Source organism: Ceratotherium simum, chromosome 28 (assembly GCF_057802395.1).
Source record: "Ceratotherium simum simum isolate JZ-2026a chromosome 28, ASM5780239v1, whole genome shotgun sequence".
Lineage (NCBI taxonomy): Eukaryota > Metazoa > Chordata > Mammalia > Perissodactyla > Rhinocerotidae > Ceratotherium > Ceratotherium simum.
In genome coordinates this window covers 33,429,318-33,501,406 of record NC_141927.1, presented here as the reverse complement: position 1 = coordinate 33,501,406, position 72,089 = coordinate 33,429,318, and positions in this window count along the sequence as shown.

The following is a 72,089-nucleotide window of genomic DNA, read 5'->3' as shown; positions in this document are numbered from 1 at the left end:
GTATTGTAGGTGTCTACAATATTGATGATCATTTATTGATCATTTATCATTAAGCTACAATAGCATTAACATATGCTGCATTCATGCTAATGGTGTGTGTTTGACAAGCAACATTGATTTACCCTTCGCTGCTCTAAAAAGATGAGTGTTAGGTGAAGTGAAACTAATTTCAGATGACCACGTTATTTATTCTAAGTAAACACATGAAGCTTACTCTAGAATAGAAAATTCCCAGTTGGGGATAATATTATCTAGCATTTATTGGGCATCTTCTATGTGTCTTGCATTGTACTTTATTTGTTATCTCATATTACTCATTATGTTGGCAAGGTAGATTTATTTTAAATTTATTTTTAAATTTTATTACTTTTATTGTATTTTTAATTTATTTTAAAATTTTATAATGAAAAAGTTTAAACATCTAGAAAAGTAGACAGCATAATGTAATGAATATACGTATATCTATTACCTAGATTTAATAATTTAACTAATATTTTGCCATATTTACTTTATTCTGTTCTAGATTTTTAACAGTAAATTATAGATGTCATGACATTTTACCCTTAATTCCTTAGTATGCATCTCAAAAAAAATGCGTAGTTTCTGAAATAACCATTAACAACACCATTATAGTACCAAAATATAGTAATATTTCTTTAATATCATCTAATATCAAGTTCATATTAAAAGGTTCCCATTTGTACCCAAAATGTGTGGTATTTAAAAATACATATCATGCAAACTAGGATCCAATAATCCACAAATTTCATTTGATTATGTTTATGTTAATGCTCTTTTCCTCTAGAAAAGAATTCCCTCTGTCTTCTTTTTTTCATGACACTAACTTTTAAAAGAGACTAGGAGACTTCCACTTTCAGATCTGACATATAAAGAGCTAGAAGTCATCACTCCCAACCTTACAACAAGAAAAAAGTTAAACAAACTGATAAATAATGACTTTTCTTGGATCTATCAGAGAGGTGAGGTGTCAGGAAAAGCCTTCACACCAAAATTTGGAAACACAGGAAAATCCAGAGTCACAGCCAAGATCTTCTTACCTGGGGTAGTTGTCACTTGAACAATAGAGTGATAGAAACATTTAATGGTAATTTTGACTAAGTGGCGGGAGGCTGACTATAGACTATCATGATGGTTAGAAACTCCTGGAGGCTACAGTCTTAGAAGAAACACCATACTTTAGTAGACTTTACCTTCAAGAACCCCATCAGTTTTGCACGTTGAAGAACCAATAGATTCTCTTATGACTCTGGCAGAGAAAGCAGAAACGTATTCATTTTGAAACATACTCAGGCCATTCTCCCAAAGGCCTACTTTCCAGGGTAAAAGACTACCTGAGCCTTATCTCATCTGGAGGAAGAGCTTTACCCCATTATAGTCCCCTCTAGGCTTTGTGTCTCAAGTAAGGTGAGCATGGTAGAGTGGCAGGCAAAAAGAAATTCTTGTGAACATCACAGCTCACTGACACAGGCCCATCAAAAGACTAAAATTTAACTATAAGATTATAGAACACTTTTCCGCATTCACACTCTACCACCACATCACAGAGCTCCAGTATGATATTGGCTGACAGATGAAAGAGCTTCAAGATGAAAACTATATATAAGAATTCTTAGACAACAGGAGAGAGAAAAATAAGGCCACTGGAGGAATATGAAGCCTCTGAACCTACAACTAAAGCAAGCATTAAACACAGCCCAGCTCTAAGCCAGATTAACATAAAACACCACACAAAAGGCCTATTTACCTCAGTTCCTATTACCTGATATATCAGGTCAGGCTTTCAACAAAAAATTATAGGGCATGCAAAAACAAAAGCAAAAATACAATGTGAAAAGGCAAAACAAGCATCAGAACTAGACTCATATGTGACACATATTTTGAAACTATCAAACAGGGAATTTAAATACCTATCATTAATACATTAAGGGCTCTGATGGAAAAAGTAGACAACATGTAAGGATGGATGGGTAATATAAGTGGAGAAATGGAAACACTAAGAAAAATCAAAAGGAAATGCTGGAAATCAAAACCTCTGTAACAGAAATGAAGAATGTCTTTGATGGACTCATCGGTACACTAGATCCTTCCAAGGAAAGAATCAATGAGCTTGACTATGTCAACAGAAACTTACCAAACTAAAATGCAAATAAAAGGAATGAAAAAAAAAATAACAGAACATCCAAGAGCTGTGCGATAAAATCAAAGATATAATCTACACATTATTGGAATATGAGAAAAAAATGAGAATGAAACAGAAGAAATATTTTAAAAAATAAGAGAATTTTCAAAATTTATTACAGACACCAAACCACAGATTCAAAAAGCTTTGAGAATACCAAGAAGGATAAATATCAAAAAATCTACCAAAATATCAAGGCATATGATATTCAATGAGGAAAAAAAAGAAAGATTCGTGAAAGAAGCCAGAGGAAAAAAATATCTTATCTATTGAAGAACAGGGATAAGAGTTACAGTGAATTTCTTCTCAGAAACTATGCAAGCAAGAAGAGAGTGGAGTTAAATATTTATAGTGCTAAAATATAAAAATCACAAATCTAGAGTTGTATATTATATTCAATAAAATTACTCTTGAAAAGTAAAGGAGAAATAAAGACTTTTTCAGATAAATAAAAACTGAGAGAATTCATTACCAGCAGATCAGTCCTGCAAAAACTGTTAAAAGTTTTTCAGGGAGAAGAAAAACAACATAGGTTGAAACTTGAATCCATATAAAGAAGGGAAGAGCATTAGAGAAAGATTAAATAAAGGTAAAATAAATCTTTTATTTTTCTTCTTATTTTTCTAAAAGATAACTTTGTTTAACATAATAATAGTTAATGTATTGGGTGATTATAGCTTATGGATAAGTGAAATAAATGGCAGGAGTGTAATAAGTGATGAGAGAGAAGAATTAGGAACCCTTTGTTATAGGATACTTGCACCATGTGATGCAGTATGGTGTTTTTGAAGGTGAACGTAGTTTATTTGTAAATATAGATTGCAAATGCAAAGGAAACCATAAAAAAATTTTAAAAGAACTATAATTGATATGCTAAGAGAAGACAAAATGGAATCACATAAAGTGCTCAATTAAAACCAGAGAAGTGAGAAAAAGAGGGAGAAAAAAGAAAACAAAGTGCAACAAATAGAAAAGTCACAACTATGATAGATGTTAATACAATTATATCAATTATGAATTTATATGTGAATGTTCTAAGTACACAAATTAAAAGACAGAGATTTTCAGAATCTCAGAAAATTTCAGAAAAAAAAAAAAGCAAAACCAACTGTATGTGATCTCCAAGAAACCCACTTTAAATACTAGCCTTGTGATGCAGCAGTTAAGTTCACATGTTCTGCTTTGGCAGCCCAGGGTTCACCGGTTCAGATCCTGGGTGTGGACTTACTCACCGCTCATCAAGCCATGCTGAGGCAGCGTCCCACATAGAAGAGCTACAACTCTACAACTATGATATACAACTAAGTACTGGGGCTTTGAAGAGAAAAAAGAAAAAGAGGAAGATTGGCAACAGATGTTAGCACAGGGCCAATCTTCCTCAAAAACAAAAAAAAGATTCATATAGTTTAAAAGTAAATTGAAAATCCCCAAAATACTTGCTGACTAAACAACACACTTCTAAATAACACGAGTCAAAGAAGAAATTTAAAGAGAAATGTAAAAACGTTTTGAGCTAAATGAAAATGAATACTTTTTTTTCAAAATTGTAGTATGCAGCAAAAGCAGTGCTTAGAGGAAAATTTGTAGCATTGAATGCATATATTAGAAAAGAAACAGACCTAAAATCAATAACCTAAGTTTCCACTTTAAGAAATTACAAAAAGAAGAGCAAATTGAATCTAAAGTAAGCAGAAGAAAAAATGTAATAAGAATTAGGGCAGAAATCGATGAAATTGAAAACAGGAAATCAATAGAGAAAATCAACAAAACCAAAAGCTGGTCCTTTGAAAAGATCTATAAAATTGACATGCCTATAGCCAGGCTAAGTGAAAAAGAGAGGACAGAAATTACTATTGTCAGAAATGAAAGAGGACATCACGACAGATCTCATGGACATTAAAAGTGTATTAAAGGTATACTATGAATAACTCTATGCCCACAAATTTGAAAACTTAGATGAAATGGATCAATTCCTTGACAGACACAATCTACCAACTCACACACGAAGAAATAGAGAAGCTGAATAGGCCTATATCTGTTAAAGAAATTGAATCAATAATTAAAAACCTTCCAAAACAGAAAGCACCAGCGCCAGATGACTTCAGTGGTAAGTTCTAACAAACATTTAAGGAAGAAATTACACCAATTCTCTACAATCTCTTTCAGAGGATATAAGCAGAGGGCATACTGTCTAACTCATTCTATAAAGCCAGCATTACCCAGTGATTTCAGGAGAAAATGGGAAGGCTTGAATAGATATGATTCAGGAGAATTTTTAGGGCAGTGAAACTATTCTCTGTGAAACTGTAATGTGGATATATGACATAATGTGTTCGTCAAAACCCATAGAACTTCATAGCACAAAGAGTCAACTGCTGTATGCAAATTTTTAAAAATCATTTAGGAAGTCCGGAGATCCCAGGATGAAATGCACACTGTGACAAAAAAAAATCTAAGTATATTACAAATGTATGAAACAATTTTCATTGAAGAGGGAGGGGGGAAGAGGTGATAACCTAAGTAATTTTGGAAATGAGTAGTCTGTAAAACTAAAGACTGCACATAAGCAATGCAATCCAGTGGATAAAGTTGTTACCCGTGGGAGTATGGGTTAACAATTCTGATACTACTATACATATACACTGGAATTTAACAATTAAGTAAATGGATGGTAAGCGGTTGGAACCAGATTTCTCACTGTTGGAGTGGGAATTTACAGATAAGAAAGGGAGGAGTCTAGAATGATCCATGTAGTAATGGAGTAGAGTTGGAGATAGTTTGAACTCATGTTTAGTTTAGTATAGATAGATCTGGTTATAGAGAGAAGCATTATAGATAGGTGTGTATACAAAGATTAACATACACACATATGTTTCCTTGTTCTGTCAGCTAAGAGGGCCTAGAAGCAATGACACCCTAGTGGCAACAAGCACATATACTACTCAGATCTTGATTTCTAATACAATTCCCCTAGGATCCTTGGAGAAACGGTTGATTCTAGGACTGAGGCAGGAAATATAAAAGATGAGCTTGGAACATCCTGTAGTGCCAGAAATGAGAGAAATACTAAACAAACAAACAAAAAAATCTCGCATTGATGGGGATATGTCAAAGGGACAGAGGGGTCAAATAAAAGAGCTCCCAGTGGCCAAAGCTGGAACAATTTGAGGGAAAAAAAGGAAGTAGTATTGGATTACATCTCAAAGCATAAATTAAATATCCATGAATCCATACTGATATAAATGATTGAATAAATAAGTAAATGCCATAGAAGAGACAAATCTCCCATGCAGAAGAATTACAAATAATGTATGTAGATACTCTGCCCCCAAGGAGAAGGATCATAACTCCCCCTTCTGATGTGTGGGATGAACATGTGACTTCCTTCCAAAGAGTACAGTGTGAAAAGAGGAAAAATGAATAAGTTTACAATGAAGAAATCTGATAAACACTATCTCATCCAGGTGATTAAGGTCAACATCAACAGTGATACGTTATGTCGTTATGTCAATAGTATGTACCCTTGATATACTGTGATGAAAATCTTACTTTACCTCTATGGTCTTCTTCCCCCAAACGCTTAACCCCAGACTAATCATGAGAAACACATTAAATAAATTCTAATAGAGGGACATGCTACAAAATACCTACCAGTACTCCTTAACACTGTCAAGGTCATCAGATGAAGGAAGGTTTGTGAGACTCTCACAGCCAAGAAGACCCTAAGAAAATATGGTGACTAAATGTAATGTGGTATCCTGGAACAAGAAAAGGACACTAGGTAAAAACTAGAGAAATCTGAATATAGTATGGACTTTACTTAAAAATAAGGTAGGAACATTGGTTCATTAATTGTAACAAATGTACCATCTAATAAAAGATACTATTAATAAAAGAATCTGGGTGTGGTGTATATGAGAATGTCTGTATTATCTTTACAATTTTTCTGTATTTTAAAAACTGTTGAAGTTTACTTAAAAAGAAGAAAAAAGAGACTGGCTATTTATTTTGTAGAACGTAGCGATTTCTGGATTTGTCTGTTTTCTTGTCATGTTGTTTAGTATATACCTAGTTCCCATTTTCTTAAGTGGAAGTTAGTTTTAAAGATCCAGGTTAAATATTTTTTGACAAAAATTATTCATAAGTGGTGGTGTGTATACCATAGTATGACACTTTAAGATGTATATCAGTAGCTTGATATCCTACTATTTATGATGCTAAGATTGATCCTTGGGTTATGAGGTGACTATTGTTACCTTTATTTGACACTCCAAGGTAACTGAGACACAGAGAGATTAACTTACTTCTTCAAGTTGTTAGAGCTCATAGGTAATAATGGCAGGGTCAAAATTTGAACATGGGTTAGTCTGACTCAAAACCTTTTCCCAACTCACTACTATACCGTACTGCTTCTGGAATAGTATATGAGACAATATTCATCTCAAAAATTCACCAAAGAATGAAACTTGACACTTTCTCTACCTTACCATTGAGGGCTTGATGCTTGCATTAAAGGAGAGAGAAAAAAGTGACCTGAGACAGTTAGGAAAGGCTTCTTTGATGTGGGATATGTGATACTAGAAGGTATTAAGGAAGATGATGAAATCATGCATCAATTTGGAATGAATAGTGTCATTGAAGAAAGGTTTCTTGAATATTCTGCTGAGTAGTTATTTAACTCTGAAGGGCATATTACTCCGTCTGTCAAGATGATGTCTTCTCTTGGTGCCATTACAACCTAAAGGAAAGCAAATGGGAAATTCAATCCTTTCCCCAGGCATAGTGTTAGAGTGGAGGACAAATGCTAGTATTGTCATAGCATAGAATATGAATTGATTTGATGTTAGAAAATTTGATTAAGTGGCCTGGCTCTGAGAACTACCATCTGGGACTTTGGCAAGCCTCATGTATAAATGAGAAAGACAATAATAACTTTTTAGATTGAGTTCCCTGGAAACAATCCTTGAAATGGACAATTGAGTCCAAAAGTTTATTGGGAAGTAACACTTGGAATGTATACCTTTCAGGAAGTGAAAAAGGCATTATTGGGCAGAAAGAGAAGCTACCTGTAGTGTGGCTAAAGGCTCAGCTGATCCTACAGAGAACTCTGGAGTTGGATTGGCAACTTAGGACAATGCAAATCAGGTCAGGGGAGCCTACATCTCTACTGTCTCAAGTCAAGGCAAGGGGCCAAGTCTTTACATCCTCGTTTATGAGGGGAACTCACAGTGAAGGGACATAACCATTGGCAAAGCAGATCCCTTGGTGGAAGGCAATTCTCAGTGAGGGACAACAGCCACATACTATTAGCAACTAACATTCCCAGTTCTGGAGAGTGGGTTCAGTCCCAAAAGAAGATCCAGACAAAACCATCTATCTTCCATGTCTTATGTAGCTCAAAACCACTTGCATCATATAGTAAGTTTACCTATGAAGGAACACCTTCTTCAGGATTCTCATTGGTGTCATTTCTGGAGAAACTTGCAAGAGAAGGGTCACTAGCCCACACTATAGCCTCTACTGGTAGAGCAGACACATCTCAAGGTTACAGCTGATACTCACTAGCCCCTTCCTCCTCCACACACTCTAGATTAATATCAGGCTTGGCTGGCACCTCTGCTGGTTTAGGTTGATTGCTTGGTGGAATGACTCAGATGCTCATCCTTGAGAGATATAAACCCAGGGTCACTGTAAAAGATATTATGGTATATAGTCCAGATTGCCTTTTTTTCTTTTGAAGAAGATTAGCCCTGAGCTAACATCCATGCCAGTCTTCCTCCATTTTGCATGTGGGATGCCTCCATGGCATGGCTGATGAGTGGAGTAAGTCTGTGTCCGGTTTCCGAACCCACAAATCCCGGCCTCCGAGGCGGAGCAGGAAGAACTTTAACCACTTGGCCATGTGGCCAGCCCCCCAGATTGCCTTTTTTGGACCAAGCACTCATTCTCCCAAGTGTCAGAAGCGTTGGTTGCTGATGTCTCAAAGCTGAGTTCCTTTCTGGGAATTACTCTCTGCCAAAGGGAGCTTGCCTCAACAAAAGTATGCTCCCTCTCCAGTGGCAGCCGTTAACCCAATGCCTAAGGGTAGCAGAATTCCAGAGAGGATTGACCTCTCAGCCCTGGTAAGTTTGGTACACCAAGGCCAGGGACCTGATCAGGAATAAGTAAGACCCTGACACCTGGTTTGGCACATCTGAGTTTATGCAACTGAAAATCTTGAATCCTCAGACTGCCTCAAATGCTCTGAGACTGCAGAAGTGACTCCTTCCCTCAGTTGAAGACTAATGCTCCTCATTTCCTGAAGACTGCAGAGACCTTTGTCTTATAGGGCAACATCCCTTCAGAATCTACCCCACCTCCCTTCACAGCCCTCATGGATTGAATAACTAGGGTCAAGTCACACATAGCCCTATTTGGGAAGTGCTGGGCCTGCTATGGGAGCAAAGAGCCTATACACTGAAGGAACTAAGGATTTAGTTGGCAAGACTAAGGAGAACATATTTGAGACTGGAACCTGAGGGTGCTAAATCAATAGGAGCAGAACGTAAAGTTATCCAATTTCAAGGAGAATTTATAGATATGGACACATAGTATTTAACACCCTGGCGAGGACCACAGGAGATAATGCTAATATGCTGATAGGCTATTCTTAGAAGCTTGAGGAAAGCTAAGGCCCACATTAAGTTAAGTTTAAATGCTAGAACTTCCATGGAACACAGTGGAAGGCAGGATCAAAAACTCAGAGAAGTGAGCATGCTAGAGGAAGGCCAGAAAACTCACCTGCCAACTACATTCTATAGGGTTTGGAGGACACGATAGTTACCAAAGCAATAAGGAATGCCCTGGAGGATTAGGTAAAAATATCATGGGAAAGCTGAATGGTACTCTGCCTTCTGTAGGCAAGGGAAGACAGCTGCAGATGTTGTTACACAACTGGGCTCCTTGATAGCAATGGGATGTTCTCTGAAATTATAGAGTCTGGGTGATTGCATTTAACAGAGTATAGTCAAGTAGGCACAATTATTGTAATGAGTGTCAAGGTCTGAGCAGTAGCTGAGAGGCCTGGACTGCAGAGAGCTATGAATATGGTTACTAGGACACAATATTCCCGGGGGCAAGATAGATGGGTAGCCACCAAGAATAATATTTATTTTATACAACAAATAAATCAAGAATAGATGATTATAAGGCTGAAGCTATCCCACACAATGCTAAATAATCAGTATCCTTGCTCAATTTTCAGACATGAGCCAATTCTCAGACCCAGAATCCTTTAAATGGGGGAGAGATGCGTAGCAATGAAGGATTCTGCAACTCTGGCAAAAACATACAGTAGTGATGTCCCAGTCCTCCCCAGAGAGACCTACCACCATTTACTCAGGTAAATGTATTCTGGGGCAAGAGAAATACTTAGACCTTTCAAGGACTGTTTGACACTGGGTCCAAGCCAACATTGATACTCTGGGATGCAAAGTTATTATGCCCTGCTGTTAGGGTGGGGTACATGGGGTTCAGATCAGATAATACATGGAATCTTGACCTAGGCCTGGCTCATAGTGAGTTCAATGGGTCCTCATCATGGTTAAGAGCAGTATTCCCAAGTAGGAATATGCTGTCTTCAGAACGTGAAGGGACCTAACAGGCTTTGTGTTTCCTTCTTAGTGATGGGAGGTGCCAGATGCAATGTCTCTTTTACTTTGGAGAGGCTGTCCTAGCACACCCAGAATACCAAACCCTTAATGACATTAGTAATATGATAGTCCTTAGAGTGTTCATAGGGTTTATCTTCTACCCTCTGAAGCACATTCTTTCCAAGGTCTCTAATATACTTGCCACTTTTTGCTCATTTTGGTCAATTAGCATTACATCATCAATAGAGTGGACCAATGTGATATTCCGAGAAAAAGCCAGACAGTCCAGGGCCATTTGGAGTGTGGAAGAGATTACAGGTGAGACTGTAAATGTATTCTGTTGGTAGTCAGTCCCAGGTGAGTGGGAACTGCTTCTGCACCTCTTTTCTGATGGAGAAGAAAAAGCATGCATTTGCCAGATTAATAGTGTGAGTGCTATTTGGAGGTGGCCATAGGCCACATCCTAGAAGGAGGCAAAAATCTTAGGTGTGGCAGTTCCCTGAGGCCAAGAGCAATTCCTCAAGAGGAAGGCAGCTGTGAGCAGTCAGAACTAATATTCCCCTGCAGCTGCTGAATGGGTAATGAGGCCTGACAAGGAGATCTGAGTGGAGACCACAGCAGCTATTACAGCAACTAATCCCCATAGTCTTATTGAGAATTGTTATGTAAGACATGTGAAACCCAGAAAGCATTATTAAGATTTTAATATTACATTTAGTTACTGAAGTGGAAGGGAAAGGAAATTTAAATTTATTACGTAATGTATTTTTTAGAAAGTTCTGGTATTCCTATCAGTGGCTTCACTAAGATAGTGAAGTGGATCTGGAACTCTGAGGGTTTTGCAAGATCTTCATATTTTTTTTTCCCCAGTTACTATACTTTCTCTATGTGTGTGTTTTAAGTTAATTTGACTTTGTCACTTTAAGAGGGTTCTCACTTGGCCCCTGGAATCAATTTATAGATGTGAATAGCCTTGTCCATACACAGAATACTGACACTTTCCAGCAGGGGGGAAGACTATTGCCAATAAGGATTCAACACAAGGGATCCGGTGGACTTTTGCAGCTACAAGGAGCAGAAACCAGAATTCAGGCTTGTCTGTGCTAGTGTTCCAGCCAGGACTAAATGCAACAACACACATATTGATTGACCTCGCTCCTTCAGCCTTGCAGTTTGTGTGGTGTAGGTTAGAAATAATTTGATTTCTTTGTTTCTCTTCCATAATGCAGACATGTTCCCTTGGCCCTTGGACAGCATTCCTTAAGGGGATGAACAGCTCATCTTAAAGAAGACTTATCATGGCCTTGCTGAAAGAATGAAATCTCACTCTGCCCCTCTTTCCCATGCCCTTAGAATCTAAATGTAGGAGAGGCAACTCACAGCCTTTCTGGGTCTCAGTTCCACTGTTTTAAAATGATAATTGTGGACACTTCCAGCTCTAAAACTGTTCTTTAGGTCCTGAGATCACCTTTCTCTACTTAGATTATCCTAAATTGATGTTCATACCACTGGTCAATGCATCCCACATTCAATGGTATTTAAAACAAAATTATATTATTGTTTTATATAAAAGTAATATATACTTTTCAGAAATAAGCTTCTCTATGAATCCCAACACTTAAAAGAGAGAGATAAAACATCAAATTACAAATTGAAACTAGGAAATGAGGAAGTGCTGTCCCTTTCCCCCAAGCCATTCGTGAAAAGAAAGTGAAAAAAACTGCTGTTGGCAGGTTATAGAATCTGTGGTTTCCATGAGGCTGCATCTCTAGGGAGGGAACAAGTGGACACGGACACAGACTTAAGACCAAATCTGAGCCAAACTGTCACCAACTAGGGGCCTCAAGAAACTCAAAGATGGATTTGAAAGTAATTAACTGTTTTTCCAAGTTGTTTCTTTTCCTTTTGTATGTTAAGGAGATGTAACCACCACCCATCCTGAAACTGATCAAGCCTCACCGAAGAGCTACGCCCGTGACCTTTGCCTTATTTTTAATGCAAAGATCTCTCCAGGAGGAGCTTAGGCCTCATCATGTAGAAACATGTTCTCCAACTGAGGCTGTGCAAGCAAATACCCACCTCTCCCTTTCGAATATTCATTCCCCAACCAAATAAAATTTCCCGCTGTCCATTGTTCGGGGTCGCCATGACTTTGGAAATGATTCCTCATGGCCTCCTATTTGAGGCAAATACAATTTACTTTGTGAGAACTTCCACTGGTGTAGAGTCTTATTTAACTCACCAGGAGGCAAGCCCACTTGGTTCAGTATCAAAACCATCCATGGGCTCAGTAACTAGATCCATGATGTCTGAAGATCAACAATATAAGACTAGTTCTGGGCTGGGAGCCTGGAAGAGACTGAGTAAGGACAGAAACTACAACTAGAGAGTAGACGTAAGTGAAGAGAAAAAAGGAGAAATTCCCTCTCCATATGTAACTGCAAACCAAGATTCCAAAATGCAAGGAGACAAATCGTGCTAAGAAAGACTACAAAAGGTCAATAACCAGAACATAAATTTTCTCTCGATGATATTAAATTAATGAAACATTTTGAAAATCTTCTGTAAAATATTCATAAAATCAAGAAGATAAATGTATAAGCAACTATTAATAGAAAAGAAAGAATACAGAAACAAAACAAGAACAGGTCGAAAATGAAAAAATACCAATTAGAAATCTTAGAAATAAAAAATGTAATTACTGAAATAAATATTTTAAAAAAATATTTAAACTCTAGACTGAACACAGGCATAAAACTGGTAAATTGAAGTTAGTACTAACGAAATTATGTAGAACAGCACAGAGAGACAGAGATTTTCAAAAATATATGACTGCATAATTAAGAGGCATGGAGCACAGATTTTGAGACACCAACATATATATATATAAAAGAATTTTAACAATAAGCAGATAGAGGAACTTTCTAAGGAACCATATTTGATGACATAATGGGTAAGAACTTTCCCTATAAAATAAGTCTTGGGTTTCAGATTGAAATTGTATTCTGTATAATGAGAAGGATAAATAAAAACAATACATAGGCACATTGCAGTGAATCTGCAGACCAACATTGCGGTGAATCTGCAGACCACCAAGGAAAGAGGACATTTTTAAAAGCTACCAGAAAACTGAATGAAAGGAGAGGGAATTGGCTCTCTCCATAGCGGAGAAGGAAAAGGTCTTGGTCTGTATGGGGGCATTTAATCATGTTTTTCATAAACATGTAAAACTATACTATATTATTTAGAGGTACATATAATGAATAAAACTTCTTTAATTTAAAAAAAAAATCAGATGATGACTATCATAAATGTCAAGATATTGTTTTCTTCCAGAGAAAAGAGAAGAAATTATGACTGTGAAGGGACACATTATAAGCTCCTGAAATGCTGGTGGCATTTTATGGCTTTTCCCAGATGGTAGTAACATGGGTGTTCACCCATAATTATTCCTTAAACTATATATAGAAACTTAGTGCAGCTTTCTGTATGTGTCATATATCTGAAATTTTTTAAATGTAGAAATAAAAAAAGTTGCTACCAGAAATGACACATTTCTAGCTAAAAAGAAAAAAAGTATACTGACAGTAGATTTCTCAACAGTAATAATGGGAGAAGATAATGATGTAATATCTGCCATATAGTTTGAAGGAAATATAATTGACAACTGAGAATTCTATACCCACCTAACCTATCATTTAAAAAATAAGAGGTAAAATCAAGACATTTTCAGACAGATGAGGATTAAGAAAGTTAACCCTTCATAAACTCTCACTGAAAGATATTTTAAAAATAATACTTCAGCTCAAAGAAAAGTGAACGCTGAGGAAAAAGCAGGATGCAAGAAATAACATTAGCAAAGACATCAGTAAAATAAAACCCTAAATTTAGTTAACTGGTAAAAATTACTAGTTTCATTAAAAATTACCAAATAAAATCTCTAAACAATTAGAAAAATGCAGGTGGGCGAGTTATTTGCTTTAAAGGTAATTAAAGTGTGCTCCAGTTCTTATCTTTTCAGAACTTGGCTAGAGATGCTCAATAACTTTAGACTTTGTTAGGAAAATTATAACTAATTGCATGTATTAAAATAATAAATATTCATTGTAGAAAATTTGGAAAATAAAGAAATAGATGAAGGTAGACATGAAAATCTCATATAACATCATCAACCAAAGAGACAATCACTATTAATATTTTATATAATTCTTTCATATATATATATATGTAATTCCTGTATGTGTATATGTAAACCCTTCACGCACATGCACTTATACACATATATCTGTATATTCACATACACCTCCACAAAATTGCACAGTGTTGTTACATTGTAAACATGTGGTCTGAATGTCAGCTGTACCCCACCCTGTCACTACCACTCATAGATCTGTGAAACTAGGCCCAAATTCCAAAAGCTGGGCTGACCATCACTTGAAGATCTCTTGTTCCTGTGTTTTTTCCAAAGTTGTCTATGTCTCTCTCTCTCTCTGCTTCTGAGCTCTAATATTTTTACCTCTAGTCTTTGTATAATTTGGCAACTCCTTGAATGCAAAACCCAGTTAATTACCTGATTTTTATAAGAAAAATATTTTTACAAAATCTTTTAAATTTCATGATCTTTTACTGAAGACTGGGGTAAAATGTGGTGGTCACAAGAAGACGTACTAACGCAGAATGTCAGGCCTTCTCTTATTTCCTGGCTCACTTGTGTGTTTGTTCTCTCTCTCTTTCTCTTTCGCTCTTCTCCCCTGCTCTCTCTCAACTCGCCTTTCCCTTACCTGTATTACAGCCTTATCCCTCCCTATGTCTCATGCAGCACAATACCACCGTCACTCAGGTTTCCTCAGAATTGATCTTTCTTTTTTTTTGACTGGGAAAGATTCACACTGAGCTAACGTCTGTTGCCAATCTTCCTCTTTTTATGTGAGCTGCTGCCACAGCATGGCTACTGACAGACGAGTGGTGTGCTTCCACTTCTGGGAAACAAACCTGGGCCACCCAAGCAGAGTGCGCTGAACTTTAACCACTAGACCATCAAGGCTGGCCCGGGATTGATCTTTCTAATGTCAAGAACTTAAAAGTGTGTTTTCTAACAAATGCATTGACTTTCTTGACATATAGTATTTTTTTACTTCCTTATATTTTTTGTAACTCTCCCAGCACCCCACTTTTTTAACTTAATATGTTGGGGAGAACATTATTTGAAAATATGATTTTTGTTATTGACCACGTTATTGAATAAATATGCCACATTTGATTTTTTTTTCTTTTATTGCCCCAAAGCCCCAGTAGATAGTTGTATGTCATAGATGTACGTCCTTCTAGTTGCTGCATGTGGGACGTGGCCTCAGCATGGCCAGAGAAGCGGTGCATCAGTGCTTGCCCGGGATCCGAACCCGGGCCGCCAGCAGTGGAGCGCACGCACCTAACCACTAAGCCATGGGGCCGGCCCTGCCACATTTGATTTTATCCCTCACCAATAGGTCTTACTACAATTGTTTAGGACATGTTAACTCTGATACCTCCATGGAAGAGACAGCAAGAATTTTCATGTTCTCTCATCCAGTAACCTCACTTCTAAGGCTTCTGTCACATATCTAATGCTTTCCTTTTCAAGGAAGCATTTGTAAGCATCTAATTTAGCAGTGAGTAAACATATATCTTCATTTCTTAAAAGCAGTTAGCCCTATGGTAAAAATGAGCAGCTCTCTAAAAGTCAGTCCATACACCTGAGAAAAACATGTATATAAAGAATAAAAAGATAATTAACAAAATCTCCTATGTCCACTTGAAATGCTAGAGTTCATTTCAAGTAGGAGTTCCGTTATCATCCCATAAGTCTTAAAAGTCCCCAGTTCATTGTTGTCAATGCACACCTTCAAACTCACCTAAAATTATGTGCTATACTAAGTTTATAAGAAATACGAGTCCTGTCTCTGAGCAGCCTAAAAGGATAAATCTGAAGTGGATTTATCCAGAGTCTATTTCTAGGGAAAAAAGGCATAAGATAGTTTTTATGAACCTTGTGGCCAAAATTTCATTTTGCATTTCATCCAAAAGGGATGGTAAACAATCTTGTCAACAAGTTAGTACAAACCACTTCAGGACCTTTATGTAAACTTTGATTATATAACATTGGCAAAGCTTAAAAAAGTTATTCATTCTAAGAAGCATTTGGCTTATTATTAATAAACAGATTGGCTTTCCAATATGGATTATAAATAGTAGACTGGACTAACCGCTGTCTGCTTTTGTTCACCTTTCAACTTTTCCCCCCACGGTCAGATTACCAGGGAAGTTGTAATAAAATTTGTATCTGATGTTTCATTCACATTTTGATATTATTTTGTTGCTATTCAAGCCAGTGAATGGAAAACAAATTTACATCATGATAAGAGCCCAGGCAGATGCTATCCATAATGTTAACTACTTGTCATACATCGAGATGTTTGTTCTCTCCCTTGGGAATAGGATTTTTCGTTTCTCCTTACTGTAGAGCCGTAACATTTATTGTCTGTCAGCAAAAACTACAAGGCATTCATTGGATGATGTGTTTTCTCAGAATAGAGTTTTACAGTTTATAGTTTCTCTCACTGGCCTCATCTCTGCCTTTAGACTACATGACAGAGATTCTCTCTGGCGAGTAGTATAGACAGTGAAGGGACGTTAAATCATGCAGCTACAATATCCTCTTTCCTGTCACAGCCCACAGGGACCCCAAATCAAAGGTTTGGATACCCTTAATATAATTCCCCTGTGGGCAGCGGGGGTAAGCTGCTAAAAGTGCCAGAGTCCAAGAGAGGGAAAAAACTGGCAGGTGGAGTTTTATCCGTCAACCCTAATAGAATCCACTTACCTGAACTCTGTTCCCAGAAGTCAAGTTTAAACCCAATAACAATTTTTGGCATTTCCAGGAAATGCTTTTGCTGACAACTTGGGAACTCTCATCCTCCACTCTCCATATTAACTCCCCTCAATGCCACCAGTGAGAGATAAGAAGACTTTTGGAGAAGTTACTAAAATACTTTTAAGGAGCTAATGGGGACTAACATCAGTGTTATGTACTCTTTTGTAGTAATACTGACAATCTAACTTCTTCTTAAGGTTCGCAACCAGGAGAACTGGTGCTTATGTAAACATTATTGATGGTGTGGCACTGCTGCCTGTTCCCAAAAAGTGAACTGCGAAGCAATTTGGAAGGGCAGGAAGATCACTGTCCTCGAAAGTATAACATCTTAGATTTGGTTCTGGCTCAGCCATTCACTGGCAAGATGGCCTTTGATGAGCCATACAACTTCTCTGGAATGTAGTTTTCCTACCCGCAAAATATAAGTGTTTAAGATACGTTGCTCATCCTAGCTGTAATTCTTAGATTCTATGACTTGCAGCAAAAAGTAGGAGAGCATGAGAGAAAAAGAACACAGACTCTAGAGCTAGAGAAATTTATCTTGTTTATCTTCAAATCCTGGTTCCACTACATATTGGATGGACACAATCCCTTCATTCCTTTGTGCATGTTTCTTCATTTGTATAGAGGAGATAATAATGTGTAATTCCCAAGGTTGTTGTGAGTATTAAATATAAAAACATAAATAAATAAAGAGAAAGCTTGACCATGTACTAGCACAGAATATGCAAACTAAAAATGACAATTTTATTCCCTTTGTTATCTGAATATTTTCACACAAAAGTTTGAAAAACGTTTATTTATGCATGACAAAGAAATAAAAGAGTAGTACATTTAGCTAAAAGAATTCTAGATTAGAATTGGACACTTTGGATTTAAATCCTGCTGTGTGGATGACAATTAAAATACAACATACCAAAACAAGTGGAATGAAAATAAAGCTGTTCTTAGAATGTAATTCATAGTATATATATTTTTAAAGAAAGATTAAAAATCAATTATCTGAGAATCAAATTCAAGATGTTAGGAAAAGGACAGTATAATTAACCCAAAGAAAGTAGAAAAAATGAAACAATCGAAGTAATAGTAGAAATTAATGAAATGGAAAACAAATATACAATAGAGAAAAATCAACAAACAAAATGTTCATTCTTTAAAAAGTCTAATAGAATTGCTAAAGCCCTAGCAAGAGATATCAAGAAGAAAGAAAGTACATATCACCAATATCAGGACTAAAAAGAGGGACATAACTACAAAAATATTAAAAAACTGTAATATATTAAAAAATAATAAGATTTTTTGACTGTAATGCCCAAAAATGTAAAAATTTAGATAAATGAAATGAACAGCTTAAAAAGCATCAAACTTATACCGATTCTTTCAGAGAATAAAATAAAGGGAAACATTCATATGAAGCTTGAGTAATTTTGTTACCAAAATCTTGGTAGAAAATTATTGTACCAAGGGCAATACAGGAAAATAAAATTATAGATCAGCAAACCATAAGCATACATGCAAAATCTTAAATAAAATATTAGCCAATTGTATCTGACTATGTATAGGAATGTTTTTTATAACACAACCTAATTTATTTTGTGATTGTTTGGCTTAACATTAAAAAATTCAATCAGTGGAATTCCCTACATTAATAGAACAAAGGAAAAAATATATACTCATTTCAAAAAATGCAGAAAGAGTATTTAATAAAATCCAATAGCCATTCTTAATAAAAGTTTTTAGCAAATTAGTGATAGGAGCAAATATTCTTAACTGATAAAAATCAGTATTTATCAAATAAATAACTGAAACAAATGATATACTTAGCATCTTACTAACAGCTAAAAGTGAGAATGAGATAAGGATTTATGCTATTTCCATTTCTATTGAGTATATAATAAAGTGTTAGACAATGTACAAAGGTCAGAAAATGAAATGAAAATTGTAAGGATTTGAAAAGATGAATTAAATTGTCATTATTCATACAAAGCCATAGTGTGTGATTAGGAAATACAAAGAAATCTACAGAACACTAAAAGTAGTAATAATTTAATGAGGTCAGTGGATTCAAGGTCAACATACAAAAATCAATTATATTTCTATATATCATCTAAGATAAATTATATCTGAAATTTATGAAAAATACCATTTATAGTAGCATAAATAACATTATTTAGGAATAAATCTAATGAAATATGGACGGGATTTCTACACTGAAACCTGTTTGCTGAGATAAATTTTAAATGATTCAAATAAATGGAAGGAATTATTAAGTCCATGAATTAGAAGACTCAATATTTCAAGATGTCAATTCTCCCACAATTGATCGCTTAAATTTAAAGCTGTATCAGGCAAAATATCAGAAGGATTTTTGCTTTGTTTTGTTTTTGGAAACTGAGAAGTTCATTCTAAAATTTATATAGAGAGTCTAAGGCCTAAGAAAAGCCAAAACAAACTTAGAAAAAAAGGTAGAGGATTTTCTCTAACAGACATTGAGACTTAGCATAAGGCTACGTAATTAAAATATTGTGATATTAGTACAAGGAAAGACAAGCAGGCTGATGGAACAAATGGAAGACTCAAAAAAAAGACCCATCCACACATATTCACTTGATTTGTGAAAAAATTGCCACTGCAAAGAAATGGGAGAAAAGTAGTTTTTTTTTTTTTTTCCCAGTAAATGATATAAGGTCAATTAGATATTCAAATGGAGAAAATTTATCTTAATGCCTATTACACTCTACACAAAAATCAATTTTAGATGGATTGTAGATCTGAATGTGAAAGATAAAATGATTAATCTTGTTGAAGAAAACATAGGAGAGTGATTTCATGAACTTAGAGTAGGCAAAGATTTTTTAAATATGACAGAAAAAGTACTAATCATAAAAGAATTGGTTTATAAAAGAAAACAAATTAAAAACTTTATTTGTCAAATATATATTTGAGAATGAAAAGGCAAGCCACTGTGGGGAGAGCCATTTGCAATCCATAATTTCACCAAAAGATTCACATCCAGAATATGTAAAGATCCTGGACAAATCAATAATAAAAAAAATCAATAGAAAAAATGAGCAAATCTTAAAGAGGCAATTCACAAAAGCATTATCCATATGGCCAATAAATATATCTAAAGTTGCTCAACTTTATTAGTCATTATGGATATGCAAATTGAAACTACAATAAAGTACCTTAGCACACCTGCCATAATTGCTAAAATGAAAATTTCAAGTGTTAAGAAGGTGGACCAGGGCTGGCCCCAGGGACACAGTGGTTAAGTTCGTGTGCTCCACTTCAGTGGCCTGGGGTTCACAGGCTCAGATTCCAGGCTTGGACTTATGCAGCGCTTGTCAAGCCATGCTGTGGCAGGCGTCCCACATATAAAGTAGAAGAAGATGGGCATGGATATTAGCCCAGGGCCAATCGTCCTCAGCAAAAAGAGGAGGATTGGCAACAGATGTTAGCTCAGGGCTAATCTTTCTCACCAACAAAAAAGAAAAAAAGAAAAAGAAAAGAATGTGGAACAACAGGAGTTCTCATACATTGCTGGTGGGAATGCAAATTGTAATAATCATTTTAGGAATCTGTTTGGCAGTTTCTACTAAAGTTGAATATGTGCATACCCAGGACCCAGCATCTCCATTCTTAGGTATATACCCAAAATATACACATACGAATATGAATATTCATGAATATTCACAGTATCAATATTTGTAAGATCCTCAAACTGCAAAAAAATCTAAATGTCCATCAGCAAAAATAGATACACAGTGATATATTTATACTATACAACAAGAAGAGTAAACAAACTACTGCACATTCAACATGTATGAATTTCACAAACATGATGTTGAGTGAAAGAAACCAGTCACTAAAAAGAACATACTATATCATTCCGTTTATATGAAGTTCAAAAGCAAGGAGAAGTAAGCTATGACATTAGAATGACGGTTAATTTGTGCAAATGTATTTACTGGGATAGGGCATGAGGAAGGCTTCTGGATCGTGTAATTTTCTATTTTCTGGTCTGGATGGTAGTTACATAGATGTACTCAATTTGTGAAAATTCATCCAGCTAGATACTTATGATGGGTGGGCATTTTTGTACACTTGTTATACTTCAATAAAGGTTTAATTATAAAATATTGGCTCTGTGACTTACTAGTTTTTTGTTCTTTGAAAAATCACTTATAGTAGTTTATATCTCATTTCTCCCATCTTTAAAACAGAGGTGAATAAATAACTGTTTCACAGTGTGTAAAATAGGATTTTTTCTTCTCTCTGTTTCTCTCTGAAGTACAGTGTGGTCTATTGGTCAGTGTGTTCTAGGTGCTGGGGATGTGATGGTGAGCCAAATCATTTCCTTGCCTTCATAGAAGTTGCATTTTGTTTGATTGTAGATATGAGGACAAGGATCACATTTGATCCAACCTGAGCTCAACCTTCTCTTTTAACCTCCATATAAAATGTTGCTAAAAAGTGGCAAAAAGCAGTAAAATTCATACTTAATGAAGATAAAGATCATAGGAATTTCACCTTTTTTCCCCCTCTGTCCTCTCCTAGTGATCAGCAAAACAGAGAGAGTATGTGTACGTAAAAGGAAGCCAAGACAAAGTTGAGAGCGAAAGATCTTATTGTTAAATAATGAAGATGAAAGTTATTGGGGTGGTATATTTAAAAAACTTAGAAATGTTGATAACACCCATGTTCTTCAAGCCTAATCTTTGTAGAGTTTTAGTTTCTCCCTTGTTTTTTAGTTTCTTCCTTGTCAAGTTTCTTCCTAGACCTACCTCTCCAGTGCAGTCACTTGTATATTCCCACTGAAGACGCAGCTTACAGCCACTTTGCTGGTAGCTTTCCTCGCCAGTCCCCAGTACTCTTAGTACATGTTCCTTTTTGCCCATGGCTCCAATCTAAAGAGAAACTTGTAAATTGTTACATTTCCAAGGCCACATCCTATATGGTCTTTGGGTTTCAAAAGGACTCTGTTTCACCATGAAGGTGAAATACCTGGCAATGATAATAGAACACCATGGAACATAAGTAAAGAAGTGAAGAGAAAATGATTTTTTTAATACTTGGAAAATTGGCACAACTGCCAGAGCATGTGGATTCTGATTAACCTGAGAGCTGGAGTAGCTTCTCTTCTGGTTCCCCAAGAAGGAGCAAAACATTCAGAAACTTCTGAGTCCCATTCGGCATTCAGGGTGAGTGAAAAGGAAGATGTTGGGGAGAAAACATAAACTCTTGAGCTCAGTAATGCTAAGTTTTGGCTCCTTAAGGATTATCAAAAGTCTTCCTTAATGGAAACCATTTGACTTTGCAAAGAACAGATTCTATTTTCCTAATAAACGTCTCACATTGTGAAATGTAGACGTGAGAGAATGCCCTTTGGTCACAGTTCATCTTAAGGTTTTGCCCTAGATTTTGTCAACTCTGTCATGGTTGAGCAAGGACATAGGAAGGCAACTGCTGCCGAAAGTAGAAAGTAGATCCTTGCAGCTTATATCTCATGCCAGCAATGACTCTGCAACCCTCCACTTGATGGCAACAAAAATAATAGTAGTAAGATCGTAGCACGTATCGAATGCTTACAGTGTGTCAGACACTGTTCTGTTTTCATGTTTGAAATCATTTATTCTTCACAATATGTTTATATGATGTACTTTTCAAAAGAGCTTTATTGTGGTATAATTGACATATAGTGCACTGCACATGCTTCAAGTGTACAATTTAATAAACTTTGATACGTGTATATACCTGTGAAACCATCATCACCATCAAGATAAAAACGTTTATCACCTCCAAAAGTTTCCTCATGCTCTTTGTAATTCCTCCTTCTATGTCCCCCCACCTCTTTTCCCTGTCTAATCAGTGATCTGCTTTCTGTCACTATAGATCGGTTTGCATTTTCTAGAATTTCACATACATTGAATCATACAGTTTTTTGGGGGAGGAGGCATCTGGCTTTTTTCCCTCAGCGTGAATATCTGAGATTCATCCATGTTGTATGTATCCCTAGTTCATTCATTTTTATTGCTGAGTAGTATTTTTGTATGGACATGCCACACTTTCTGCCTGCATCTGTTGATGGATATTTGAGTTGTATCCAGTTTTTCTTTATTGCACATCAGGCTGCTATGAACATTGTGTATAAATATTTATGAATACATATATGTATTTTTACTTTGCTTTGTAAATATCTAGTAGTCAAATAGTTGAGTCATATGATTTGTTTACCAGTTTAAAAAACTGCCAAATTGTTTTATGAAGTGGTTGTACGATTTTGGTTGTAAAATTTTACTTTGTATCACTGTATGAGGGTTCCAGTTACTTTATATTATTGTCAATACTTGTTGTTGTCTGTTATTCTTTTACTTTAGCCATTCTAATATGTTGTATACATTTAGAGTGTAAGGTACGTAGAAGACTCTGGAAAATAAGCAAACAAACCCTAGTTGTGAACAATAACTTATGCCAGAGATATTTAACACCAACCTCCTTTATTCAGATTAATATAGTCTTACTTTACCCCTTTTTTCTCCACATACAGGTAACATTTGATAGATTTTATAATATACATGACAGCATTTCTTACTGAAAATTGATCTTTCCTTGAGACAAGGTCAAGCCTGGGAACTTTTCTGTGAAAAAATATTGAGTAAAGAGAAAAGCTTTTGTTGTACAGGACTAAGTTCAATTGTTGATTCTATTACATGCTGGTTGTGTCACTGTGGGCAAATCATGTGTGTTTCTGAAGCTTGGTTTCCTCATCTGGGTGACTGGGGGTGGGTGGGGGTGGTGGTTGCCCCCTTACAGAGCTGTCATGAGGATCAAAGGAGCTAGGGAAAGGGATGTATCCAGGGCAGGGCTGGATTTGTCTGTGTTGTTTTACATTTTTTTGTCTTTTTTTTTTAACTCCGTAAAGAGTGGGAGACAAGCCAGAGATATTTGTAGAGCTTGAGAAAAACAAATATATGATATTCTTTTGGGCACTTTTTAAAATGTTCTTTAAGTAGATGCCTTTATAATTATACACGTAAGAGTAAAATTTCTGCTAACTACTACAGCGTATCAATGAGCAAAATGTACCTAGTGCTGTTTATGCGCCAGATTTTGTATATATCAGCACAGGGTATACATAAGGTGAAGCAACTTCCTTCAAGTACTTGAACCATAGCTAGGGCCCCAGAACATATGCCCATAATTCCTATCATTTCAAGTTATGTGAAATGTTTACTAGGAAACAGAGGACCTCCTCTGGCTAGTGCTGAATGATGTTGACGTTTTTGTGAAAAAAGGAGATGATATTGTTTGCTATAGTTGGGTGGGAAGTAGATTGGGAAATTGGGATTTGAGGATCTTCGATAGTGCTAAGTATTTTTAATGCATTTAAGTCTGTTCCAAAGTACTTTGTGGTCAATTATACTATTTGTTCATAAGAAGTTATTCATGAGCTTGATTTTCCTGTGATTAAAATACCCTTCTGTCTGATGTTTGCCAACACCAAATATGTCATTCTAAGTCTCCAATTCTTCAATGTGGACTGGGTGTCCAACAATTCAATTCGATTCTGACACTAACTACCTGTAGTTAATGCAGACCCCACGGGTTAAGCACTCAGTCTCACAAATCCACCCCCACTTCAGATGTCAGCTGTGAATGATTTCCTCAGGCTATGCACACTTCTGCCTTCTGACTACCAACTCAGGGGTTCCAACACCCTCCTGCTCAGGTTCAAAAATTTGCTAGAATGACTCACAGAACTCAGGAAAGCACTTCATTTGTGTTAGTGGTTTATTATAAAAGATTCAACTCAGGAACATCCAAATGGAAGAGATGCACACATAGGGCAAGTTGGGAGTGGGGAGGTGCAGAACTTCCACAACCTCTCCAGGCAGGGTGCCCTCCCAGCACATCAACTTATTCACCAACTCTGAAGCTCCCTGAACTGCATCACAGAAGTTTTTATGTAGGTTTCATCACACAGGCACAAATGATTAAATCGCTGGACACTGGTGATTGAACTCAACTGCCAGCCCCTCATCCCTCCCTGGGGGGTAGGGCTGAAAGTTCTAATCCTATATTCACATGGTTGGTTTTTTCTAGTCACCAACCCCCATCCTAAAGCTAGCTAGGGCCCCCCTCCCTGTAAGTCATCTCATTAGCATACAAAAGACAGTAAATTACAAGATTACAAGAGTTTTACGAGTTCTGTGCCAGGAACCAGGGACAAAGACCAAATATTTATTTTTTATCATACCGTAACTGCCATGCCCCATTGACTCTGGGTTTTGTTGAGGGAAGAGGGTGAATCTCCCTCTGCCCTTTTCCTTAAGGTTCTTCTGGCTGGCCAAATAATTAACAAGACAGGTTAGCAGGAGAAAATAATACCAAGCATAATAACATGTATACATGGGAGAAAGCAGGGACACTGCGTTTCTCAACACAATAGCAGAAATTCTCTTCTTAAATACCATGTTCAGCCAATGACAAAGGAGGATTTTGGGGGTTGGGGGAGTCAGTTACTGGAGATTACCACTAAAGCACAGTAAACAAGAGTAAGGTTTATTATGCAACCCCAAAGCCTCACCTTCCACATTGATAAGTCTCTAGAAATGAGCTCATCCCCTCTCTTCTCAATACAGAGAGGGAGATACCTTTACAAATGGAGACTTCCCTTGTAAATGATTGTCTGGCAACTCTTCGCAGGGCCATCCAAAGAATGTGGCCAGAGAGACAGAACTCCCGATAAGATGGGCTTGTTGGTGCCTTTTCTATTGTAACCTCTATCCTACATTATCTTTATAGCAGTCATGATAGATCTGTTCTAGGAAGGAGCCACCATGTCAAATTCTTTAGGCAGTTAGTGGGGGAGGTCAAATGTCCTTCAGAGAAAACAACCAAGGCAAAAAGATAGATTTCAGGGTGGCCAAATTTTGATGTCCCACAGTCCCACCTTTGAAACTAAAAGTTTCACAGTCCTTTTGAAACTTAAAGAAGTTTCATAGTCCAGAAGCTGAGTTGGTAGATTGTTTCATCTCACTGAACCCATTTTTTAGTCCTGATAATAGATCAGTTTAATTAAGTTCATTTCAGAAGGTGGTGATGCAGGTGGGCTCTCAAGGTTACGCCTATATTGTGGAAGCAAGCAATCAAGTATTTAATAGGAAGCATTTCTATGGAAACAAAAGAAAAACAAGGTTAATGGTTGGAGCAAATTGGAAACGTGTTTCTGAGATAAGAGGACAGCCAGTTAAGAAGATTTTTAGATGTCAGCGTCAAAGTATCTTTTGCAGTTTAAAATGTCTCTGATGATGTCATCGGGTAATCTCTTAAGTTTGTATCAAGTCCATCGGCTTCACTTTGCAAGGCTTCAGGAAAAAGGGCAGGTTCAGTTTTCAGTGATTTCAAATGAAAATGATGGAAAAAATCAAAAACGTTAGTTTGGACATCTGTAGCCAGATATTTCAGGAGACTAGAAGAAATCAGGATCCAGTCCAGTCAACAGATATAAAACAAAAACCTTAAAAGACAATTAACAAAACTAAGATCTAATATCCGCAAATGTATACTATAGTTTTTACTGAAATATAATTTTTTTCTCTAAAATCACCCTCATTTTTATCAAAGATAGCCAAATTAAAACTAACTAGTTTGCAAAATAAGTCTAGTTCCAATAGAGTTGGCCCAATTATTTACATAAGTACAGCAAGAATAACAATTGATCACATAGGCTCTTTTAAATCTGCTTTGCTGGAACTTTTTATAAGGAATCTCACATTGAACTTCAAAGGCCTCTCGAGGCCAGGAAAGCCAAGCCAAGGATTTTGTCATCAGACTTCGCCAGCAATACCTACAGATTTGGGTGAATTCCTCTCCTTCGAGGTTCCCCCCAAATATTTCGAGGTTCCTTGTACCTGCCAGATAAGTGACATCTGTAGGATCCCAAAAAGGGAACCCCAACTCCAGCCTCGGGAAGGCGCGGACCCACAGACACAGAAGACCGAGCTTGATGCAAACGCAAGAGGTAAGAGTTTTATTAAGCGGAGCTCCGGGCCGACACGTGTCTCTCGCAGGAGACAGAGGAGTCGACCCCGGACCTTAAAGGGCAAATTCTTATATAGGGTTTGGAAGCACAAAGCGGGAAAAGGTTGGCGCGGTCTTACATGATTGGCTAATTTAAAACATTTAAACAGTTACATTTTATGGCGCGAATTGCTATGGCGCGAAGCGATTATCAGGTTACACACACGCGTCCCCATCTGGACCCCCTCCACCCCGACCCTCCCAAACTTATCCCTCTGGAGCACTCTCTTGTTCTCAATTCTTCCCCGAACAGTTTAGGGTGGGTCTTTCATGAATAGAGTCAGTCAGGATTGATAAACGTTCCCTCCTATACCAGGAATCCTTAGGGCGTGGAGGTGCCTGTCTCTAAGGTAGTAACTTTTAAATTTTTAATATAATTTACTTCCTTCATTCCCCACTTCTTCTTTTGTCCCTAGTTCTAATCTTAGAACTTAGTTTTCGGTGTCTACTATTAGTGGCTCATTGCGTGGGAGAGCTTGGTAATGGCGTTGGAGCATCATAGCATGCACTGCATTGACCCTTTTTCTTATGAAAGCAGTAATTCTATTGAAAACACACGGTCCGAAAACTAAAAGTAGACAAAGAATCAGCAAGGGTCCTGCTAGGGAGGATAGTAAGGTCGTCATCCAGGGGGACTTAGTGAACCAGGATTCAAGCCAGCTCTGTTGCGCCTCCCTGCTTTGCTGCCTCATGTCTAATCTTTTTCTATTCTGGAGCACTACTTGAGACAGGGAGGTGAGGGACTCTTCTAGTTTAGAGATGGACTGTTCTAAGGTCCTGAGGTCTTCATCTATAGCATTGCTCAAGGCAGTTAATCCCCTTTCTCCTGTGACTAAGGCCGTAGTGCCAGTCCCTATGCCCGCGGCAACTCCCAGTCCCAGGAGTACAGACAGGGTGAGGGATACTGGTTCTCTTTTCCATAATCTGGATCTCTGGTCAAATTCATCCTCGAAACTATTGGCAGTAAGATAATAAATTCTAGGCACCAACTGCACAAGCACGCAAAAATCTTGTGACGAATTGAATACGCTAGTTGAGATGCAGGGGGTCAGGCCTGTGGAGCAAGCCCATCACCTATTGGGCCCTGGTATCAAAAAATAACCAGGAGTGGTCGGAAGGCTGACTTCAGTCTTATTACATAGAGCCTGGTAGCCCGGGAATTTTTCTTAAGCATAGTCCTGAACCGGTCCCGATACATCCATTAGGGTTATCCGCCCTTCTTGCCCCAAAGACAAGTTGTGTGGTCCGTGGTGTTATTATAGACCCCCATGGTGGCAATTCCTTCATAAGAAGGGGGGCTGACCGCTAGGCATAGCCAGCATGCTTTAGTCATTTCAGGATTGGAGCCATTTAAGGCGTAGTAAGCTCCCCGTACTAAGTTAAACAGTCTGTGCCATCTTTGCCCAGTAGGTACTGCAGGAGGTCAAATGTCCTTCAGAGAAAACAATCAAGGTAAAGAGATATATTTCAGGGTGGCCAAATCTTGATCTCCCACAGTCCCGCCTTTGAAACTAAAAGTTTCACAGTCCTTTTGAAACTTAAAGAAGTTTCATAGTCCAGAAGCTGAGTTGGTAGATTGTTTCATCTCACTGAACACATTTCATAGTCCTGATGATAGATCAGTTCAATTGAGTTCCTTTTGGAAGGTGGTGATGCAGGTGGGCTCTCAAGGTTACGCCTATATTATGGTATCAAGTCCATCAGCTTCAGTTTGTAAGGCTTCAGGAAAAAGGGCAGGTTCAGTTCTCAGTGATTCCAAATGAAAATGATGGAAAAAATCAAAAACGTTAGTTTGGAGATCTGTAGCCAGATATTTCAGGAGACTGGAAGAAATCAGGATCCAGTCTAGTCAACAGATATAAAAATAAAAACCTCAAAAGACAATTAACAAAACTAGGATCTAATATCTGCAAATGTATACTATAGTTTTATAGTTTTTACTGAAATATAATTTTCTTCTCTCTAAAATTACCCTCATTTTTATTAAGATAGAGTTGGCCCAATTATTAACATAAGTACAGCAAGAATAGCAATTGATCACATAGGCTCTTTTAAATCTGCTTTGCTGGAACTTTTTATAAGGAATCTCACAGTGAACTTCAAAGGCCTCTCGAGGCCAGGAAAGCCAAGCCAAGGATTTTGTCATCAGACTTTGCCTGCAATACCTATAAATTTGGGTGAATTCCTCTATTCTGAGGTTTCCCCAAAATATTTCAAGGTTCCTTGTACCTGCCAGATAAGTGACATTCTTTACTTATCCTGGTAAGTGCTGCTTGGAACACAAGGTACCAGGCCAATATTTCCATGTGGCTTTATTCCATAAAGTCCAATCTTTATTCCTCAAAAGCTGTATGGTTATATCGCAAATATGATGTTCCAGTCATAACCTTGGTAATATAACCAGTGTTTCCAATTGTGTCCTGTTACAAGGAGAACAGATTCTTATTGAACTTATGCAAATAACTATATTGCCATGAAAACAACAATACTCACTAAGAGTTTCCAAATTCGAGGGATCAGATAGAGAGAAAAAGATAAACACTTCAATTTTACTTACAAAAGTATTATTTACCAAATTGCTATAAGTCATAGCTAGCTCAGGAGAAAAGAGAAAAAGTTTTCCTTAAATCTGAAAAAACAAAACATTAAAAATTCAGCAATACTTCAAATGAAAAATCATAAAAATTATAATCAGTTCATTCAGTCCTGTATAATCCATTCTTGATCCCAATCTTTTTGTTAGCAGCTTCACGAAGTTATCAGTCTCTCCAACAGATTTCTGTAATTTCTTATCAAGTTCAGTTTTATGATCAGAAAGTTTATCAGAAGCCTGTACTTCAGTGTAAATGTCAGAGTCCTTTCTACGAATTTTTCTGAAGTTGAAACATTTTGCAAAAGCATTAGAGCAAAGAAATAAGTCTGTAAAGAACAAGACCTCAAAATGGCAATTGACAGAGAAATTTGGTTAATTTTGTGACATACAACATTTTAAAATAATAATAACCAGAATTATGACTGATAATCAGGACAGATCAGCATTTCAGTAATGTTGTACAATTTTAAAACACCTATATCAATAACATTTACCCACATAATAGCACCTAAGCAGACTTATCATCATTTGTCTGACAATCTTTTCCATGTAATTTAACATACTGAATCAGCCTAATAAGTTTAGTATCTTTCCCCTTATAGGAAGAGAGCAAATTCCTTTGACTCGTCCCACGGCCCTTTGAAAATTCTCAAAGAAAAAAGTAAAAAAAGACTTTACGATATGAATTTTGGGGGAGCTTGTCAAAAATATAAACAGTCAAAGCAAACATAGCATTAACAGTCTAAAAAGCCTTAATAGAGACCTCAGTCTTTTGAACACAGGAAATTATTTTAACAAAACATAGATTTTTTGTCTTTTAGGTAGACTTACTCAAAGGTAAAGAAAAATCTTTTGTAACCTCTTTATCAAGTTTAAGAAAATTATCCTTTTAAGAGAAATAAGACCAAATTATAATTTTGTACCAGCTTATTTTTGATATTAAAACTCATTTACTTAATTAAATTTATTTTAATCTTAGCCAACTTGACCATGTAAAAACTCTTTTTTCAGAATTCCTCTTTCATAAACTTATAACTTTCTTTTTACATTCAGAAATTGTCCCATGTCTTTCTTTTTCCTTCTAGTACTTGAGGACAAATTTATCTTTTTTAATCGACCAAACAAAACATTTCCATTCTTTATACATTCATTTCCTTCCATTCATTTCCTTCTTTATACATCTTACTTTTCTTGTACACAGACATATTTTTTTTAATTTTTTAGTAGCTTCAATCACATATATTAATTAGAAATTTTAACCCTTATAGACTTTGACTTCTAAGTAAAAACTAAGTAAGCAGTTATAAACTTTTTTACATTAGCATTTTGTGGATTGGAAAATTTATGAACACTTCATAACTTCTAGAAATATGTTACTTTATAGTACAATCTTTTAATAAAACACGTTTACCAATAGACCTAAAACACCTTTTAGTTTTCCTGTAATGAAAAGCCAAAAGTAGACAAATGTACATTTAGCAATCAATGTCTAATATCTTATTTTATTTGGAAATGATGATACTCAGAGAATTTCCATCATAAAATTTAGCAAAACTCTAAAGTTTTAAGTTACCAGAAAGAGTTTGGAAGCTGTAACCACCATAACACATAATTATTGTATAAAGTTCATCCAACGTTCATCTTTTTTACAACTATTTAGTTACTTATTCCCAATAATTATTTAGATTGCCTATAAGACTTCATAAGACTTCAGATAAAATTAGCCATCATTTAAATTATTATTTTTGTTAACCAGTTCTGTAATAGAAATAACATCAGTTTTTTTTCCTACAAAATTTCATGCAGTTTTCATCACTTCTTATACCTTTAAACACAGTCATCACTAAGATTTTTATCAATAGGTCTTGGTCTTATAACCTTGGACCAGGGGAGCATTCCCAATCAGACATTTTAAAACATATTCAGGCAAGGTTGATGCAACCTCTCTATACAAAATCAGCTCAAACATTCCAACCTTTATAATCTCATCAACACTTACACTTTTATATGTTCTCAACTCAACTGCAACCTGAGTCAAGGTCTCAAGACTAGTCAAATTTTTCCCTTCCTTTTTCTAGCCTTAATTTTTAGGTACCAATTAAGCAATTATGTGAGAGCTCTCAAAACATTTTTTTTCCTAATTTAGAAGTTTTTCCAATTCAAAGGATCCGCTTGCGTCTGGCCATTGACCAGCAGGATCTTCACTTGTATATTTATTCCAATAGTGACTCGAACCAATAAGCCTTTTTAAGGAAAGACCGGAGGTAACTTTCCACGCTTAGAATAAATCTTTCCCATGGACGCAAGAGGCGTCACTGGTGAGGGCGCAGATGTGATGTAGCCCCCCATGATCCATGCAGAATTCACTCCCAAAGATATTCAGACTCCCTGAGAGCTTGGCACAGCCGGACAGAGACAGTTCTGAACCCCAGTGTACTCGGGATTGGCCACCAAGGTGCACCCGGTGCAAATGCACTCTTCCGTATGGTGGAGACCAAGGAGAATATTCTCACTGGTCACAAAGCCAAGTTTTCTCAGGACACAGAACAAGACAGAAGGAAAAATTTCCTCCGGTTTTTTTTTTTTCTTTTTTTTTTCTTATGTGCACAATGACAGCTTTAGCCACGCCTCAGGTCTCTTGGAGCCAGAATAATACCTGGGGAGGTGCCGCAGGTTGGGGACTGTGTGCTTTTACAGAGTACCTCATCGTTGCACTGGACATTTTTCTTGCAGTTGGCGGGGACCTGTGTCATCTACCCTGCTCAGTGACCCAACTTATCCTGTCACGGAGTCTTCTGAAAGTGGCGAAGCGCCCTAATGGCTCTTAACTGCTCGACCCGCGCCCACTTAAATTTGCGGCCTTTTTGGCTTCCAAGATGCCCTCGCAATGACCTTCACTTCATGTGCATAATAACCCACAGCAAAGTTTGTAGACGCCGGTCTGGTGGAGACCCGCAAACTCACCGGGTCTGTGGGGCCGGCCCGACAGCAGGCTAATAGGGCCTATGCTCAAGGCCCTACCCTATGGTATTTCCTTCTTATGACAAAAGACACAGACAAAAGAGAAAACAGAGACTACCTTTGGGAGGAAAAGGGATCAAGATAAAAAACCAAGAGTACTCTACCAAATTTAAACCAAGAGTCACTAAAAGCCCAAGAAACTAGTTTCCCAAATATTTTCTCCTGCCAATCTAAATTTAGAAAGAGAAAAGAATTCTCACCATTCCCTTCCGCCGACTCCACAGATAGAGATTCCGGGAGGCTGACGTGGTAAGAAATCTTACCTTTTTGCCGGCTTTTGTCAGGCGCTCCGTGATCTCATCATCTGCAGTAGTCCAGGGAGAAGGCAGGTCCTCCAGCTGTAGGGATCTCATCCCGTCAAATGAGGTCCACGTGACGAACAAAAACAGAACAATGAACATCAAAGACACACCAAAACAAACAATCTCGCCCGGTTGGCGCCTCTACAAACCAACCGGCGGCTTCAGATGGGAGGGGTTTCGTGATCCTCCCTGGGAAAAAGAGTGCCGTTTCTTTTTCCACCTGAAGGGTGGTGGTCAGGCTTTCCTGACTCCCTTGTCCCTGGGGCGTCCCCAGGGTTGCAGCCTGCAGTTCCCAGCACGTCCTGCCACTGCAGCCGCTGGCCCCTCACGGCCCGGCTGGCGGCTGCCCAGATACCGAGACCAAAATAATGCTTCGGCGCCAAGACACACTCACACACCCAGTCACTCAGGCTTACCTCCAAGGGTTCGAGTCTGGGGTGACCACACGATCCCGGATTTAGCCCCCAAATGTAGGATCCCAAAAAGGGAACCCCAACTCCAGCCTCGGGAAGGCGCGGACCCACAGACACAGAAGACCGAGCTTGATGCAAACGCAAGAGGTAAGAGTTTTATTAAGCGGAGCTCCAGGCCGACACGTGTCTCTCGCAGGAGACAGAGGAGTCGACCCCGGACCTTAAAGGGCAAATTCTTATATAGGGTTTGGAAGCACAAAGCGGGAAAAGGTTGGCGCGGTCTTACATGATTGGCTAATTTAAAACATTTAAACAGTTACATTTTATGGCGCGACTGCTATGGCGCTGGCGATTATCAGGTTACACACACGCGTCCCCATCTGGACCCCTCCACCCGACTCCTCCCAAACTTATCCCTCTGGAGCACTCTCTTGTTCTCAATTCTTCCCCGAACAGTTTAGGGTGGGTCTTTCATGAATAGAGTCAGTCAGGATTGATAAACGTTCCCTCCTATACCAGGAATCCTTAGGGCGTGGAGGTGCCTGTCTCTAAGGTAGTAACTTTTAAATTTTTAATATAATTTACTTCCTTCACATCCTTTACTTATCCTGGTAAGTGCTGCTTGGAACATAAGGTACCAGGCCAATATTTCCGCGTGACTTTATTCCATAAAGTCCAATCTTCATTCCTCAAAAGCTGTATGGTTATATCGCAAATATGATGTTCCAGTCACAACCTTGGTAATATAACCAGTGTTTCCAATTGTGTCCTGTTATAAGGAGAACAGATTCTTATTGAACTTATGCAAATAACTATATTGCTATGAAAACAACGATACTCACTCACTAAGAGTTTCCAAATTTGAGGGATCAGATAGAGAGAAAAAGATAAATATTTTAATTTTACTTACAAAAATATCATTTACCAAATTGCTATAAATCATAGCTAGCTCAGGAGAAAAGAGAAAAAGTTTTCCTTAAATCTGAAAAAACAAATCATTAAAAATTCAGCAATACCTCAAATGAAAAATCATAAAAATTATAATCATCCTTATCAGTTCATTCAGTCCTGTGTAATCCATTCTCGATCCCAGTCTTTTTGTTAGCAGCTTCATGAAGTCAGTTTCTCCATCAGATTTCTGTAATTTCTTACCAAGTTCAGTTTTATGATCAGAAAGTTTGTCAGAAACCTGTATTCCAGTGTAAATATCAGAGTCCTTTCCATGAATTTTTCTGAAGTTGAAACATATTTTGCAAAAGCATTAGAGCAAAGAAATAAGTCTGTAAACAACAAGACCTCAAAATGGCAATTGACAAAGAAATTTGGTTAATTTTGTGACATACAACACTTTAAAATGATAATAACCAGAATTATGACTGATAACCAGGACAGATCAGAATTTCAGTAATGTTATACAATTTTAAAACACCTATGTCAATAACATTTGCCCACATAATAGCACCTAAGCAGGCTTATCATCACTGGTCTGACAATGCTTTCCATGTAATTGAACATATTGAATAAGCCTAATAAGTTTAGTATCTTCCTCCTTATAGGAAGAGAGCAAACTTCTTTGAGAAGTTTCAGGGCCCTTTGAAAATTCTCAAAGAAAAAAAGTAAAAAAAAAGACTTTATTTAAGATAGGAATTTTGGGGAGCTTGTCAAAAATATAAAAAATCAAAGCAAACAGCATTAACAGTCCAAAAAGCCTTAATAGAGAGACCTCAGTCTTTTGAACACAGGAAATTATTTTAACAAAACATAGATTTTTTGTCTTTTAGGTAGACTTACTCAAAGGTAAAGAAAAATCTTTTGTAACCTCTTTACCAAGTTTAAGCAAATTATCCTTTTAAGAGAAAGAAGACCAAATTTTAATTTTGCACCAGCTTACTTCTGCTATTAAAACTCATTTACTTAATTAAATTCATTTCAATCTTAGCGAACTTGACCATGCAAAAACTCCTTTTCCAGAATTCCTCTTCCACAAACCTTCTATAGCTTTCTTTTTACATTCAGAATTTGTCCCATGTCTTTCTTTTCCCTCCTAGTACTTGAGGACAAATTTATCTTTCTTAACCAAACAAAATATTTCCATTCTTTGTACCTTTATACATCTTACTTTCCTTGTACACAGACATATTTTTCTTAATTTTTAGTAGCTTCGATCACATATACTAATTAGAAATTTTAACCTTTAGAAACCTTAATTTGTAAGTAAAAACTAAGTAAACAATTATAAACTTTCTTTTACATTAGTATCTTGTGGCTTGGAAAATTTATAAACACTTCATAACTTCTAGAAATATATTACTTTATAGTACAAGCTTTTAATAAAACACGTGTTTATCAATAGACCCAAAACACCTTTTAGGTTTCCTGTAATGAAAAGCCAAAAGTAGACAAACGTACATTTAGCAATCAATGTCTAATATCTTATTTGGAAATGATGATACTCAGTGAATTTTTATCATAAAATTTAGCAAAACTCTAAAGTTTTAAGTCACCAAAAAGAGTTTGGAAGCTGTAACCACCATAACACATAATTATTGTGTAAAGTTCATCCAACATTCATCTTTTTCACAACTATTTAGTTACTTATTCCCAATAATTATTTAGATTGCCTACAAGACTTCATAAGACTTCAGATAAAATTAGCCATCATTTAAATTACTATTTTTGTTAACCAGTTCTGTAATAGAAATAACATCAGTTTTTTTCTACAAAATTTCATGTAAATTTCATCACCTCTTATACCTTTAAACATAGTTATCATTAAGATTTTTATCAATAGGTCTTGGTCTTCTAATTTTGGACAAGGGAAGCATTCCCAGTCAGACATTTTAAAACATACTCAGGCAAAGTTGATGTAACCTCTTTGTATAAAATTAGCTCAAACATTCCAACCTTTATAATCTTATCAACACTTACACTTTTACATGTTCTCAATTCAATTGTAACCTGAGTCAAGGTCTTAAGACTAGTCAAATTTTTCCCTTCCTTTTTCTGGCCTTAATTCTTAGGTACCAATTAAACAATTATGTGAGAGCTCTCAAAACATTTTTTTTTCCCCAATTTAGAAGTTTTCCAATTCAAAGGATCCATCATCTGGCCATTGACGAGTAGGATCTTCATTTGTATATTTATTCCAATAGGGACTCCAACCAGTAAGCCTTTTTAAGGAAAGACCCGGAGGTAACTTTCCACGCTTAGAATAAATCTACCATGGACGCAAGAGGCGTCCCTGGTGAGGGCGCAGATGATGTAGCCCCCATGATCCACAGAATTCACTCCCAAAGATAGTCAGAGAAAGTAAAGAACTTCGTTGCACAGGTGGTAAGGATGGTGTCTCCGGTCTCCCACAATAGTGTGGGACGCCTCCAGTCACAGACCCGCTAATCTGTGACACCGGGCAGGCGATACTGGAATGGGATTTTTCCAGCACTAACAAGCAACGAAGGTTAAGACGACAAAAGCCCTTATGGACTGGGCCCTTTATGACAAACTCCCCTGAGAGCTTGGCACAGCCGGACAAAGAGACAGTTCGGAACCCCAGTCTACTTGACTGGCTACCAAGGTGCACCCCGGTAAATGTACCTTCCGTATGGTGGAGACCAAGGAGAATATTCTCACTGGTCACAAAGCCAAGTTCTCAGGACACAGAACAAGACAGAGACTACTCTGGGAGGAGAACGGATCAAGATCAAAACCAAGAGTACTCTACCAAATTTAAACCAAGAGTCACTAAAAGCACAAGAAACTAGTTTCCCAAATATTTTCTCCTGCCAATCTAAATTTAGAAAGAGAAAAAATTCTCACCATTTCCTTCCGCCAGACTCCGCAGATAGAGATTCCGGGAGGCTGACGTGGTAAGAAGTTTTACCTTTTTGCCGGCTTTCGTCAGGCATTCCCGTATCTCATCATCTGCAGTAGTCCAGGGAGAAGGCAGGTCTTCCAGCCAGAGAAGGCAACTTGCCAGCCAACATGGCTCCTGGCGACTACACCAAAACTGTCAGGGGAAGAGAGAGAATCTCCCTCTGCCCTTTTCCTTAAGGTTCTTCTGGCTGGCCAAATAATCAACAAGACAGGTTAGCAGGAGAAAATAATACCAAGTTTAATAACATGTATACATGGGAGAAGCTCAGAAATGAGCAACTCATCCCTCTGTCTAAGCTGCTTGCTTAAGTATTGCAGCTAAAGGCAAAGGAACGTGTTGGGGGTGGGTAGTGGCCTGGGACTTCAGAGGGCAGAAGGACAATTCTTTTCGGGGTCATCTATAGATAATGTGGTCAGTGAGAGACAGAGTTTTTGATAAAAGAGGCTTGGTGCCCCTCCCATTGTAACATCTATTTTACATTATCTTTATAGCAGTCATGATAGATCTGTTCTAGGAAGGAGCCACCATGTCAAATTCTTTAGGCAGTTAGTGGGGGAGGTCAAATGTCCTTCAGAGAAAACAACCAAGGCAAAGAGATAGATTTCAGGGTGGCCAAATTTTCATCTCCCACAGTTTCATCATGTGACTTGCTTGGAACAATGAAATGTGGGCAGCAGTGACACAGTGCCAGCTCCAAGTGAAGGATTTAAGAGGAAAGCCATGTTTTTCTCATCCTCTTGAGCTTCTGTCCTCTGTCACCAGAACAGCATGCCCCAGATAGTGGCTGCTCCCTGAGCCTGGCTCCCAGAATGAGGACTAATAGAGCATACCTGAGCCAAACTACAGCCTGGAGCCAAGCCCAGCCAAGCCCAGCTGAGGCCAGCAGAGCCACACCCAATCCGCAGACCCATGAGTAAGAAATAAACGTTTGCATTATAAATTACTGAGATCTTGAGTTTGCTTGCTGTGACAGCAAAAGCTAACAAATATATATATCAACATGTATTACTTTGTGTTTGTCCTTTGTTTACTGCTGGATTTTAAACACGGTTGTACAACAAGTTAGAAATAAACCGTCCATTTAGATTTTTCTTTGCTTCTTGGGTTTTAAGCTGAGCTTTAAAAAACTTTACTGTAATTTGCTCTTATGGATTCAGGCCTTCTTAAATCCACAAAGGCCTGGAAATTAAAGGAATAAATAAGTAGTATACCTGTGGGGCAAAATCCAATGCGGACTTGCAAAATCCAATATGTCTGAAAAATGTGTTCCTTGAGCCACACAGTCCAAATGCCACTGGCTTCCTCCATCCCCGGTTGATAGTACATTATGTTCAGAAATTATAAAAAATGCAGGCAGCCTGCAATTCCAACCAACTTGCACGGAGGCAAGGTCCCCAGAGGGAGATGTCTCCCAGAACTTAGTCACTTCATGACTAAGAATGGCTAGTTAGGGATGACAGCTCTTAAAAGGAAAATGGGGTTGGGAGTGAAGTGTCTGCTGAAGAAATATATATGAGAAAGAGGCAAGGAGACAAGATAAAGAAAAGAAAAAAATCCTGAAAAAAATAACTGAATTTTGCCCTGTAGAAATTCAACTTGGGGTGTGTGTGCCCGGTAAAATACTTCAAAGTCCTGAGAATATAAGCAGAGAAGTTGTAGCCTCCAGGAAGAGAGGAGCACACAGCTCTGCTGCTGCCTCAGTGCTGGGCAGGTGCTGGCTTGCACTAAAGAAGGTGGGAGAATAAACTCAAGCTGCTTCTGAAAGCCTTCCTCGGAGTTGCCTGTCTGGGCTTTTGTTGTTTTGTTTTCCCCTTGTTCTTGGTGTTTCTTCGGCTATCAAGCCCCTGCAGACTCAGAGCTTAAAAGCAAACCTGACTCTGTCAAGTCTTCAGGAAAATGAGCACAGCCAAGTCTATCCCTTTCTAGGTGCTCTTTGCCATTGATCTTTTTTCCCCACAATCCTAAGAATCGAAACGGTTAACGAACAGCCCATTTTATCAAGAACAAGAAGTAAATTTCACTCCTGAATCATTGTTAACTATAGTTTTTATTAACTTTCTTGTGGATCGCTGGGCCCAGGCCTGTGAGATGTGCAAGGGGCAGCTTGATTTCAAAGACAAATGCAAAGCTATTGACACACTCAGGAGACGTTGGTCTATAAATAGCCCACTTCAACATACCCAGCCTTAGAGTCTCCTCTCTGACATCCAATATGTCCTTTAATATAATGAACCATTTTAGGCTGCCTTGTATTTAGTAACCTCTGTGGGTTTTTGGTGAATTTAATTTTCAACCAGTTTCAGCCATCAACATTAATTTTTTTCTTCAATTTTCTAGTTTGGGTCACTGAAATCATTGCTGAAGATTGGTAGGTTTAGATGGATTGATTTCCATGATTCACTACAAAGTGAATGGCTACAATTGGCATGGAGAGATCATGCTTTTACTGTTATTTGCCTTTCTGAGCAAGTTTTAAAGAAAATGCTTCCGGAAAGTAAAGTGTAGCTATTAATGGCATTGTATCCATGAATTAGAGAAAAATCTTTAATTATCGGGGATAAATTAGAGGAATTTTCTTCCTAAAGGTGGAGATGCTCTAGGTAGATAGTTCATCATTACAACACTGGGCACCTGCTTGTGACTTTAGTTTCAAGCTCCTTCCTCTAGAAAATGGGATTCAGTAGAAGCAAGATCCAGGGGAGTTTGGATCCTGTTTAAATCACTCTACTCTTCAAACATTACCTCTCCATAAACAACCTAGGAGAACCTGCATCCTGTAAAACAAGCCCTCCATTTACACACACATACACACTCACACACTCCTCTTGGAGGTTAATTCTCCTGACATTCCTAAATTGAACTCATGCATAAGAGTAAACAGTGGGTAAGTGTCAGCCTGTCTGTTGAGGAGAAGAACATGTAAGAGATTTTCATACCGTCTGACATTTCTCAAACTTGACAGAGGGATGACTGTGGAAAAGCAGCACTAGTCATGCTACCCTGCACCCAAAAATAAAAGAAATGAAAAGAAACTGAAAGCTCTCCCTGGGCGCTACCACACTCTGCTTCCAGCTTCCTCCTCCCGTGGCAAGCACAGATCATTAACATTGGTAATGTCCTCACTAAATCTGCTTGGAGAAAGTGACAAGTCTAATTTGTTACTGACAGATGGACGGCTGGGAGTATGTTTAAAATTCGTGGCTCTTGCTCCTGGACCCTTTGAATTGCTGTGTGGTTTCTGTCAGGTAGGCTTGGTATTTGGTTAAAGACTATCTGTGATTTCATCAATCTCCTCAGTGGCCTCCCAGAGGAAAGGCCTGCCGCTTCAGTTCCCTCCCTCTTTCTTCAGTCCCAGTAATAGTCTCTGCCAGCAAGCCTGGAGGGGCTGTGATTTGAAATTCAGAACCTGGGGAAGGATTCCTTAAGCAAGTAATTACCATTAATAATCAATAGCTTTCAGCCTGACAAATAATTGTGACAGATCTGGATAAGATGACACTTATTCTTTGAGACATATAGATGTGGCAATGATACTGGTTTTCATTAACTAGAAAACATGTTCGGGGCCCAGTTTTATATGCTTTAGAGTGATTTTAAATTAAAATAGGTAGAGTTTAAAAATATGATGCAAATGGGGTCTGTGAGGAATGGAAATGAGTTAGCCTTATGAAGGAAAGCCTAAATCATACCTGTGACTTAAAATTATAATAAAGTGAATTTTATGTGGAAGAGAATGATAGTCTGATTCCAATGGCAACTAAATTCAGAGCAATGATCATGAAATTTAAATACCATATGGAATATTTAGACTATACATTGGGCAGACTTCCTCCATAAAGTAGATAATTAACTTATGGAAGAAGCCAAAAAGGGAAATGGATTGAGGGTAAACCAGCTATTTACCCCTACGCTATGTGCCTCAATTCTAGTTAGAATTAAGAGGACTGAGTCTTTGAAAGCCATGGAATTCTGGAAATTTTAGAACCAGAAGTGAGTTCCCAAAAATGTCAAAGAAACAGCTATCAGTTGTGACAGATGTTGGTCACAATTTAAATCAAAATTCACGTTCTTTGATTTTACATTTATTTTCCTTTTAGTTTAAAATCAGTGGTTTCCTGATTTAGTTTTAGAATTTTAGTCTGTTACTATCTAGCAAATCCCCCTTCTGTCTGATCAAAAAGCATATGCACCATGGGAACAGAATATAAGTCAATAATAATTGAGCCCCTGTTACTATACCAGGCACTTTGCTGAGCATTGTACATACACTATCTAATTTAATCCTCTAAACCTATGAGATATTTACATCATTGTCTCAATTTTAGATGAGGAAACTGAAGTTTTAAAGATAACATAGATTTGGAATTTCAAGAATTTTGGAATAAAACAAGTAGAGATGGTGTAGGAATGTTACAGCCACATAAAAGCAATGTCCAGTGAAGGACTGTTTCAGACAGCTCTGATTTGGAGATCGATATAATAAGATATTCATTTATTCATTCTAAATATCAGGAACACAAAGATAAATAAGAAATAGTCCCCATCCTTGAGACCTGTTATGGAAACAGCTTGGAGAAGGGCATGTTTCCAAAGGAGATAACTGTTGAGTTGGGTCAGGATTATGGATGGGAGCATGCCAAGTCAATTCCAGGGGAGAAGCTAGAATAATTGGAGGGAACAGCTTCGCATAGAGAGATGGAGGGCCAAAGAGCCCAATGTTGTGCAATGATGAGAAGCACAGTGTGACTGGAAAATCCATGGTGTTAGTTTGGTGATGGGAGTGCTGAGTAAGGTAAGGGAGGGGTCTAAGTGGCAGGAAATGTGGCTGGGAAGCGGGTTAAAGCTGGATGCTCAAGGAGTCTGGTATGTTGCTACATTAGGAGACCCTCCACAATTGTGGGCCTTTACCAGTACAATCTTCACTTTGATCTTTGAAGTTGTCCAACCAGAGTCCCCAGGTACTGCTGTCATCTTTAAAAGGGTCCAGAAACTTTGGCTTTTGCTGAGAGCAGGAGCTCACTGGTGGTGTAAGACAGAAGGATTGGTTTCTCTGCTTACCATGCTGGAGAAACCACTTCTGGGCCTCACTACCCTGGTCAGTCCTCTTCCCTTACAGCCTCTTCTTCACAGTTCTCTATCGTTGTCTGGAAGCTTTATACAAATTGCCGCTAGGCCACCACTAGCCTCTGCTGTGTGTAAATTAGAGAAAGCTGGACTCCTCCACCTGCCACCACAGATCCCAACTGCTAACAGCCCCACTGATACTTGGCCTGGGAGACAGAGGTGTTTTTGTGCAAAGCATGCCCTTTCGTCCAGGTAGACACAATCGCTTGCACGGCACGGGGCTACTATATTTGAGTTGCTACTCTCTTTGCTTGGCAGAACATCATTGTTCAGATATCAAAATGCTCATACAACCATGCTTTGTAGTCCTGATAACTAATTTCCAGATAAACAGCACAGCGAGATAGATCACACAGCATCAGAATATAACGAGCTTCTGCCAGTGGAAGTTCTAGAACAAAGGCTGAATCATCATCACTTATTAGAAATATTACAGGGAAGATTTCTGTGATGGGTGGGGCATTGGAATAGATGGCCCCTCAGATCCATCCTGACTCGGAAATTGTACCCCAACCTTATGACTTCCCAGGGCACTGGGGCAGCTAAGTGGCCTCTTACCATTGATTGAAGGCCTGTGAGTATGTGAAGTTGGGTGAGAACATCTCTCGGAGCAGATGGAGAGGACATATTTCTTAATGTTGATTGGTCCCTTGAATTTCAGTGCTTACTTTCTACCTCATCTTTTGGAGGTCAGTGTGTCAGTGTAAGAAAAAAAGGATTTTTCAGACACAAATTATTTTGTAGTCTCAATATAGTCTACTCACTATTGGTTGACTATCGTCAACTCCTACCTTGTGTCCAAATACCGAACATGTAAAGGCAGGGAATTCAGAGGTCTGGATAAAGTCCTGGCTTTCTCATTATCGACTTGTGTGATTCTAAGTAAGTTACACTGTTTTTCTGGATGTCAAATTGCACATCTTTAAAATGAAGATACAGTATCTGAGAAAAATGCCTCAAGTTTCCTGTTCCTATTCCATACCACATTTTGAGGACAGGCATGAACCTCCCTCTTCCTTTGCCAAAGACATCGTCTGCAAAAGACTGGACCCCAAGGTCATTCACAAATCCTGCTTCTTCTTCCTTTCCTGATAGGAAATGTAACATGCTGGTGCTCTGACCATTTAGCCCTTTTCCCAGTAAGTGACACATCTAACAGCAAAAAGGAAGCTCTGCCTTAAAAGGTTTTTTAAATTGTTACTGCTTTGCTCTGATTTCAAACAAAAAGTAAAACTAAAAATCAGTTGTAGCCCTCTGGAGGTTTGAAGAGACTCATTCAAATCATTTGCTTTTACAACTGTTATACATTAGCTTTCACACATCACCCTGTATAATAACATAGCAGGATATTTCCCACCCAGTGGACTTTACTACAGAGAACTCCCATCAGTCATGTTGCTACATGCTTAATATTGGCTCCATCACGGATGCATCTTTTTTAGTATATTCTGCGTGCTCAGTATTCTGCTACAGATTGTACATATCACTTCAGTTAACTCAATTGATGTTTATTTTAGAGAATAAGTATAAATGTAGGTACACTGTGTGGAGAGTGTATTTTATATTTGTGGGGCAAATTTCTATGACTGTGCATGTTAATTACACCTTATTTAAGTGGTTCTTGCGGAGATGGGGACATATACTGTATACAAGTCATTTAAAGTTCATTTGGGAGGAAAATATTTAGATAAACCAAAAGAAGAATTCTAGTATACACAACATTGATTTTTAAATTATTCTAGTATTTACCTTACTTTCTGAGCTTCGAAGTTTTCAATATAAAAATTGTACTATAAATTGCTAAGCAAGGGAAGTTGAACAAAAGACACCTACAATTTGTGTGGACAGGAATCCACATTAGATTCTCAATCTTGGGCTTTTATAAGTGGTGTAACAAGAGCAAAAGTGGGGCAAAAGACCATAAGTGGGTGCCAATACTGGCTTCCTCTTCTCCAGAAGCATGGAGTCTGTATTGGATTATGGGGGAGTGAGCTGCTCCGACGTCTAGACCAGATGCTTTAACTCTTCTTTCTAATTTTTGCTGTTGGATAATCCCCGGGTGTCTAAGTCCTATTTGAAACTCCTTGTTTTAATTGTGTCAATTATTTTTTTGTGTGGGGAAGTACACTATCTTCCTGGGATGGGGACCTGTTTGAGAGACGAAAGAGAGCTGAGATAAGAACAATCTACACCAAATCAGAAGATCTGGCTTTAAGACATGGGATTTGGGGCAAGTCACTGAGTTTTAATTTCCTCACAAGTAGAACTAGTAGAAGATACTTAGAAAAAATGGTGCTAATATCAGCCACAAGTCCTTCCCAGTGTTTGTCTTTAGGTTGAATGAGCTTCTGTTGGTAAAGAGACATGATAGTGCAGGAGTCAAAAGCAAGAAAGGTTATAATCTCAGAGGGGTTGGGAGGCTGGCACTTTACCAGTATTCGGACTCAGTTACTGGACCTTGAGACCAAGGAGGGCAAAGAGGCTAGTTGGATGGGTTTTTTTACTCTTAACCTAGAGTTCTTTAAATTCTTTCTAATGGGAAGAAAATATGTCCTAGTGTTTATATGGAGCTGAAGCCTCTAGATAGGGTCAGACCAAAGACTGAGCTGTCACTTTATGGCTTTAATCCTTGGGGAGGCATCCTAGCAATTCATGTTGGATTGGTTCGCATGAACTAAATACTTAGAGATATCAATAAGTAAGAATTTAAGAGAGTTTGAAATTTATGTGCACAATTCACAAAGAAATAACAATGTTACGATCCCAGAACCAGTAAATATTCTGAATCATACCTTTTATCAATGCCTCAAACTCAATGCCTTTGAAAACTAACTCTATTCAAGAGTAGTTAAAATGCTGGTTGTATTCAAGCTTCTTAAAATAAAGAATTCATTATCTCTAATTGCACTTTAAATATAAAACAAGCTGGACTAAGACAATTAGAAAGAGTGGCACTGAAAATCTTATGTTGTGCCCATTCTTCCCAGATACATAATTAAAAATTACAAAATAATACTAAGATAAAAAATAAAAGAAGTCAAATAAAGATCTAATTTTTTACCCAAAGATTGCTCGTTTAATGCTTTTCTTGGAAAACATCATTATTAAACATAAAACTCTTTCAAACATCTTTTTGGTGTTCCTGCTTTGCAGAGTGCCCTATGCATATGTTTTCTCCGCCTGTTGGGAAACTCAGAACTGATTGAACACAACACAGTATGTCCCAGAGTGGTAGCATCTCTCTTGTACTCTAGATTTAGAAAAAGAATGAAGGCACAGATTCAGCAAACTCTTGCAGCAAGAGAACAGAGGTAAATGCTTACAGTGGAAGAGATTAGTTAGGGACTGACTGAATGTTTGTCTCCTCACACCTTTGAGTAAGAAAACCATGGAGATCTTCTCTGTAGTTCTCTGGTTGCACAATCACTGAGCAGTGTTTCAGTGGGTAATTGATAAGATTAGTAGCTTTTTCTTCTGTAAAGATGGTGGAAATGAAAGAACAGATGTATTTCTGCTCAGTTATTAAGAGCAAAGAGTCAGCAGCAAGTTTAAAGTGAACAAAATTGGTAATATACTTCTAATCCTACATGGAAACAAACACAAAGATAAAATCTGGCAGCCTGGCCTTTTTGTCTCCCTTCTCACTTTTCGCAGTGGCAGTGCTGTCTGAAAAAGACCTCCCAGCCTGTGGTTCAGGGTGGAGTAGGCATTCATGATCACTTTCACATCTTTTCTTCTAATTCCCCTCTTTAGTCTCAAGACCAAAAGCCCCAAGGGTTTGTTGTTGTTGGGATTCTTGGGAGTGAGTGGCCGTGGAGAGTAGTGGGGATAAGATGGTCCCTGGGGCATGGAAGGGGAGAGGTCTAAAGAATAGAGATCAGAGCAAAAATATAAATTACAAAAATAAAATAGGAAAGCATAGAGAAATAGTAGCTGAATAATCAAAGAGAAAGAAAAAGGAGGGAACTAATTATGGGCTGAAATGTCCCCTCAAATTCATATGTTGACGTCTTAAACACCTAGTACTTCAGAATGTGACTGTCTTTGGAGATAGGGCCTGTAAACTGGTGATTAAAGTAAAATGAGGTCATATGGATGGGCCCTAATCCAATATAACTGGTATCTTTATAAGAGTAGAAAATTAGGGCACAGACACACAAAGGGAAGACCATTTGAAGGCACAGAGAGAAGACGGCCATCTAGAAGCCAAGGGGAGAGGTCTCAGAAGACATCAACCCTGCCAGCACCTTGATCTTAAATTTCTAGTCTCTAGAATTGTGAGAAAATAAATGTCTGTTGTTTAAGACACCTAGTCTGTCAGAACCAGAAAACAAATAAAATAAAATTTTCAAGAATAAAAATAAAGAATAGAGAAAAGTAGCCGATAGCTAAAAATCCATGAGAAAATAAGATGAAAATAAATGATTAATAAGATGCAAGTAAGAAAGGAAGGGGAAAAATGAGGAGAGGGAAATTAAAGGATATGGTGGCATTTCTTGACGAATTTCTGTGGAAAGGAGGAAATGAGGCCTAGAAGACTAATAGGCATAGAATGAATGAATACAGTAAGAGAAAGTAAACATTAGGTTTTATGTGTGTGATTGAGGTAAAACTTAAATGTTTAGTTGAACTTCCTCACCTTTTAAAACATCAACCTCAGAGAAAGTCTGGTAGTTCTTTCCAGGAAACTTTGATTATTTGAGAAAATAAATATATGGGTGAAATAATCTCAGTTGTATATAAGAAGCAATTTCAAATAAAGAATAACAATGGGGAAAATGCCACAAGATTCTTATTTCCAGAAGAACAGATTTTATCCATAGGTGAGCTGGTAATTAAGAATTCTGTTAATGATGATCTTAATCTGGCTCATTTTCTGTTCATCTTGGCACTCTCCAAAAGAGAAGCGTTGCTGATGGTGTGCCCAATAATATGTCGCAGAAACTGTGCAAGAATGGCTGATATGTGAGGCTTGAAGTCAAATGCTGAGAAGGGGAAAAAATGTGTTCCAGATTTTTTGCAGATGTTCTCAGATCAAATTATGGTGTTGAAAAATTGTATAGCATGTTCAATGGAGCATCCAAGATGAAAAGACAGTTCAGTGGCTTTGTAACCTGGATAAAAAAAGACTCGCGGAGCGTGCTTATGTAGGGTGTAATTCACAAGTTCAGAACTGTCAATGGAGGAGGTAATGGCAAGGAAGCTAAAGCATTTGACTTTTTAAATAACTTTCACATAAATTTGCATATAAAAACTGAATAATAGATGTTCCTGATTCCTTATTTTCTATATCTATTGAGTAAGCAGTGAGGTCCTCTACTTTGTCTATATCTTTTTTATCAACCTACATGTTCTATGCACATGAAATACTTAAAATATTGGATGAATGGAAAAAACATCCTAAGAATCGTAGAATTTCAGAGTATGGAACAAAATCAAGCGTCATTTAGTTTATGTTCTTTAATTTACATTCTTATAAAACTAAGGTTCTGAGATTCTAAGTGATTTGAACAAGGTCACCCTGCTGGAGACAATGACAGACCAAGACTAGGACACAACTTGTGCAACTCCCAGGTTTCTGAACTTTTGAGATCTTTGAAAAGAGATGCTGGATGTTCCAACCAACATTTTTGTTATTTGTAAAGAAAAGAAACCTCATGGTAGACTGTATCCCTGATAGGAAGCTATACTTGGATATAAATCTGGATCGTTATAGGATATACCAAAAGTGTTACAAACCTATATTTGGGTGATATCATTTCTTCACTCATTCAACAAATACCTATTGAGCACTTACTATGGGCCACAGTTCTAGGCACTGGAATACAGCAGTGAGCAAAAGAGTCAAAACTCTCTGCCCTTATGGAAGTCACATTTTAGTGTGGGGAGACACTAAAAATAAAAATATATATGGAAAGTCAGATGTAGTAGTGTTTTTGAGAAAAATAAATGGAGAAAGAGATAAGGAGTACAGTGCTAGTTTAAAATGAGCAGATCAGAGCAAGCCTCACAGATCAAGTGATGTTTATTCAAAGGTCAGAAATAGAAAAGGCAGTGAGCTGTGCAGATAACTAGGGGAGGAGCATTCAGGTAGAAGGAGCAGTTCTGTGGAGCTGTTGAGGTATTCCCAGATTTTCATCATCCTAGAGACTAAATCATCAACACTGGTTGCCAATATTTATTAAATTAAGGGAGTAATAGGGTAAATGCCACTTGTCCTTGTCACTGTGTCAGGTGAAAATATTCTTGGGGGCCAGATGTGATTTTTCAAACTATCTTGACATATGCAAACTGGCTTGGGAAAGCGAATAAATTGAATGAACTGGTTGTTTGAAGATGGTGAAAGGGAACCTTTGTTGAATTCAGTCAATAGCTAGTCGTTTTCTTTCATGTCAGCTTTTATCTGTGGATGCATATGATTGCTGGGGTTAAGGAATCTAAATTGGGATACTACTTTCTGACAAAAATATGATAGATTTATTCAGTGTGTCACAGCCAGAAGCATAACCCTTCTGAGGAAATGAACAATTTAGCATTTCTAGGTCACAGGAGACTGTGAATTCCACCTTCTGAAGATGATACTTTAGGTATGTTGAGTATCAATGCAAATCTTACCAAAGAGTGGCATGTCAGTGGGGTTTGGAACCACTCTTTTCCTTAAAAAACAAACCTAAGAATTGGTCTTTCCCAAACATTCGATTTTTCTGCTATGCCAACCTTTACAACTTGATATATGAAAAATTGAAAATCCAGTGAAGATGCATTTGAAAAGAAAACAAAAAGAGTCTCTGCTTTCTATACATATACTTACTTCTTGGTTCCTGTACCTTAAAAGACATTAAAGTATGATTCATTTTACACATATCCAATTTACATATCAATTATTAAATACTTAGCTGTTGAAAATAGTGAAGCTCATCTTCACTATTGCGATGTCCACATCAACCTATTAGGCTTATCAGATACCCTTCACAGGTTAAATATAGAATGGGAAGAGATTAGAGATGAGCACTGGAGTCGAAACAAGTGGCAGAGCAGGGAGATGAGTGGTAGTAACTGATGGTTCCCGGAAATACTTTTGAGTACTCTGAAGTATGAGAAAACAGTGATTTGACCAAATTGTCTATTTTTGGATATACCTGGAAGTAGGATCCACGAGACTGACAGCAAAAAATGTTTTTTCTTCAGATAACAATGCAGTGCCCTAGATTTGTAAGCTTTTTCTTTATTTGCATAAGAAAGAACTTCGGTTTCAAACCCAGAGGTGTTTTGTGTAGAGACAATATGGGGTAGTAAGCTCTGACATCAGATATAGGGATTCAAATCTTAACTCGCATACTTATTTGCTATGTGACTTTGACCTCTGTGTCCATTTGTCTTCCTCTACTTCCCCTGAGGATTGTTGTAAATTTAAATGACATAACACACATAAAGTGCTTAGAACAGTTTTTGGTGCAGTGGAAGTGCTCAAATGTATTAGGTATCATTATTATGTTTCAGTGGCTCCTGGAATAAAAAATAGGAAACTGTTAATACAGTGCCAGACTCTAACCCGTTGCTATGAAGTAAAGAGCTCGGGCTTTGCAGTTGGACCTGGGTTCTAACTCCAGCTCCACCTCTTACTAGACCATGGGACAGAGTAAATTCTTTACCTTCTTTCAGCTTCAGTTTACTCATCTGTAAAGTGATGGTATTGATGCCTTCCTTGCAGGGATGTGACAAAGTGACAGGGATTAAATGCTAATGCTCGGTAAGGAATGGCATTCCTCATATTTACCTGTAGATGTTTAATGTCATATCAGAGTTTTATTACATATAGTTACCATACCAAGAGTCAAATCAGATTCTCTATATCATTTCAACATCTATAAAACATTTTTTTAAAGCATAAAAATGAAAAAACATGATATTTGTTGGCAGCAGAGACCCTGGAAATAATTTAGCTCAATCTTTTTATTTTACAGTCAAATGAATTAAAACCAAAAGAAGGCATGTGCGTTGTTTCTGAAGGTCACACTGTTAGTTCACAGCAGAGCTGGGCCACATGCCTCTGACGAGCAGACGAGAGCTATTACAGGTGTCCCCCACAGCTATATTCCCAAACAAGCCTGCTAAAACAACTAAGGTTTATTGTAATTGTCTACCATTTAATCTAAATAGTGAAGATCTTTGTGCTTTCAATTGCAAATATTTTCACACTTCGTTTCTTCACCTCCAGCGGCTATAGGTTTAAGAATATTAGGTTACCTTTATGATAAATATTTTCGTTTTCAGGCAAATACTTTCACTATACATCTCCATGTGTCCCCTGTGTCGGGGGAAGAGGGAGAATCTCCCTCTGCCCTTTCCCTTAAGGTTCTTCTGGTTGGCCAAATAATCAACAAGACAGGTTAGCAGGAGAAAATAATACTAAGTTTAATAACATGTATACATGGGAGAAAGTAGGGACACTGTTTTTTAACACAATAGCAGAAATTCTCGTCTTAAATATCATTTTTAGTCAATGACAAAGGAGGATTTGGGGGTGGGGGGAGTCAGTTACAGGAGATTATCACTAAAGCACAGTAAACAAGAGTGAGGTTTATTATATAGCCCCCAAGGCCTCATCTTCCACATTGATAAGTTACTAGAAATGAGCTCACCCCCCCCTTTTTCTCAATACAGAGAGGGAGATACCTTTACAAATGGAGACTTCCCTTGTAAATGATTGTCTGACAACTCCTCGCAGGGCCATACAAAGAATGTGGCCAGAGAGACAGAACTCCCGATAAGATGGGCTTGTTGGTGCCTTTTCCATTGTAACCTCTATCCTAAATTATCTTTTATAACAGTCATGATAATAACCCCTTCCTAAAACAGATTTTTTGGTTTTAAATTTTTTAGGCAGTTTGGGAGGGGAAACTCAAATATTTTTCCTGAGCTCTCTGAGTCCTTATTGTCTTCAGCTAGAAATAATCCGCATACCAGAGTGGTGCTTCCTGGGGCAGCTTGCCCTGAGCACCATCAGTTCCCTCCTCTGAAACTTCCCTAGAAGTTTCACATATTAAAAGCTGAGCTGGTGACTGTGGAGAGAGAAATCGTGTTAGTACCCGGGTGATAAGAAGTCTGCAAAGAAAGAAAAGAACATAGATTAGAATAAGGATGAACAAGCAGAAAAGAACAAATCGGAGCACATTTCCCCACACTCTATTAAACCAGTCCCCCAATCTTGGAAATAAGTCAGTCCAATAAAATGTGTGAGCTTCGTTTATCTGATGAAAAATGTCAATCTTTTCTTTTAATAGATTTAAGTTAGATATTACTTGACCTGTTTGATTCACATAAAAGCAACATTTTTTTCTAATGATTGCGCATGTTCCTCCTTGCTGGGCAGTGAGTACGTCCAGAGCACGTCGATTTTGGAGCACCACAGATGTTAGGCTGTTAATCTCTGACTGGAGTATGTTTAAGGTTTGCATGGTGGTGTTGAACTCTTGTTTTATTACCATAGAGAGATTTAATATTGTTTTTTCCAACTCATAATCTCCAAAGCCGGGGAATAGGACTCTCAAGGCTGAAAAGAACTTGGAGTTGTGATACACAAATGGATTTTCTACGATTTTTTGACTGGCACGTTTATGTGGCACAATCTTATGAACAAACGAACCCAAGTTTGTAATTTGGCTAGCATTTAAGGTGGAGTGTTTGGTGACAGAAGGAGCCAGGTATCTAAGTCCGCATCGTCTTGACCAATTAGGTGGGAATCTTTTATATACTTTGTTGCCGCATAAAATGAAAAGACCAGTGTAGTTTAAAGACAAGGTTAGAATTGAGTCTGTAGTTCTCAGGATCTGGACTATTTTATGATCTGTGCCACTTGCACTGTTACTACCTAAACATCTCCATTTCCCATGAACTCCTGTCAGTCTGTGAGAACAGAACAGATTGCGGAATAGCTGGTACAGGAGGCCTGTAGTCTGATTTTGACAGTTATAAAGCCAGGTCTTGTCACCTGACTAGGTGAGTCCAGATTTTTGATCCACCCATATATAGTCTGTGGCATTGGGCAGCTTAACCATGTGGATAGCTGCTATACCCCAAGTTGCACACGAGTGGCTCGTAAGCCATCCAGAGCACTTGGTGATTTGGCAAATGTTTGTGCCAGAGGGAGTAGTGATAGAGTCACTTACAATTTCCTTGAGAGTTTTGAAGATGTCACCTGTGGAATCAAACCACAGAGTTTGACGGCAATATTGTCTCGGTATATCACCCAGGAAAGGTCCAGTGCCATGTTTACTTTTAATGTAGAAGGAAAAACTTTTATTTATTGTTTGTGCTTGGGCAAGGGACAGTCCTTGACCTTTTAAGTAATCTTTCTGGGGCCCAAGTGACTCACCAGGAGAAGAAGTAGAGTGAAGTTTCCCTTGTTGCGGATACCATACTCTGTTACTCGTCCATTTTCCGTATTTAGTCCACCAGGTGTTCACATCAGCAGGAACAAAGACGAGTTCAGGTTCTTTTGCACTATCTAGCTGTTGACATAACCAACAGTCAGATTGATTAGTTAACGTGGCTAGGGCTTGGTAAACTGGCACGAGGGGGTGTTTGGTCTGTGCCCGACCTGTTGAAAAGGAGAGGGTTAGTAAAAGCCAGACACAGATCGGAAAAGAGCCCATAGCGGAGACTTAGAGAGGGAAGAGGGACAGATAGAGACCAGCACTCTCCAGTCAGCTTTCTAATAAATGATTAAAATATATATATATCTCTACTAATAGATTGTGTGTGTGAGTGTGTATATATATATATAGGGAATTTTAAAGCAACGGGGGGGGAAATGGGTCAAAGTAGGTTTTCTTGATCTGTGATCTTGGGAAAAGCTGTCTACTTCGTGATGTCGGCTGTTTCTGGGGCCTGTGTTTTGGCCCTCGAAATCTTTAATTTAAGGTCACCTGTGGGGATTATCTCAGTTGTCTTGAGAGCGATGTTCTGGGTCTATTTTGGCGTGGTTCGCATGGATCCAGGAAGATTTTTCTTTTATTTTGATGGCAGTGCAGGTCGTCAGTAAGACTTCATAAGGTCTTTCCCAGCGAGGTGACAGTGTGTGTTTTTTTTTAAAGACTTTGATGTACACCCGGTCTCTTGGTCGAAAGGGATGGCAAGGCTTGTCAGAAGGTGGTGGCCATGCCTCTTTTACCTGTTGACGATATGTTTTAAGTATACTAGTTAATTTTTGTATATAACAAGTCATAGCATCAAATTGTTCACTTAAGTTCCCATAATATTTATTTAATTCAGGAATTGAAGGTTTAGAGACACCAGTAGGCATTGGACGTCCAAAAACTATTTTAAAAGGAGTCAATCTATGTCTGTTATTTGGAGTATTTTGAATCTTTATAAGGGCCAAGGGCAGAGCTTCTGGCCATTTAAGTCCAGTTTCTTGACAGATTTTTCCTAGAGTTCTTTTTATATCTAGATTTTTACGTTCCACTTGTCCTGATGACTGAGGGTGATATGGGGTATGAAATTTTAATGAATACCCCAGAGTTTTTGCAAGCAAGTGGTTTATCTCTGCTGTAAAATGAGTTCCTTGGTCTGATTCAATCCATAAAGGAATGCCAAAACGAGGAATAACTTCAGTTATTAATTTTTTTACCACTGTTGTGGCATCTGCATGTCTGATCGGATAGCATTCAGTCCATCCACTAAACATGCAGACAATAACCAAACAGTGAGAGTAACCTAAAGTTGAAGGCAAGTCTATAAAATCCATTTGGAGTGCCGCAAAAAGGCAGCATGGGCCTGGGAGGACTTCCTGGATCACACTGATTTCTCCCAGAGACTTGGTAAGATTTGCAAGTTGTGCACTGGGAGGTGATTTGGTTAGAAATTTTATGGATGCCAGGGCAAAACCAATTGTCTTTCAGTTCCTTAACTATCCCCCGTTTGTACATATGTCCCATTTGGTGGGAGATAAGTGCAAGCCAAAAAGTCAAAAGAAAAGGAGCTACTGGAAGTCCATTTGGTCTAATGTATAATTCATCTGATAATTGTTTGGCACCCTTTTGTATCCAATTGTCTTTTTCAGATTGTGGGGCATTTGCCTGATAGTTAATAACATCAGTCAGGGATAAAGGCAGGTTTAAGAATTGGGTGGAAAACGGATAAGGGGGTCCATAGTGAGCTGCATGTTTAGCAGCTCTGTCAGCCCTGTCATTCTCTAAAGATATGACATCAGTCTCTTTAGTATGGGCTGAACAATGAACAATGGCAATTTTTGAAGGAAGGTGAATAGCTTGTAATAAGGCTGCAATTAAGTGTCCATTAGCAATAGGAGTTCCTGCAGAAGTTAAGAATCTACGGGATTTCCAAATTGCGCCAACAGCATGGCAGACTTTAAAAGCATATTTGTGTAAACGAAAGAAAAACAAGGTTAATGGTTAGAGCAAATTGTAAACCAGTTTTTGAGTTTAGAGGACAGCCGGTGAAGAAGAATTTTAGATGTCAGCGTCAAAGTATCTTTTGTAGTTTAAAATGTCTCTGATGGAACTGATGGTATCGTCAGGTCATCTCTTAAGTTTATATCAAGTTCATCAGCTTCAGTTTGTAAGGCTTTAGGAAAAAGGGCAGGTTCAGTTCTCAGTGATTTTAAATGAAAATGATGGAAAAAATCAAAAACATTAGTTTGGACATCTGTAGCCAGATATTTCAGGAGACTAGAAGAAATCAGGATCCAGTCCAGTCAACAGATATAAAACAAAAACCTCAAAAGACAACAAAACTAGGATCTAATATCTGCAAACTTATACTGAAATAGTTTTTACTGAAATATAATTTTTTTCTCTAAAATTACCCTCATTTTTATTAAGATAGCAAAATTAAAACTAGTTTGCAAAATAAGTGTAGTTCTAATAGAGTTGGCTCAATTATTTACATAAGTACAGCAAGAATAGCAGTTGATCACATAGGCTCTTTTAAATCTGTTTTGTTGGAACTTTTTATAAGGAATCTCACATTGAACTTTAAAGGTCTCTCGAGGCCAGGAAAGCCAAGCCAAGGATTTTGTCATCAGACTTTGTCTGTAATACCTATAGATTTGGGTGAATTTTTTTTTCTGAGGTTTTTTAAAAATATTTTGAGGTTCCTTGTACCTGCCAGATAAGTGACATTCTTTACCTATCCTGGTAAGTGCTGTTTGGAACATAAGGTACCAGGCCAATTTTTACGTGACTTTATTCCATAAAGTCCGATCTTTATTCTTTAAAAGCTGTATGGTTATATTGCAAATATGATGTTCTAGTCACAACCTTGGTAATAGAACCAGTGTTTTTAATTGTGTCCTGTTATAAGGAGAACAGATTCTTATTGAACTTATGTAAATAACTATATTGCCATGAAAACAACAATATTCACTTACTAAGAGTTTTTAAATTCGAGGGATCAGGTAGAGAGAAAAAGATAAATATTTTAATTTTACTTACAAAAATATCATTTACCAAATTGCTATAAGTCATAGCTAGCTCAGGAGAAAAGAGAAAAAGTTTTCCTTAAATCTGAAAAAACAAAACATTAAAAATTCAGCAGTACTTCAAATGAAAAATCATAAAAATTATAATCATCTTTATCAGTTCATTCAGTCCTGTGTCATTTATTTTCGATCTCAGTCTTTTTGTTAGCAGCTTCATGAAGTCAGTTTTTCCATCAGATTTCTGTAATTTCTTACCAAGTTCAGTTTTATGATCAGAAAGTTTGTCAGAAACCTGTATTCCAGTGTAAATATCAGAGTCCTTTCTATGAATTTTTCTGAAGTTGAAAAATATTTTGTAAAAGCATTAGAGCAAAGAAATGTTTGTAAACAAAAAGACCTCAAAATGGCAATTGACAAAGAAATTTGGTTAATTTTGTGACATACAACACTTTAAAATGATAATAACCAGAATTATGACTGATAACCAGGACAGATCAGAATTTCAGTAATGTTATACAATTTTAAAACACCTATGTCAATAACATTTGCCCACATAATAGCACCTAAGCAGGCTTATCATCACTGGTCTGACAATGTTTTCTATGTAATTGAACATATGGAATAAGCCTAATAAGTTTAGTATCTTTCCCCTTATAGGAAGAGAGCAAATTTTTTTTGAGAAGTTCTAGGGCCCTTTGAAAATTCTCAAAGAAATAAAAGTTAAAAAAAGACTTTAAGATATGAATTTTGGGGGAGCTTGTCAAAAATATAAACAATCAAAGCAAACAGAGCATTAACAGTCTAAAAGCCTTAATAGAGAGACCTCAGTCTTTTGAACGTAGGAAATTATTTTAACAGTTTTTTTTTTTTTTTCTGTCTTTTAGGTAGACTTACTCAAAGGTAAAGAAAAATCTTTTGTAACCTCTTTATCAAGTTTAAGCAAATTATCCTTTTAAGAGACAGAAGACCAAATTTTAATTTTGTACCAGCTTATTTCTGCTATTAAAACTCATTTACTTAATTAAATTTATTTCAATCTTAGCCAACTTGACCATGCATAAAACTCTTTTTCCAGAATTCTTCTTTCACAAACTTTTTATAACTTTCTTTTTATATTCAGAATTTGTCCCATGTCTTTCTTTTCCCTCCTAGTACTTGAGGACAAATTTATCTTTCTTAACCAAACAAAATATTTCTATTCTTTGTACCTTTATACATCTTACTTTCCTTGTACACAGACATATTTTTTTTAATTTTTAGTAGCTTCAATCACATATATTAATTAGGAATTTTACCCCTTAGAAACCTTAATTTGTAAGTAAAAACTAAGTAAACAATTATAAACTTTTTTTTACATTAGTATCTTGTGGCTTGGAAAATTTATAAACACTTCATAACTTTTAGAAACACATTACTTTATAGTACAATCTTTTAATAAAACACATGTTTACCAATAGACCCAAAATATCTTTTAGTTTTCCTGTAATGAAAAGCCAAAAGTAGACAAATGTACATTTAGCAATCAATGTCTAATATCTTATCTTATTTGGAAATGATGATACTCAGAGAATTTTTATCATAAAACTTAGCAAGACTCTCAAGTTTTAAGTCACCAAAAAGAGTTTGGAAGCTGTAACCACCATAACACATAATTATTGTGTAAAGTTCATCTAACATTTATCTTTTTCACAACTATTTAGTTACTTATTCCCAATAATTATTTAGATTGCCTACAAGACTTCATAAGACTTCAGATAAAATTAGCCATCATTTAAATTACTATTTTTGTTAACCAGTTCTGTAATAGAAATAACATCAGTTTTTTTCTACAAAATTTCATGTAAATTTCATCACCTCTTATACCTTTAAACATAGTTATCATTAAGATTTTTATCAATAGGTCTTGGTCTTCTAATTTTGGACAAGGGAAGCATTCCCAGTCAGACATTTTAAAACATACTCAGGCAAAGTTGATGTAACCTCTTTGTATAAAATTAGCTCAAACATTCCAACCTTTATAATCTTATCAACACTTACACTTTTACATGTTCTCAATTCAATTGTAACCTGAGTCAAGGTCTTAAGACTAGTCAAATTTTTCCCTTCTTTTTTTTTTTTTTGGCCTTAATTCTTAGGTACCAATTAAGCAATTATGTGAGAGCTCTCAAAACATTTTTTTTCCCCCAATTTAGAAGTTTTTCCAATTCAAATGATCCGTCGTCTGGCCATTGACAGTAGGATCTTCACTTGTATATTTATTCCAATAGTGACTCGAACCAATAAGCCTTTTTAAGGAAAGACCCGGAGGTAACTTTCCACGCTTAGAATAAATCTTTACCATGGACACAAGAGGCGTCCCTGGGTGGGCGCAGATGATGTAGCCCCCATGATCCACAGAATTCACTCCCAAAGATATTCAGAGACAGTAAAGACCTTCGTTGCACAGGCGATAAGGATGGTGTAGTGAAAACGGTGTCTCCGGTCTCCCACAATAGTGTGGGACGCCTCCAGTCACAGACCCGCTAATCTGTGACACCGGGCAGGCGATACTGGAATGGGATTTTTCCAGCACTAACAAGCAACGAAGGTAAAGACGACAAAAGCCCTTATGGACTGGGCCTTTTATGACAAACTCCCCTGAGAACTTGGCACAGCCGGACAAAGAGACAGTTCGGAACCCCAGTCTACTCGACTGGCCACCAAGGTGCACCCCGGTAAATGCACCTTCCGTATGGTGGAGACCAAGGAGAATATTCTCACTGGTCACAAAGCCAAGTTTTCTCAGGACACAGAACAAGACAGAAGGAAAAACCTCATCTGGTTTGTTTTTTTTTTTTCTGTGCACAATGACAGCTTTAGCCACGCCTTAGGTCTCCTGGAGCCAGAATAATACCTAGCGGGGGAGGTGCCGCGGGGTTGGGGACTGTGTGCTTTACAGAGTACCTCGTCGTTGCACGGACATTTTCTTGCAGTTGGTGGGGGACCTGTGTCATCTACCCCGTTCCGTGACCCAACTTATCCTGACACGGGAGTCTTCTGAAAGTGGCGAGCGCCCAAATGGCTCTTAACTGCTCGACCCGCGCCCACTTAAATTTGCGGCCTTTTTGGCTTCCAAGATGCCCTCCGCAATGGCCTTCACTTCATGTGCATAATAACCCACAGCAAAGTTTGTAGACGCCGGTCTGGTGAGACCCGCAAACTCACCAGTCTGTGGGGCCGGCCCGGACAGCAGGCTTATAGGGCCTATGCCTGCGTCCTACCCTATGGTATTTCCTTCTTATGACAAAAGACACAGACAAAAGAGAAAAACAGAGACTACCTCTGGGAGGAAAAGGGATCAAGATCAAAACCAAGAGTACTCTACCAAATTTAAACCAAGAGTCACTAAAAGCCCAAGAAACTAGTTTCCCAAATATTTTCTCCTGCCAATCTAAATTTAGAAAGAGAAAAAAATTCTCACCACTTCTTTCCGCCGGACTCCGCAGATAGAGATTCAGGGAGGCTGACGTGGTAAGAAGTCTTACCTTTTGCCGGCTTTCGTCAGGCGTTCCCGTATCTCATCATCTGCAGTAGTCCAGGGAGAAGGCAGGTCTTCCAGCCAGAGAAGGCAACTTACCAGCCAGTGCTTCTCCTGGCTGGCTCGCCAAAACTGTCGGGGGAAGAGGGAGAATCTCCCTCTGCCCTTTCCCTTAAGGTTCTTCTGGTTGGCCAAATAATCAACAAGACGGGTTAGCAGGAGAAAATAATACCAAGTTTAATAACATGTATACATGGGAGAAAGCAGGGACACTGCGTTTTTTAACACAATAGCAGAAATTCTCGTCTTAAATATCATTTTTAGCCAATGACAAGGGAGGATTTGGGGGGGGGGAGTCAGTTACAGGAGATTATCACTAAAGCACAGTAAACAAGAGTGAGGTTTATTATATAGCCCCCAAGGCCTCATCTTCCACATTGATAAGTTACTAGAAATGAGCTCCCCCTTTTTCTCAATACAGAGAGGGAGATACCTTTACAAATGGAGACTTCCCTTGTAAATGATTGTCTGACAACTCCTCGCAGGGCCATACAAAAAATGTGGCCAGAGAGACAGAACTCCCGATAAAATGGGCTTGTTGGTGCCTTTTCTATTATAACCTCTATCCTAAATTATCTTTTATAACAGTCATGATAATAACCCCTTCCTAAAACAGATTTTTTGGTTTTAAATTTTTTAGGCAGTTTGGGAGGGAAAACTCGAATATTTTTCCTGAGCTCTCTGAGTCCTTATTGTCTTCAGCTCAAAATAATCCACATACCAGAGTGGTGCTTCCTAGGGCAGCTTGCCCTGAGCACCATCACCTGCATGGTTGGGGCGGGAATGCAGTGAGAGAGATAGGAGAGCATTCGGAAAAGGAAATACTGCCCAGTGTCCATTTTCCCTTTGGCAGGAGAATTGAGGATCAATGTCTCATTTATTAGATGGCAAATATCATGAGATTTAAAAAAAAATCTTAGAGGTAAGTGTAATTATCACTCTATTTCCAGAGCCCAGATGAGAGAATGGGTTCTAAATTGCAGCCTGAGGTATTTGCATTGAACACACAAATCCTGGCACTGAGATAGTGGTGAGAAATCGTCATATATTCAGTTCATCAACTGGCTCTATAGTTTCTATAGCAGCTGTATGTTTATTTAAATAATAAGTTTATACCCAAGACCAATAACCTCTCAGTTCAATCAATTACGTAAAATAAAAAAAGAGACAAGATTAGTTCACTTGATAGTTCCCACCACCCCTCCTCTCTAGTGACCTGATTTTATTTTATTTTAAAACTTCCCACCCAGAAGATATTGGTACATTTCAGTCAAAACAGTTTTTGAATGGTAATCAAAATTCCTGCTATGAATGTTAGTTAACTTAAACTCTCTACGATTTGTGAATCTATATATCTTAGAGGTGTGCTACAGAACTGTGTATTTGAACCAGTGCATTTTTTAAAGCCTGGTGAATATTCAAAGTGCTAGCATATTGTTCCCAGTTCTCTTAGTCTCAGAATACAGAGATGAGTCAAGCATATCACAATCATATGCTATTGAAAAAAATTTGTTTTATTATACCTCCTCTTAACAAAAACTTGTTGAATGCTTACCATGTGCCAAGAACAGTGTAATGTATTGTATTAAGTGATAAGTATATTTACAAGTGAATTTTTATCAAGAGAGGAAGAAGAAGAAAGAAGAAAAAGAGCATGGAGACATTACTCAACTATTCAGTTATTACAAACTATGTAACAATATTTACTGAGAATTCGTTTTCTTTTGTCCTGCTTGCAGATAGAAAAGGAAATTGCCTGCAACTCTGAAAGAAATTACTGCCAGTGTTTATATTCTGTGGGTTTATTTTGCTCCTGATTATTAACTGGCATAAGGTAAGAATTAAGCTTCTCTTCAAATGAGTATATAGGCTAGATACCAGAAAAGACTTCTCAATAGAAAAATTTATCAAGCCATAGAATTGTTTGTGGAAAACATTAGAAGCCCCATTTCTGGAGTCCTTTAGAGAGAAAAATTGTGAATTATTATAAATAACTTAGGCTCTGACTCCATCAAGCCCTTTGTTCTGTGAAGAGCCTAGTGCATTTTGGGGGCTTAATAAATGTTGAATTATAAGTAACATTCTTACATAGCCTCTGGGGATGGACTCTCAGTCTTAATAAGACTTTTCCAACTCTAATTTTCATGATTTGCTGCTATGTGGGTAATAGTCATGAATTCAACAAGATCTATAAATGCAAAGTATTTTGTAGTCTCAATATGTCAAAGATAAGATTTCATTGGAAGTAGCATTATAATGAATACTATTGAGTACCTCTAAAATGTGGATCTAAGGACGATCTATAGAATTTCATATAGGGCGAGCATCATATGAAGTGCTAACCTGAGTTAATTTTAAGGTAAGATTGGATGGGAAATAAGATGGAATAGAAATGAGAAGAAAGATCATTATCCTACAAAATAAAAGCTGCAGAATGATTTATGGTGGAACAAAAGCAGAAAGGATCAGAACTAGTGAATTAGGTAAAAGTTCAGTATATATCAAACTGATCATTTTGGTACTAACACATTTCTAAAATAATCCTGCTTTAGACAATATATGAAAGAGCATAATGTATATATATATATGGTGGTAAGGTGTGAGGTATCTGTGTATAGGGGGTGAGGATTCAGAGAAATCGAAGAAAAGGTGAAGTTAATGCATCTTTTGGATTAATGTAGTCATGACGTCACTGATGCAAAGAGAGAGTCAGTCATAAACTGCTTCAAGGGAATCAGAGGGCAGTGGGGGGCCCAGGGAGACTCTCTGAATAATAGTTTCAGAGCATCTGCTGTGCAATATGGTTAGAACCTTTTGAAGCCCCATTGTAGAACTCACTTGTCACTCGGCTTGAGGAAGAGATGACAGATCCACCAGGAATACTCAGGAAGACTTTTTTTTTTTCAGGGAAAGGAGAAAGCCAGCTGTTCTTGTTGTATTGATATTTTAACAAATGCATTGATCTTAACATTCTGAACTTACCTGGGACTTTAATGTTTCATATTTAATATGGTGAGAAAAAATACTGCCCTAGTACCTAAGAAGGTGCTCTGAAGAGGCAAGATGAAACCTGGCAGATGGATTTACTTAGATGGCATGCTGTCATTTTAAAAATTAAGAAATACTTTGTTTTATTTCCTGTGATATGCTTCATTATCTTTTCTCTGAGTTGCCCTTCACCTCACGAAATTAATTCAGGAATGTGACCTTTTCAAACTGTGTGGAAGAATAAGATTGCTAACGTACCACTTGTGAGAAAATCCAGGATTTGGAGAAGTAGAAATTGTACCTTAGCTACTCTCCTTCAACATATCCACCTGCCATACACACAGCCACTCCCACACCCACCACACACACTTCATCATCTCTGTGAGTGAGCCATTTATGTTTAAAGTTATCCTCAAATCCCTGGGTTATTGCTTTGCACTCATCTAAGCACAGCCTCTTCTAGTCTCTCTACTTTACAATCACTTGGAGAGATTTTCTAAAAGTTACATCTGATTATGTCACTAATTTTCTCTAAAAACTTTGTGTCTGCTCGACGCCTTTAGTCACGTTAGCAAGAGGATCGAGTTTTACTAGACTTTCAGCCTCATCACCCTCCACTACCATCCATGAACTTTATGGTGGGTTTCACGGGTCTGCTTGCCATTCCTGAACGTGCTGTGCTTTTCCCTATGATTCTTGCTTTGTCATTGCTGCTTTCTCTGCTCAGAGTCTCCTTAAGTTTCTTTACTTCTCTTATCTATCAGATTAAATTCTTCTCATCTGTTCTTTGTGGCTTAGTTTAACTGTCAGTTCTTCTAGGAAGTCTCCCTGAAAAGTAGTGTTAGTGGGTCCCTTCTGCATGTAACTATAGTATTTTCTTCATGGCTAGATTTTGTGCCTGCCAATTCAGTGCAACGATTCCTTGTTGTTGTTATTGCTGGTTTTCTCTTAATGTTGTGAACTCATTAAATCGAGAAACATGATTTACCCATTTCTGAATCCTCAGTTCCTAGCATAGCCCTTGTTTATGGAAAGTATTTGTTGAGTATTTGTTAATTGAGCACTATCCCCGACCAAAGGTTTAGGGCTTATTTTTGGGAGTCTCTGTTACTTTTTAGGTTTTCTCTTTCTAACATTTACTTTCCCATATCAGTCCCAGAAGTCCAGTTGAAAAATCTCACTTCGTTTCATGTCTACGCGGTCAATTCCAGAACTCCTTAAATCCTGCATATCTTGTCTTACATGACTTACAGCGCTCACACTTCAAATGATGTTGAATGATTCCTTTCACACTGAAACCAAATTCCCCACTGTTAGTTAATTTTCAGTTCCTTCTTTTTATACAGCTCAAATGTCAACTATCTTGAGGCCCTAATCTAAAACACTTTCTCCTTTGTTGTCCAGAGGCCATTCATTTGTTCATTCATTGGGAATTCTTCACTGAATGTCAGGCACACTGCTAAGTGCTAGGAATATAACAGGTTTCTGTCTTCTTCAGACTTACTGTCTAGATGGGGGATAGAAAATGTAAACAGACAATGACAACACAATGGGGTAAGTACTCATAACAGAAAGGAAGGATGGTTATGGGTGGGAAACTGACCAAGTCTTGGGACATTAGTAAGCACCTCCTGCAGGAAGTAATGTGCACACTGAGATTTGAAGACTAAGTCATGGTTAGCTGAGTAAAGAACTAAAGCAGCCTATTCCAGCTAAAGGCTAGAGTAACATGTGGAAAGGCCATAGAACAGGGAGAATGTATAAATTCAGATTTTGACAGAGCACCAAAAGATGAGACTTTAGAGGTAAGCTGAAGTAATCTTATACACTGTCTTATAAGCCATGTTAAAGGTAGTTTTAGTTTACCAAAGAAAAGTGAGAAATAATTAAAGGATATTAAAGCATAGGTCTAATTAAATTTGTGTTTTAGAAAGATCAATTTGCCTGAAGTATGGAGAATGGGTTAAGGGAGGCACAACTGAATGCTGGGAGACTAGCTAGGAGGTCACTGCTGCCTTTCAGATGATAGATGCTGTTGGGCTAAACTAAGAACTGGAAGTGGGGAAGGAGGAAAGCAGAAAGATATAAGAAATGCTTAGAAATCAAAATGGTGTCCCCACAATTGATTAATTATGAGGGAGGAAGAGAGCGAAGAGAAAGTTGAGGATTCTGGAATCAAGGATGTTGCTCAGGTTTCTGGCTTGGGCAACAATGCAGATGGTGGTACTGACTGTCCTAAAAAAATGTAGGACTAGGTTATAGAAAAGATGATGACATAGACTTTTGACATTTTGAAATTGAGATGTCTGTGGGAAATATAAATAAAGATTTGTAGGTCTACAGCTCAGGCTTGGAAGAAACATTTAAGAGTCATTAGCTCTTGGATGTAATTGAAATCATGGGAGTAAATGAGTTCACCAAAGATGACAGGACACTGAGACAAAAGAACCTAGGACAGAATTGATGGGATGGTCAAAGAAGGAATCCTCAAGCAAGGCACATAAGGGGCAGAAAAACAACCAGAAGCGTTTGAGACCATGGAGGCTAATGGATCAGCATGGTTTCAAGAAGAAGGAAGTGGCCATTGCTATCAAATATTGCTGAGATGTCAAGTGAGATAAGGACTTAGAAATGTTCATCTCATTTCATTACAAGGAGGACTTTGGTTTTAGTGGCGTGATGAGGATGAAAGACAGGTAAGACTGGATTAAACTGTGAATGAGCGGGGAGGAAGTGAAGATAGTGAGGAATACAACGTTTTTGAGAAGTAGTGTTGTGAAGAAAGAGACAGAAAACAATTGTTGGTTTTCACAAGTTTTCTGGTTCTGGGACCCTTCTGAGTCCTGACCACTTTCATTCTTTCCCTTGAACATCTTTCACATTTTTGTAGCTATTTAAGTCACTGATTTTCTAAGGCCATAAATGCATCCAGTCTGAGGAGTGGTTGGAGGTTTCCACACGAAGCCACAAAGGCACAACTTCAAATATGTTCAAATGTCTCTTTAGTAAGACAACTGTTTTCTAAAAAATCTCATGAATAATTCTAACATGTTAAAAATAGATTAACTCTGAGCTGCTCTGATTTAAGTGGGTATGGAGGGCCTGGAGGGCCCAAACTCAGGTCCCGTACCAGTTTTCCGAGGTGGTTCCTCACAGGCATTTCTAAAGAACCCTACAGATCCAAGGAACTCATGTTTAAAATCATCCCCTAATTCACAGGTTGTTTGGACTGAAAGAGACTGACTATCAGCCTCCTTGTTCTGAAATTTTTCCCACAGCCTGCTCCCGGGCTATCAGCACATATCTGGGACAGAGCAAAATAACAGATGTTTAAGATAACGGAGACCTTAGTGAAGTTCAAATTCAGCCAAACACCATTTAAATGGCACCCTGCTTTCAAAAATATCATCTTGGTAAGCAATTGCTTTTCTCACCATATTTCTCTGCTCTGTTCTGTCTATCCTGGCTGTCACTCTATGGAACTTTGGAAGACCAGGGCAGGGAACGGGAGAACGATGAGGAAGCAGCTGTTGAGCCTTTTGTGGATGGCTTGGTACATCGCCTTCCAGCTTTCCTGATGACGCCAAAACATGGAAGCAGATGAAATCTGAATAGTGTCCCTGTTTTGACAAAGTATAAGCTATGTGAGGTCTTGTAGAAATGACAGCAGCATAAATAATAGAAAATAACAGATATTTGTGCAGCACAGAGTGCATGAAAGAACTGCCCAAAGTGAAGGAAGCAGAGTATTCAGGACTTCTTTCTATATGTAACTGCTGGCTGGCGGCAGAGAAAATCAATCCACTGCATGAATAAATGCAGCCATGAATAAACAGAAAGGGAGAGAAACCGTCTTGTACTGTAATAATAGCATATGTGATGTTTTAAATACTTTATACCCTTCCTGGCAAGCACAGAAAAGCTCAGAAGGAAAAAGAGTAGAAAATAAATCGCATTACCCTTCATCAACTCTTCAGTATAGGTATTGTTACTCTCATCTTATAGAGGAGAAAACTGAGGTTCAAAGAAATTGAGTGGCATGTCCCAAGTCACAGGGCTGGTAAGGGGAGAAGTTAGGATTTTTCCCACATCATTTCCAAAATGTTCTCATTATAACAGTAGATTCCAAAATCAACATTCTTAAAAAATGTGACTAAGCACTTACCATGAGGAGAACACAGGGCTGCCTTCCCTTATGCTCGCTCTTCACAGTAAGCCATACGAACAGTACTTTTCATGATTCCCCTGTATTTGTTGATTGAAATTTGGATCAGCTTAAAAGTTTCATGAGATCTATATAACAATTTATATGAAGTCTCATCTAATGAGCAGGAAAGCCAGGGTGATGGCCACAAGGTAAAATCTGAGGTGCTAATGAGAAGAGTGCCCTCAACATACCTAACTCCAAGTTAAGAATTCCACAGCCATTGTCTGTGTTTCTACCACTAGAGCTTTTTAAAAATTCTTGACTTTTCAGCTTTTGTCCCTTTTAAAAATGCAAAGGTCCCTTAATGAATTCAGTTAATTCATTCTTTCTTCAGATTTAGTTATCTGTAATCTTTTATTAGGTACTCTAGCTGAGTTTTACAATGCTAAGAACTATGACTTCATTCCTTGTAGTGATGGCAAATGGGGGATTTGGAAGGGAGCTCCCCTACTACTAATTTTTTAAAAACTAAAATTCACATGTGAGCAATCCATTAAAACACCTGGTCCTATTACCATGGCAAATTTGGGATAGCCTCCCTCCTTCTTCACATATTTCATCTCAAAGTGCTCCCTTATGGCTATTCCTCTGAAAGAGCACTCTCAATGACCATTTTAACTGGACTGTACTAGGGTAAAAATGTTAAGTTGGCTCCGCATGAACTAACAAATATCCTAGGAATGCCTATGGTCCTGTTATCTCCTTTTTTTTTTTTTTTCCCACCTTGCTATTCAAAACCTTTTTTTTTGTTGAGGTAACATTGGTTTATAGTATTACATAATTTTCAGATTACAACGTTATAATCTGACATCAGTATATACTACAGCATGCTCACCCCTTGAGGGAAGATTTATGTTACTGCCTCAGCAGCCCTAACCGCTGTCCAAGGTTCTGATACACTTTCCTTGGAGCGTAATGAATGTTAAAGAAACACCTCAGGAAATTCTGTCCTAATGGCCACTCAGCTGAGATTAACTGTTCTAGTCTAAGTTCTTCCTCTTGCAATATCATTCTATTTAGCATTTTGCTTGAATAGTGATTGGAACATGCTACCCTAACAAGGAGGCTTTTGTTTCCTTTAAACCACATGATTCTCAGCAGGGTGATTTGGCAATGTCTGAGAACATTTTTGGTTACCAAAAATGGGGGTGGGAGGGAGGTGCAGGAATACTACTGGCGTCTAGTGGATAGAGACTAGAATACTGATAAATATCCTGAAATGCACAAAACAGACCCCCACAACAAAGAATTAAGCAGCCAAGAATGTCAATAGTGCTAAGGTTGAGAAACTGCTTCAAACAAATTTCCAGAGAACAGGACATCACTGTTCTCCTTCTTCTGCTATAGTAAGGCAGCTGAGTTCTGATATTAGACAGAAAAGCTTCTAAAGAAAGGAGCAGGGGCCAGCCCCGTGGCATAGCGGTCAAGTGCACACAATCTGCTACTGGCGGCCCTGGTTCAGATCCTGGGCGCACACCGACGCACCGCTTGTCAGGCCATGCTGTGGCGGCATCCCACATAAAGTGGAGGAAGATGGGCACGGATATTAGCTCAGTGCCAGTCTTCCTCAGTAAAAATAGGAGGATTGGCATGGACGTTAGCTCAGGGCTGATCTTCCTCACAAAAGAAAAAAGAAAAAGAAGAAAGGCGCATCATGGCTAAGAGTTTGTGCTTTGAGTCAGACAGACATGGATTTTACTCCCAGATCTGCCACTTAGCTCTGTGATTTTAGATAAGTCACATAACCTGTCTACAATTCAGTTTTCTCATGTGTAAAATTAACAATGGCATTAGTTTATTGGATTGTTATGTTGAATCAGCAAATGCACACAAAATGCTTGGCAAAGACCCTAGTAAACACAAACATATGTTATCTATGACGATTGTTATTCTCCAGTGACAGTTTTATGAACTCTCAGTTCAATACACTCAGAGCAGACAAAACTTGTCTGATATCAAAACTAAGTCTTGATATAAACCAGACCCAGAAGCATACACCAAAGGACAACTTTCAGTCCATTTTCTAATATTAACTATTTTTTAGCTCACTGTTACTGCCATGAACCCTTTGTTTTGCAAAAGAGGAATAAGAGGATGAAAGTGGCATGACCAGCATTGATAGTCACTAACATTTATTCATTCACTCATCACACTCGGCTGGGCTTGAGGCAGGAGGAAAATAAGGATGAAGAGATTCGATATGAAGATGAAACAATGACGACAAAGATTTTATTTCTAATAAAAGGCTCAAGGAATTGACTTAGAATGGGGGACCTAAGATATGGACACAGAGAAGTTTTCTGCAAAGCAAAAAATGATGATGTGCCAGGGAGATGATGCTGAAGTTCAGGGAGCTTTATGGCAGTTCCAAGGAGAAGAGACCATTTTCAGGTGGAGAAAATTTTGAGGAGGTGGTAATATTTAGTCTGGACCTGAAAATATAGGAATGGTTTTGGTTGGTGGGAATTTGGGGGAATGTATCCAAGTAGAAGAGATGGGCTGACCAATTAATTACACAGAAGAAGTAAATCAGGAGGTATATGGAGGGTGTGATTTAGTATAATATGGCAGCCATATCACTCAGTATGGTGAGATAAGACTACAAATGCAGATGGGAACTGGATTCTAGGGGGCCTTGTATGTTATATAATCACTGCTTTTATGGAGTTCACAGAGCTCCATTCAGACAGTCATCAAGCAAGAGGTTAAGTACTGTTATTGAGGTAGGCATAGCAACTATGAGAGAATAGAAAAGGAAGGGTCAGCCTCACTGAGTGGAGCCAGGGACATCACAATAGAGGTGACCATTCAAGGTGAGATCTGAAATATAGGTAAAACTTTTGTAGGAAAAGGAGGAACTGGACAAGGGTGATGGGAAGACATTCTAAGCAGAAGGAATAGAATAGGCAATGACATAAGAGAGCAAAGAGAGTCATTTGATGTAACTGAGCCAGGAGCAGGTGTGAGAATGTGGAAGAGGATGAGGTTAAAAGAGTAGACTGAAACAAGATCACAGAAGATTCTGTAAGCCACATTAAAGAATTTGACTATTCTCTGTAGTGATGGGGACTCATAGAATAGGTTTAAGATCCGGAGCAATAAGAAAGATTTGTGTTTCAGTAATATCACTCTGGCAACACTAGGAAGAATGGTTTGAAGAAATAAAGACTAGAGAAAGAAAAGAAGCTAGTTAGGCGGATATCAATTGTTAAAATCCAAGTGAGAGGCTACATCTAGCAGTGCTAGTGGGAATGTGGCAGGAGGAACTGAGTTTTCAAGAGGCAGAATTTTCATGACTTGATGACTGAGAGAAACTAAGGTGGTGGGATGAGTGGGTGGAGAGGGTAGAATTGGAGATGACTTGGACACACACTGAGATAATTGTTAAGAGCACAGGCTCTAGCATCACACTGCCTGGGTTTGAATATTGGCTATATCACTTACTAGCTCAGGCAAGTTACTAAGCATCAGTTTCCTCATTTCTAAATTGGGTGTGATAAAAACTGTACTAACTTTATATGGTTGTTGTTGAAGATAACCCAAGAAAAATAACTAGCATAGTTCTTGGAACATGATAAGGGTTCCATAAATATTAGAATATTAGCTCCTCTTCCCCCTCCTCTTCCCTCTCCTCCTCTTCCTACCTCTCTCACTCTTCCTTTCCCTCCCCCTTCTTCCTTCTCCTCATGCTCCCCTCCTCCTTCTTCTATTACTATTATTTTTATCATCATCATATTCAATTCATCATCATAATTATTATTTCTAAATGATTCTAGCTCAAGATCAAGATAGTAAAGTTGTTCTCTAACTTAACAAATGCAGTAGGAGGCACAGGAGAGAATCATTATCTAACTTTTCCAATATAATCTGGCTGTTTAGCAAATAGAGGCTGTAGTGCAGCTACCAGTTAGTTTTATGTTTGTGTAGGTAGAAATTAACAATGTAGATTACTTCCTATGCACTTTTTTTCTTTTAGTAACCTCTGTTTTTTAGAGCAGTTTTAGGTTCACAGCAAAATTGGGAGGAAGGTACTGAGATGTCTTATATGCCTCTTGTTTCCGCTCATACCTAGCGTCTGCCATTATCAACATTCCCCATCAGAGTGGTACATTTGTTAAAAGCAATAAACCTACATTGATACATCATTATCACCCAAAATCCGTACTTTACATTAGGGGTTACTCTTGGTGTTGTATATTCTATGGGTTTGGACAAATGTTAATGGCGTATATCCATAACTGTAGCATCATACAGAGTAGTTTCACTATTCTAAAAATCCTCCATGCTCCATCTATTCGTCCCACCCTCCCCTGAACCACTGATTGTTTTACTGTCTCCATAGTTTTGCATTTTCCAGAATGCTATATAGTTGGAATTATACAGTACACAATCTTTTCAGATTGGCTTCTTTCATGTAATAATATGTATTTAAAGTTCCACCATGTCTTTTCATGGTTTGATAGATCATTTCTTGTTAGCACTGAATAATATCCCATTGTCTGGATATACCACAGTTTCTTTATCCATTCACCTACTGAAGGACATCTTGGTTGCTTTCAATATTTGGCAACTATGAATGAAGCTGCTATAAACATCGCATGCAGGTTTTTTGTGTGGACATAAATTTTCAGCTCTTTTGGATAAATACCAAGGAGGCCAATGGCTAGACCGTATGGTAAGACTATGTTTAATTTTGTAAGAAACCACCGAACTGTCTTCCAAAGCAGCTGTGCCATTTTGCATTCCCACTAGCAATGATTTAGAGCTCCTTTTGGTGTAGTCAATGTTCAGAATTTGGGCCATTCTAATAAGTGTGTAGCATTACCTCATTGTTGTTTTAATTTGCATTTCCCTGATGACATAGGATGTGGAGCATCTTTTCATGTGCTTATTTGCCATCTGTATATCTTCTTTGGTGAGGTGTCTGCTAAGGTCTTTAGCCCACTTTTTAATCGGGTTGTCATACGCACTTTTAACTTTAATAAATTCAATTAAACACACTTGTCAGAGAGAGAGAGAAAGCCTGGAAAAGAAGAGAAGGCAAGGAGGTGGCACGGGGAAAAGAGGAGAATTTAAACAATGGAGCTAAAATAATTCACTCAATAAGAGTTCACTTCAGGTTTAGGGGCAGGAAACGAGTGTTTAGCCACATTCGGTGGTATTTGATTGTTTAGAGGCATATACTTCCTAGACATATACTTAAAGCATACACCAACTCCTTCCTCTCTGCCTGAATGAAGAAAGAGCTGTCTCACCCAGTGCTGGCGCATTTACTTGTGAGATGGTATAATTTTCAACATGCCATTTTCCTAAGAGATTTTTATGGGTAATTTTCAATATACGTGATTTTGGTTTTACAAGCTGACATGAGAAACCAATCTGTACACAAAATGCGATTCTACTCTATATTCACTCTTATTTCACCTGAGAAATATTTTCTAATCCTGAGTGCTCTGCTTAAGGGCTTCCCCCACAAATAATGCTTGATGTACAGCCATCATGCTGAAAGCATTCATGTTCATTTCATTGTTTGATTACTTGAATGATATCTGCAGTGAAGTGACAGGTCAGATTTTCATTCTGGAATGTGAAACTCCAAAAGTATTTTTTTTTTAGCCAAAATGGATTGAGAATTTCAGTTTTTGGTGGAAGACTTGGGCAGACGGAGGTTGCATTAATTATATCAATGTCCAAATTTTATTTTTTGGAACCTCAGATG